General features: G+C 40.7%; 2 protein-coding genes across 8 annotated transcripts; both read left to right on the forward strand.

The window, feature by feature from the left end:
• The first annotated feature begins 2084 nt into the window (after positions 1–2084).
• On the forward strand, positions 2085–28838 carry LOC118251575 (tropomodulin-3). Of its 4 annotated transcripts, none has more exons than XM_035553804.2 (11): positions 2122–2189; positions 2874–3106; positions 8306–8492; positions 9856–10012; positions 18563–18685; positions 19293–19382; positions 19904–20034; positions 21262–21369; positions 22812–22955; positions 23304–23448; positions 25729–28838. In XM_035553804.2, exons 3-11 carry the CDS (start codon positions 8367–8369, stop codon positions 25761–25763), a joined length of 1059 nt encoding a protein of 352 aa, XP_035409697.1. In that variant the 5' UTR covers positions 2122–2189; positions 2874–3106; positions 8306–8366; the 3' UTR covers positions 25764–28838. The 4 variants fall into 4 exon arrangements, with proteins under 4 accessions (XP_035409692.1, XP_035409697.1, XP_035409695.1 ...); XM_035553802.2 differs by having other exon boundaries at positions 2126–2189; positions 2874–2950; XM_035553800.2 differs by having other exon boundaries at positions 2129–2189; positions 2874–3024.
• A 757-nt stretch (positions 28839–29595) lies between these two features.
• Positions 29596–44980, forward strand: LEO1 (LEO1 homolog, Paf1/RNA polymerase II complex component). 4 transcript variants are annotated; one of them, XR_007708726.1, is made up of 13 exons: positions 29597–29722; positions 30478–31173; positions 31438–31542; positions 32308–32402; positions 32831–32976; positions 34377–34461; positions 34815–34909; positions 35195–35329; positions 35921–36056; positions 36414–36600; positions 36864–36961; positions 40432–40609; positions 41828–44980. XR_007708726.1 is itself a non-coding variant. In XM_035554000.2 (12 exons), exons 1-12 carry the CDS (start codon positions 29665–29667, stop codon positions 40534–40536), a joined length of 1941 nt encoding a protein of 646 aa, XP_035409893.1. In that variant the 5' UTR covers positions 29596–29664; the 3' UTR covers positions 40537–40695. The 4 variants fall into 4 exon arrangements, 2 of the variants coding, with proteins under 2 accessions (XP_035409893.1, XP_050568932.1); XR_004779893.2 differs by having other exon boundaries at positions 41962–44980; XM_035554000.2 differs by lacking the exon at positions 41828–44980 and having other exon boundaries at positions 29596–29722; positions 40432–40695.
• The last annotated feature ends 12549 nt before the right edge of the window (positions 44981–57529 follow it).

A 57529-nucleotide genomic window follows, 5' to 3' on the forward strand; every position in this document is an offset into this window, starting at 1 on the left:
ACAACAGGCAATGTGGTCAGCCCCAGTCCATAAGAGCCTGGTGGTTTGGGCCATAAACCACTGGCCAGTAGCTTGACGAGTGGTCGGACTGTAATAGGCTTTCGTTGGACTGTTTTCGAAGGCAGAGTACAGCATACATTAAATAACACTAACTTAAACTCAGCTGTTGTTCCACCCACCCAATCTTGCTTTCTGTGAACCCTTCTATATCCACACATACCACAAATCTCAAAGAAATGCATTTGGGCACTGTACTTGCTGTGGTAGTGATAGTGATAGTAAATACCTCATCTGTACTGAATAATTTGCAGCGGAACATCTCAAATGGAATCACTTTTTCCATTTTGCGGGTGTGGAAAGCGAGATACAGAACAGATGCTTTTGTCAGCCTGGGGCCCACTTGGTGGCATGCTACAGGGCCAGGAAAACAAGCCTCAAGCCTTGGGACTCCAGAAAGCTGAAAGGCGAGAGGAATCGCCTGAGGGCATGACAAGGGCTGTGTCTCCAGAACCAGCGCAAAACTGTGTCCTTTCCTGCCACTGGAAGGAACATGATTTCTTCACTCATAATATGTTTCAATGTGAGCTGGGCCACTCTCATAAAGATTATCTAGGAGAGAGGGTCCAGGTGTTGCTTTTCATTTTTACGTAGTCTACTGACAGTATCTTTCCTGTCTATATCCTGTGTCAGTTCCCAGGCAGGAAAGTATTTACGTGTCGGGCCATATACATTGAATCCGTGTTCTTCATTTGTACCACATCAGCACTGGAGTAAGTAAATATATTATGATTTAATCAGTTTAGGATTATGTCTGAGGCTTTGCATGTCCATTTTCCTGCCAGGCGCAGCACAGCTCAGTGAATGACGACGAGGATGGTGTGTGCTGTCTCTGCTCTTGGCTTGCCTTGAATCATTTCAGCACTACTGGAAGTTCCGCTGTTGTCCAGGTCTTCTCTGTCCTTTGAGGTTTTGTATTTGCTACACTTCTCTCACCCATGTGTAATTGTCTTAAATTATATTTCAGCCTTTGAAAAAGAAATCCCTCTACTAATCCTTTTGAGAACATTATGTTTGCCCTCTGATACCCACATTGGCCTGTCAGCTTGGAAAATGCCAGCCTTCTAATGACTGAAGGATTATAAATCTATTGCTAAGCGTTTACAGAGGTGCTCTTGTGGTTACAGAAGTGTCTCTTCATTCACCCTTCAGATGCGTGCCAGAGCGGCTCTACTTTGCTTTGCGGGTCTCTTGCCTCCGGTGCAGGTGGAGTGAGAAGGTCATGGGATGTCACGGTGGTCATAAAGCCCAGCTCGGCCACCGCTGAATGCTCCCAGCCTCGTCCTCTGCGTGCACTGGCAGTGCCTTTCTTTGAAGTGGAGCACTCGGAAGTGCTTCAGCCCCACGTGTTGGACTGGTCCATCGCAAGCTTCCGCAGGTTTTTTTTAATGTAGTTCACTGGATGATTTTGTCTCTAATAAAGTTAGTAAGAGCCTCACTAATGACTTCAGTACAAGCAGGACTTTGCAAAGTATCTTTAATTAATGTATTAGTTATAAATTACTAGAATTTAAAATATTCAAGTTAAAAGTTTAAGTCCCGTGACAGACAAGTGCCTTAATTTTAACCTTTTATTTTGGTGTGTGGAAAGTTTAACAGTTTCCAACTTAAAAATAAGAAAAAACTAAACCCATGGTAAGAGCAAGAGCAAAACTCCGAAGACTGTTTTGTTTGCACAGCTTCCATGTAGACTGGAATCTGATAGAGCACTGACTAAATTAGAAAATCTTTTAATGTTTTCAAGGCAATCTGACCAGGTTGCTTTAACATAGACCTCCGAAAGAGTGCCAATAGCTCGTGTTTCCAAGCACACGATGTCACTAGTGCATGATGCCGGCAGGTACTCGATGTACGGGCGCTGATCCACCCCAAAGCTCGCTCCCATTGAGCACATGCCAGCCCTTGGGGCACCCGCTGGTGGTCGGCCTCCACCCGCTGCATGCCAGCAGGAGCACCGGGCCGGCCCCTCGCTGCCCGGCCCCGGGCACACAGCTGGGCGTGCGGCACCACCCCGGGGGGGGAGAACTACAACTCCCGGCATGCTGCGCGCGGCGCGCAGGCGCGGGGCGGGGCGGCTGGGAGCGGCTGGGAGCGGCGGCGGTGGAGGGAGCTGGGGCGCTGCCGCCCGGCCGGTGAGTGCGGGGCGCCGCGGCGGGACCCGGCTGGGGCCGCTCCGGGGGCGCGGGGCGGGAGGAGGAGGAAGCAGCTGCGCGGCGGGGAGTCCGGCGGCAGCCCCGCTGCCCGGGGAGGGAAGGAAGGAGGGAGGGAGGGAGGGAGGGAGGGAGGGAGGCGGCGGGGCCGGGCGGGTGCCCCCGGCCCCCGGCCCCCGGCCCCCGGCCCCCGGCCCCGAGCGCCGCGCACCGCGCACCCGGCGCCGCCCGCGGCCCGCCCCGGCGGCGTTGCGGAGCCCCCAGCCTGGGGGGTCGGGACCGGGGAGCGGAGGCGAGGGGCCGCGGCTGGAAGACGTCGCCCCGACGGCCTCGCCCGTAGGCGCGGGGAGCGCCCTTCCGCCGGCTCGCCTCGCGCTCCCCGGGGGGCACGAACCGCGCTGGGCGCTCCGGGTGGCGGCAGAAAGGTGCTGCGGGCTGCCCGGGGGCGCGCCCAGCTCGGCAGTGCCCTGCGAGCCCCCGCCTCCCCTCCTTCTCCTCCTCCTCCTCCTCCTCCTCCTCCTCCTCCGCGACCCCCGGGCGGTGGGTGCGGGCTGCGGGCAGCCGGCGGCCTGAGGGACGGCACGCGGTGCTCCGAGAGCAACTGCTGTGCCAGAGGGGTGAGCGGGTGCTCCAAACGTGCCCTGACACGCGGAATATGTCCTCCAGATCAGTGTTCTGCCACCGTGCAAGGCAGACGGAGCTCGCAGGCAGCTGTGGTGCAGCAGAGGAGCTGCAGCTGGCAGGTACCCGAAGTTGCCCGCTTCTCTGTGCCTCTCGGTGTTACATGCGATAAACGCGTGCGGAAACCAGACCTCAGGTATTCTAGATGAAAGGCAACAAGAAAACGAGCAATGTAACGTGAATCAAGTGAATTTCTGCTTCTGTTGGGATCTAGGCTAGTAAGTTTTGTGACCTTTTTGTAGCAAATACAAATACCTGAGTGTTTATCGAAGTGTTTAGGCAGCTTGTATATCTGATGGTTCGTTTTCACTGAAGGGTCTGTGGGCAGTTTGTCTGGGAGTGGGTACCGTGTGCCAGTGCCTATGGGCAGTCCCCTCTGGTGAACGAAACCCGGTGCTGCCTGAAAAACCCAACTCAAAGCATCCCGGGCCCCGGCCCCTCTGTGCCTGCTGCCGCGGTGGTGCTGCCCTGTGGGCTGTGAGTGTGGCCTGCGAAGGGCAGCCGGTCACTGCGGTAACTGGGAGCTTCGGCTGGTGCAGGGCGAATGCAATGAGTCCCCCTGAAGTGTTTCCGAGGCACTTATCCTTCCGTTCTCTTGTTCCTGCCTCCTGTTTGGTTCTGGTCGCAAGGCCTGCCCTGCAGCCAGCTCGGTGAGCACGTCTGGGAGTGCTGGGTCACCTGCCAGGCACCCTGCTGGGCCGAGCTCGGGGCCGTCGCCTCCCTCACCGCCCGGCTGCGGGTGGCTGGCCTTCCCGGGAGGCGTGCGGGCTGGGCTGCCTCGGGCAGGCCCCCTGTTAGCCAGGTCGCTGGGCCCGAATTCTGTGCTGCTGTGTATGTGAAGTACAGACCACGAGACAGGTGCTGTCGGGGTGCCGGGTGCCCTCCGATGTAGAGCAGGGCCCGGCAGGAACTGGGGGTGCGGGTTTTCCATTTCCTTTGCCGTGGAAGTATCCCTGCATCGTGCTTTCAGTTACTCTGTGCTGCTCCTGGTGTTGCTGCCCTGACAAGCGTGAAGCCGGGAGAGCTCAGTTTGCCCCACACAAAGCTGGGCAAGTCGTTCCTGTGAGCAGAATGAAGCTCCAGGCTTGTTTATGTAGGAAAATAGCCCAAAATAGCTATTCCTCGCTTCCTGGAAAACACAGCTTGCCCTGACCAGAAGTGTAGGCGAAGGAGAGATGCCACCTGCTGGCTCGGCGACACCAGGACCAGGGGATGTCATCTGGGGCAGCAGGTTCCTGTGCCCTGTGTCAGGCCGGGGGTGTGGAGGGCTCAGATACACCTGAGAGCCTTCTGGTGCTGTGTTGCTCAGCTGAGGTGTCCTCCGGTGTTAGGAACAACCTGAAGGAACGTGCCAGAGTTACGGCGGTACTTACTTTGTCATTTTTCTTCTAGGTTTGGTAAATAAAGATAGCTCTTTAGAGTGCAACACATTCTTCACGAGCAGCTCTATTGTTTTGCACGCTGGAAGTTCGAGCCATTGCCATCATGGAAGCTCCCTGGGGAAGCCTCAGCTTTGCTTTGGAGCCTCCAGGCAGCGGGAGCTGGTTCAGGGCCCTGGCCGCTGACAGCAGCCGCCCGTGGAGCCCTGCTCTGGCCGGGCGTGTGGGGAGGAGGCTGCGAGGGAACGGGTGGGATTAAAGTGAGCTCTCTGAACGTGCTGGCCAAAACCGGCTCGCTTTGTTTTTCCTGAAGTCGTTTCTATTTTAAAATCCAAGTTTCAGAAACCATTTACAGGGGACTTCAGCAAGACCCATTTCCTGTGGGAAAGATATTTCTAAGGGGTTATTCCTATTAGGGTCCCAAGAAATTGTGTCCTTAAATTTAACAGAAAATTGCAAAGAAAATTGGGAACTGGCTATTCTTAGACTCATAGTGTTCAACGTACCTTTTAGGTAGGAGAGAAAAAAATATTTTAATTGTAGATAGGTGTATGACAGTTGCTTGACAGTGATTCAATGGATCAGTCAGGTAATTATAAAACGGCCTAAAATAAAGTTATTACTCGCTTCTAATTTCCTTAGTTCTTGGATTTCTCAGGTGAAAGAATAATGGCAAATTTTTTTACTTCGGTGTCTGTCACAATATCCTCACTTCTAATTTTCTGACTTCTGCTTCATTGCCTTTTCTAACTTCTGCTTAATAGCCAGAGATTTGAAATTTGATTCATTGGAAGTGATGGCTTTGTCTTCATTATGTCAAATGTTTCTTATGTGTCTATCAAGCTGCTAGAATAAAGTTCTTGCTTTACGTTATAGTTATATATTTGATAAAAAGATCGGCCCTGTTGGCATTTAATGTATAAAATATTTTTATGGTCAAGTTAAGAAGGATACTTAGAAGAAAACCAGCTCTGCTCATCAAAAAGTGCCAAGTATTTGCAAAGCCAAAATGACTGGTTACTGTTTTGCCTATGATTTTGCAGTAAGACGTGCCACAAATATTCACAGTCTAAATAACTGCCCCTTCTAAAAATTGTAATTTGTTATTCATGTCTTTTTCTACACTGCACTGTTAAAATGAGTGACAGAAGGCAAAAGCAAATGTGTTTAATGGGAGGCTGAGAGATTGTTTGATCAGGTTGTGGCTTCAGCTGGCCTTTCTGCCCTAAGCAATGAGAGTTCCTGACACCATGCTTTAAAACCTGATTTTTAGCTCATTATATATACGTGTCATATATGTCATGGTTTCTTTTGTAGAGAGTGTTTGTGAAAGTTGTTACAAACCCTGTGTAATGCAGACATGCTCATCAGTGTTACCATTAAAACTTTTTAAAGGTGCCTCATGTAAAGTATGCTTTAATATTCTTATAAATAAATCGATAGGTATTAGAAAGGGTGTCCAAAACACTTTAAATTAAATTTGCTAGGTAACACGTGAGTCTCTTCTTGCTAAAGAGAACACTCGGTTACAAAATTAATGTGTTTTATGCTACACTGCTTTCCTCCCACCCTTCTTTTTTGTGTGATTGCTCCAGCTCAGGATGTGAAGTGGAAACTTTGAACATAGTGTAAAGACAAGTGAGACCAAGGGCTATGACCGGAGCATTAATGTGTTATAAAGGATAGGTAGTTTTCCAATATAAAAGGTGTAAATGCAGTAAATAAAAGGTAATTAATTCAGGGTGACAGCATTTTACAGCTATTCATAAAGACAAAATAGAGCCTGCCTGGATGTGATGCGTGGTTATGCAGTGCTACTCTCGGTCAGAGGAAGGGGAGCATTGTTCTGCCCATGCTAACAACTCTGCTCCTTTTAATTACTGGTTAAAATTACACCTCTTAATACGTGGATGCAAATGGCCATGCAGAAGAGTGGTGAATGGCAGCGTGTAGATGTAGGGTTCAGACCGTGCAGCCTGGTCACGAACAATGCTGTGTAACTGGCTGCAGGAAATGCTTTTCTTTGATGATAGTGTAATGGCTTAAACTGTGAAGAAGAGGAAAGCGTTAAGGCTCTGGGAGTCAGGAGTTTGCATGCAGATCGTGTGGCATCTGCTGCAGAGTTACCTAATTGTTCCTCAGCTGTTCTGCACCTACCTTGAGAAACGAGCACTGCACGGCTGTGAAAGCTGCAGCAGGTGGCACGGGGCCGCAGAGACACCCCTTTGGTTACTGCTGGAGCGCGGCTTTAAGAAGCATAGGTGCATTGCTCTGTGCTTCTGCAGCTGTTAATTTCTGTTCCTGATGTTTTCATCTCTGTGGCCTCTTTAGGAAGGTGTGAACAATTGGTTTTAGTTCAGGGAAGCCAGATGCCATGCTCTTGATGTAACTTAACGTGAAATTGAGAATTCCTCCTGCTTGTTGTTGTTTTCGGGAGACCTGACCCTCAGCTTTGGAGATGTCCTGTCAATGTCAACCGTGGCCTACAAGCATGTTCTAGTGTGTACAGCCACAGTAGTTTTCAAAGCAGACATCCTGAAAATAGCTGTGAATGTATTCATTGTTGGGTTGCAGATGTTGGTAGGAACTGGAAATTTACCTGTAAAGTAAACCTGGTTTTAACAGTTGCCTCCACAGGACTGGTAAACTTGACTGAATGGCATGGGTGAACCTCGACAGGCTTGTGCCTGTTGAGTGTCTCCGAATCAAAGTATCACAGCGTGTGAGCGTGACAGCCAGTATGAAAAGGGAGGCCTTTCTGGAGGTAAACAATGGAGGTGAAGGAATCCTGTAAGCTGGATCCCATGTGTGTCTGTATGTCCCTGCTCTTCCTTTTACTTACGAGGCAATAACTTTAGGTTCTTCTGCTTTTGAAGTAGAGGCTAAGTCTGGATTTGAAGTAACCTGGTGTATGTGGTGTGAGCGTCTGAACGGGAACTTGGGCTCAACAGAGCAAGCAGTGTTTGCTGAATGCCTGGTTTCTGTGCGGAGTATTTCTGCAGAGCTGAGAAAGGAGTTAAAGATGTTGATGAGCTTAGATGTGTCGATCTACCTTTTCCTCCCCAAATGCGTTGTGGACACTTGCTCAGGTACAGGGAGCCATTCAGGTCACCCTTTTGTGCATGTGTGCGCACATTCAGATTTGCTCAGCCAAATTCTTGCTTCAAAGGTGAATCCCAGAATTTCTTAGAGAAAAAAGAGGAGGAATTAACTACTCTGCTTAAACAGCGTTGTGACTGTGTGTGTTTTCCAAGTCAAATGCTCAAACACTTTGTTAGAACGAAGGTTACCTGTGCGCTCTTTGTATGTAAAAGGTACTATAGAAGGATGTACTTTTGAAGGATCCAGATTTCTTCCAAGTGCAATAGTTAGTGGGCAGTTATAGTCTGTTACATATTTTTTGGTAGTAGGATTGAATGGACTGCTTTTACTTAGGTATTACGTTCCTTAAGCCTTTCATCGAGGTACTTCAATTTTCATCTGACAGAACAGAATGTTATTTCAATTGCAGTGATGTAATAAACAAACATCCTTTGCTTCCTCTGTGGATAATAGGCAAGGATATGAGTCAGTAATAACCAAATAGCTTTTTTATAGTGAAGCTCTCCTTACTGGCCTTGAACAGCATCAGTAACAATAAGTATAAAGCATCATGACTGTTCTTTTGACTGAGTGTCTGTAGAAGCAATAGCATTAAGATGGGTTTATAGTTACCAGGTATAACTGGCATCTCATCCCCATCCCACAGCCTGCTCTGCTCTGTGGAAATTATACCATAGATCTTAAAATATATACGTAGCTTTTTTATTATTATTATTATTCTAGTTATTGATGGGAAAGGGCATGGCAGAATGGGATTCTGGTCAGTGAGGAAGCAAGGCTTCCAATCACTGTGTATCTGTCGTAGAACAACAGATTGACATGAATACTGGATGAAAAACTTTCCTTTTAGAAGTGCATTGAGAAGTTGAAGATGCTTTTTAATTGGGACATTTACCTGAACTGTGGCTTTCTTCTATTTTTTTTTTCTTTTTATAGATCTGGTTGAGAATAAGACTCAGATTCTGAAGTGTTTGAGGAACTTGCTACTGCCCAAGTCATGACACTCCCATTTCGAAAGGACTTGGACAAATACAAAGATCTTGATGAGGATGAAATTCTTGGCAAACTGTCAGAAGAAGAACTGAAACAACTGGAAACAGTTTTGGATGACCTTGACCCAGAGGTAGGTAATAACTGAGAGAAGTTATTTTTTTTAATTTGTTCAGAAACTAGTCTGCAGTAATTTAAGACTTTTTTTGTCTAAAACTCTGCTTGTAGTCAGTATACTCTTGGACAGAGTTTTTTTTCCTGGACCGCTAACGTTCTTATTTATGGATACACATGTGTATATAACATCTCAACGGGTTGTTTCCTGTTTGCATTGTGAATGCAGCCACAGCAGAGGAAAATGGAAGAAGGGATTGTCAGGAGAGGCTTCCTCCTGATATATTTGTAAATGAAAAATTGTTCTTAGTGATGTTATTTAAAAGAAAGTTTATTTAGAAAGGTCTGTTGATTTCTCCTGTTTCCATTGTTGTGTGGTAAACAGTCCTTTTGCATCCATTTCTATTTTGTTACTTCTACTGTTGGACGGGAGAGGGAGGGTACTAAATTCTTCTAAAGATTCCTCAACCTGTATCTAGTAGCCTTTACAAAGGCTACTAGACTTTGCAAAAAGGAGGCAAATAATTTCTCTACACCTGGATGATTGTCAACATGGAGTATTAAATTAGGAATGTTTCAGCTTTCTCTTAATAAAGAACTGAGTTATGACCTATACAGATCCTGCAGCTAAAGTCTGAGTCAAAAACTAGTGTATTTGTCTCCTGATTCTCTCTGTTCTTACTTTTATTAAGACAGGTATTAAATTTAAAGTTGATATTCAGGGATCACATAAGAATTTTATGATCACCTATTTTTCGCACAGCAGGATATTCTAATTGGCTTTGGTTTACAGATACTTTAACAGAGATGAACTGGCAAAAGTGATTGGTTGCCTTTTTGAGTCTGAATTTCTATATATTATTTTCTTTCAATTTGCATATTCTCTTTTCTGTTTTTTCTTTAGCTGTGCAAAAAACAACTCGAGTCAGGTCAAAAGTAGAAATACTTTGACAAAATAGTATAGGCATTTGTTTTAAACACATGGATATTTGTGGTGGAGGAAGCCGTCTTCTTACTGTGTGTCTAAATTGTAAATAGCAAATTTGCATGTACTCTTCATTTAAACAGAGTTCATTCTAGAAAAGAAATGTAAAGTAACTAGCAAGTCTAGTGCTATTGTACCTAAAGAATTGTTTCAGTCCCATTCAGAGTGCAGTATGCACTATTTTTGTTTGTATTCTTGGTATCCAAAATGTAGAGTACTACCTCCCATCCCACCCAGAGGGGAAAAAAAAGGAAGTTGCTAAGGGATACAAAATTGCCTAGAAAGGGCTGCTGTGTTTGGTTTGAACCTCAGGGATAGGGAAGGGGGGAAATGAATCTGAACAAGTGTTCACTCAGGCTTTTTAAGCTGTATTTACTTACTCTGTTTTGTTTTGCAGAATGCACTTCTGCCCGCGGGCTTCCGACAGAAAGACCAGACTGCTAAAAAGGCTTCAGGTCCTTTCGACAGAGAACGACTCCTTGCCTATTTGGAGAAGCAGGCTCTTGAGCACAAAGACAGGGAAGACTATGTGCCTTTTACAAAAGAAAAGAAAGGTAACAAGACCCTTGCCTGTGGAGGTGGTTATGAAATTTCATAAAGTGTACTAGCCAGAGTTACTCTGAGCCAAAGCTTAGTGACGTAGTAGCAGCTGTACTGCTTTTTATCTCTCAGCATTTCCTAATGAGTGCTTCTGTGCAGAGGCAGGGTGCTTCCTGTTTGAGCCTTGCGTGTACTGGGGCTGGTGTGCTATTTGCATGAGGCACAGGAAGGAAATAAGATTTCCTCAAAAGTTGCCACGTTCTGACAGGGGTGGCATCTTCAGAGGAAGAGCTACCCCCAGGTTTGTGTCAATAATTACAAGTGCTGGTGTGCCTGTGGTATATGCCCTGTGGTGCTGTGTACAAACAGTAACATTTGTAATACTAGGTTTAAAATTTAAAATACAGCAGCAGAATGATGTATTGTGGTAGATACCCAGTAATGATCAAAGATGCTGTAGGCTGATAAGGCCAGGCAAGTGGTCTGTGTAGTCATGTTGTCTTTCTAGTCTCCTTCATGAAAGGTTTTAATAAGATTGCATAGTTGTTATTAGTTATTTATATAGTTAACATTGCAGAAAGCTTTGAAATCTGGCAGTGACTTGTAGTCTAAAAGCCATGGAAACCATGACCCAGTAAAGTGGACATATTAAAGCCTGGCATTTTAAATCTTTCTTTGGATTCTAGTCTTCTCACTGACTTGACAGAAATTACTTTCATTTTCAGGAGAGGAGGGAAAAAAAAAGAATGCACATCTTAAATGTTGTAAGAATAGATTGTTTGTTTGTTTGCTTCCACAAATGAGTTCTCAAACTTACCAGTGGTGCTTAATAAAGCAAGGTAGGGGCATGAACTTCCAGTCCTGTGCTGGACACATGCATAGGCAGAGGCTTTAGCTGTTGCCACAGTGTTTGTGTGCTGCTTGTGAATCCTAGCTTGTCTGAACCATCCCCAGCACCATGTCAGATCTGCTGCAGTAAGACTTCAGAAAATTGCTTTATAAGCTGTATTCCAGTTGCCCATATTCCAGTTGTCCAAGATGAATAGGCTCCTCTTAGGAATTGTCCCTCTCTTAAGGGTTTGCTGCCAAACCCTTTAATTCTACTGAAATGTCTGTTGTGAATCATTGCTTATTTGAAACCTGAGTCTTCAGTCATCTACTGAATTTGTATACATGATTGTGCAGTGTATTCAGTGAATTTTTTGTGTGGATATTTACATTTTCTCTGCCTGTACGGATAACTATCGCTTGACATCCATCGCTTTTTCCTGAAGAAATACAGAGATTGTCACTTCATAGCATGTGCTGTACGCTCTGTCCTACTTCCTTAATACACTCTGTTTTGCCTTAATTATGTAGTTTAACGCTGCTTTTGTTGAGAGACAACTGTGGCACTTGGTTGCTGACAGAGGAGCAGTCATTTCCCGACTTTGTATGAGTAACAGTGTGAAGGATGATGCTGGGTATTGCTGAGTGCCAAGGGTGGAGGGAGGCACCTACACAGCAGCATTTTGGTCCTCCCTCCCTTGCGGCCTCTGCAGGCGAGTACCCATGCTCCTGCGCACGCTTCTGGCCTGATCCTTGCCTGGCAGATCTGCTGGTGTGTTGGAGGTGGCCAAATGGTCTCATGTGTGAGTCCAAGTGTCCCTGTGGCATTGTGTCTTGTGTTGGGCAATCCCTTTCAGCCCCTTCAGCACTGAGGTTGGCTGAGGAGGATTTCCTCTAATTAGCACTTCATTGTTTTGCCCAAACAAAAAGAAAAAGCCAGCTTTAAAGCCATCTTATGTATGCATGCACACAGCAGAACTATTTGTTTCGGTTGACAAAATCTGTGAGAATCATGTAGAAAAGTAGGAGGGTCCAGCTGTAATACAGATCTTGGTTAAGAGAGATCAAATGTCATTTCCTTTATGTAATGAAGTATTACTAAATAGCAGGCTGGATGTTGCAATATGTCATGCAAGCTTAGTTAGTAAAATCCATGTATTGTTTAAAGAGGATTTATTTATATAGTAACTTCTACTATTTTTAGTACCATAAAGAGAGAAAATTACATGGAAATGAGCCTACTTTCATCAAAACTAAAAATGTGGAAACAAATGTTCAGTGTGGAAATTCGTGCCTCTGTTAAATGGGGTGAAGAGACAAGATGACTTGTAGATGCCTTGCAGAGTAGGTGGAGGATAACCTTTTCTTTTCCCCTCTTGAAAACTCTGTAGTTGAGCTTTGACCTGCTGCTGTGTGTGTGTCCATTTTGTGCAAAAACAGCAAGTCTGTGTAACTTCGGTTAAATCAAGAAATCATGATCTTTCATCTAGATGTGAAACTTGGAGAGGGAATGGAGTAAAACTTCCTTCTTGATGAGGATAAGAGCTCTCTATGGCTAAAAAACGTCCTTATGTGCTTTCATTTAATGTTAAAATGAAAAAAAAAGCTGGCTTACAACTCTTTTGTTTGGCTAGGTAAATGCAGCATGGAGAAAAACTAGCAAGTTGTGGAATGGGGGTAGGTGGGGAACTCTGGTTATCCTGCTGATTCAAAAGAAGAAAACTGACAATCCTAATCTTCAGATGTAAAGGTTTTGAGGGAGAGCTGGGCTGGATTTGCAGCCACCTTCTTGGTTCCATTTTTGTGGGTCAGGCTTTGCTGACATGTTTCCATATGCCTAGCTGGTCTCACTGTTCTAATTTGGTCTGATTGTTCCTTTCTTGGAGTAAGAAGGGGTGAAACCCTTCCTACTCTCTCCTTTTCGTGTTTCAGTAGGACTGGTGTCAGCATGGTGGCTGCGGGTTCATCGAAGGAGCTTACCCTGGGTTAGCTTCAAACATCCTGGCTTGCTGCCAACCCTGGTGACCTTGTTTCCTTACTACAGTGTAAATCAAAATCCTCTCTTCCAGTGGGCCTAAGTCATTTTGGGTTAAGATGTGTTAGTAAAACAGTATTGCATCCCCTTCTCTGGTAGGTGCCCTGACTTCTCCAGTGCTTTGGAACTTTTTTTTGCTGTGCTGCGAGACGTGGAAGGTGCGAAATCCCATCAAGTGTCCTGATGTAGTGAGATGAGCAGTTCTAAAGAAATGCGAAGCCTCACAATCCCTTAATTGTTATATTGTATTTTTCTGGCTTGGTTTCTAGAAGCATCCTTCAAAACATACTTTGTTTTTAAACAGGATTTAGTGACTTCAGTCACATTCCGTTCCAATTAAGTGTTGAACCATACAGTAAACCATTGTTGCCTGAAAAATAATTCAAGCAAGAGATTTGTGAAACCGATGTGGTAATAATTTCAACAGCATTGGCGTTGTCTCAGTCTGTGTCCGCGAGCACGGCGCGAAGAGGTGAGCGGGCGAGGCGCAGCCAGCCATCCTGTCCCGCTGCCACACTGCCCCTGCTGTGTGTGGCCCCGAGCGCGGGGATCACTGCAGCTGATATGGGGCAGAAACATGTCTGGCGTTTGTGGCGTGCTTTCTGCTGCGTAGGCTTTAGTGAAAATACTAGATGAACTAGGCTCTGTGTTTCTGGGCTCTGTGCTCCTCTCGTTGTAACTTTCTCTTCCAATTTTCCCTCAGTGTTTCTGCCAGGCTGTGTTCTGCGTGGGTTTGCTTTTATAAAGCTTTAGCTTTTTCTGCTCTATCACACAGAGAATATTTTAGGCTGATACCACATGGCTAGAGCTTTCTTGTGCAGACCTGCTCAGTCAGCTTGTGTTGCTCTCGGCCACCGTTTGTGTTTGCAGCAGCAGGACTTGGGGTGCTGTATTCTCCTCTTGTCCTTCAATCAGTAGTCTTTAAAGGAAATGTCCTGCGTGTTGTGAAATGAAGTTAATGTCCTGTAGGAGCGTTGAAGAAACAACTTGTCAAATTGATGTTCTCCATACAGGAGTACTGGAACAAAATAACATGTGATACACCAGCCTTAATGTAAAACAGTTTTCTAACTCACAGCTACGTGTTCTGTAACCAGACAAGTAACAGTACTGTTTCCTCAGTAAGACACTAAGGACATTGCTCGTAAGTTGAATTACAAAAAATTGGTATTAACTTGTACCCAAAAGCAAGTCAACGAACGTAAGTCTGTCTTATGGTAAGAACTGGTGATTGATGAGTTGTAGATTAACAGTTTCTGGACTGATGAATTTTTGGTGAACGCAAGATATGTAGGATGTCAGCTGTTGCTTGCTCTTCTTCATGAAGTCACTGATGAGAAGAGGTGGTCCTCAGGTGACACGTGATTCCTTTTCCACATCAGAGTACTGCCGCACTGATGTTGGAATTTGTTCTGGCCTGCTGCTCATGGTCGCTTGCTGCCTCCTGGACTGTGAGGTTTGGGAGAACAGTGCCAGCAATAAGAAGTGCATGGTCATGCTGAGCGCACCTGCCTTTTGCAAGGTTTTTGGTCCCATCTTAGATACTGTGTGTGTGTGTGTCTAGTACACTTAGTAGACATCATCTGCCTTTTCTGCCTTTAGAGGAGTACAGCAGTGTGTAACTTGAAACTGAAAGTTGATCCTGTTGCAAAGGAAGCCTGTGAATTAATCCCGAGATGTGCATCATTTAAAGTGTTAGCTAAAGCTATAAAGAATCTGAATGTGTAATTATTACAGAAATGATGTGAACATCTCTGAAATTTGCCATTTTATGTTGTATTGCTTAATCTTTGCCGCATCCTTGTCGGCTGAAGAGCAAGGAGGATGTCATGTTTCTTCGTGTGATCAAATCCCTGCTGTTTGGAAGAGTTCCACTTCAGAGGCAAGAAAGCTATTCATTGTTTGGGCTGTGCAGATGTGTATTTTAAAAAAAAAAAGCTTACAGTAAGGGGAGGGAGGAAATCTCCAAACTGCCTTGGCAGCAGACCTTGAGTTAGATCATTGTCCCTAGAGACACAGGGGTCGTCTTTTTTGAAGTGTTTGTCTGTTACTAGAAGCAGGGAAGGACCTGCTCCCTGCTCTCATGTACGTGCTGTGAATCTCTGAACTCTGGGCTAGGACAAGATGAAGCCAGTGAATGAGAGATTATATATACAAGGGTGTGACCTGTTTTATAACAAAAACTGCTCCTGACCCACTTCATGTGCCTGGAGTTGCTGTAATTAGCTCCTTTGGCAGGGAGCGGCTTTTAACATTTTTTGCTTTTTTTGAAAAGGTAGCATATATATATATATATTAAGATTATCTTAAGAGTCAGGCTCATATGGGTAAAGTTAGTCTTTTAGGAAGCAAATGTTTAGAACGTGAAGTTTCCAACCTATGAATTTAAGAATTACTTAACATCAGAAAAAGTAGCAGTTTTTGTGGGTGGGTGCCGTGTGATAGGGTGTAGGTAGGGAATAGGAGTCATAAATGAATGGATTTGAAAAGATGAAAAGGATTGTAAAATTTTTTGGTTTTATTTTTTGGATTGTTCAGCAGTAGGGCTGAAGTGTCAGTGGAGCTAAAGCATTAGCGCAGATTTGCAGACGGATAACTAGATTCCTTCCTGGACTTCTTTCCAAAAGAAACAGAACAGATGGCTTAGTCAAGAACCGGTGTGAAGACTGGGAGAGATCCCACAATACTGCTAAAGCAGATTCCTGTTCTTCAGATGCTTACGCTGCACTGTAATATGCATGTTGAAAAACAGCTCTAAGCATGAACTCTAGAACTGTCCTGAAAGGAATTCTGAAAACTTAAAAATCCTTCATTTTAAGTTGCTTAAAGTAATCTCAAAAGGTCAGAAAACATCATTCAATGCTTTTTGTAAAATATTTTCTTAGACTGCTATGCAGACACTTGTTGCCACAAATCTGTACCTGTTTGGGTTGTGGTTTTTTTTGCTCACTTTCTTGCTAAGTGTAGTTCTTCTTTTCTCATCGGAAAAGTGAATGAGAAATCTTAACAGCGAAGTTAATTGAATACTGTATGCATTGGTATCTCAGAATAAGTGGTTTGATTTTAATTCTTGTAAGTTTTTTTTACAAGTATAGGTGTTTATTTTTTGAAAAGACTGGTTATTAAATTGCATGACTGAGATGTCCAAGAATGTTTAAGATACCCTGGTTTTTTTGCGTTTCTAGACGGAAGTCATGTAGTGCTCACAGAAGAAGCCAGCTTAATTTGGAAAAAAGAGCAAGAAAGGTTCTGATGCTGTAAATCAGGTGTCATGAATGAAGGCTCTGGCATTCAGTCTCACTGTTTCCTTCTCTTCCTTCTTGTACTCCAAAAGGCTCACCTTTTTCACTAACCTGGATTACTGAGGGAAAACACTGCAAATGTAGATGACAAAAGGCTTTAGGTCATGTCTGTGCTGTGCTTCAGAGACTGATGGAAACCTTGCTGAATGTCCTTATACCTCTTCTGAAAATTTCGGTTTAAGCTGAAAGTTATTCTTTCCCCAGTAGATGATGCTGGTAAATCAAAACGTGGGTGGAAGATGTACTGTGTCAATTATATCAAAGTAATCTTACACATTTATCACCTAGGCCTTCAATTTATGAAGGTTTTATATTAATCCTGAATTACCACAAGCATTGTTTCTTTTAACTGGCCACCAGAACCAAGGAATCTGTGGCAATGCTTGTCAGCTGCTTTCAGCTGCTGTTTGTAGTCAGTACAGTTATGTAAGGAGATCTATTTTCTGCTTCTAAATATGGATAATGACCATTTATACAACTTTCCAAAGTGATAGCAACTCAGGAACAAAAATACTGTGTTGCTAGCAACAAATCTTGGTCATCAGACTGTTGTTGTTGAAGAGAAGAAACTGATAGCTAGAGGTGATGCCTGACTTCCTTTAAATAGTAAATTAACCACAAACTATTGTAATCAAGGGTGTGGATTTGGAGAGAGAGGAAAGGTGGATGGGTGGAGTTGTTTGATGTAGCACACGGAAGCTGTCATCAGTTGGCTCCAGAAATGGTGAAACCAAACTCCAGGTTTGTCAGAATTTACCCAGAATTAAAACTGAAATATCCCTATAAAGCTTCTTGTCACTAGGAGGTATTTAAAAATACTAAATTTAGGCTTAGTCCAAACATGTCACAAGATACACTTGTGTGCAGTATGAGGAAAAAAATGCAAGGCTTCTGGCTCCTGCCCAGCTGGTCTGGTTCTGGGACAGGGCGGCTGCTGTCGCCCGACGGGGACGGGCTGGTGTGGCCCGTGGGAGCCTGTGGAAGTGCACTCTAACTTTGCATACGGAAGAGGATGAGTTTCCGAATTAGTGCTGAGACTTCACAGGGAGGTTATTGATGTCACCTCCTACCCTGGGAAATAATTAAAGGCAGTGGGAAGCCAGGTCCTGCAGTTCTGGCTTCTGGTGGCTCAGGCAAGGAAGCTCAGTGCTAGTGCTGTGCATATGCCAGGTGCTGTACCGGGATTGCAGTGGCCGAGGTGCACCACGCTTCACTTTAATAAGATGCAGTGTGCTCGGCCAAAATGATCAGACCAGGGCCTATCTGATAAATGCGTTGTTTTCATAGTGTTATCTCACTTTCAACCACTTTTTCTTTATATGCAAAAACTTTGAATAACTAATAAGGTTAGATTCAAGTTTCCTAGCTGTGAATTACTTCTATCGAATGTATCAGTTTTGTTCAGTCATCCGGTACCAAAGCTTTTCCTTTCCACATTAATTTGTTCTTTCTTATGCAGCTGTAAACTTTTGTGTTGTTCTGAAAGGCTAATTCTATAGCACTCAAGTCTGAACTCTTTTTCAGAATAATTGTTAGAATAGTTTTCTTATATCATGGTTTCTTACCCTAACTTTTCAGCCAAAGACATGCACAGGAAGTACACTGCGTACCTACACCTCTTTATAATGCATGTCCCCTAACGTAAGTTTTCCCTTTACCTGTCTAATGACTAAGAAGTTGATGTGGAATATAGCATCACTACTGCTCCTTTTTCTCATTGAATTTTCTGTGACCTATCTTTTGTCTAATTATCATTTAGAAAGTAGTGTCTTTGGCAGTGTGTGTTAGAGATGACACAAATTACCATCCTGTTTTCTGCTGTTCACAAATCCATGGTTTTCTTAAGCAACTCAGGCATCGCCTTTTTTTTAACTTCAAATTTGAGCAAATATCTGAAATTGGAAATCTGGTATATGCTGCAAAACTGCAGTGAATGCTCAGGTCCATGATTTCAGATGATTCTTTGATACCTTGTTTCTCTGACATTCTCAAGTTACAGCTCTGCCTGGGTCTCTTTTCCCCTGGATGTAGTCAAGTGTATCAGTCATTGTTTTCCAGCAATAGTAAACTTTCTTGGATGGCACTTTTTCATAGGCTGTTTAAAATGTATAATGTAGGCTTATATTTTACTTTCTAATACTTAGGAGAAACAAATAAGATTGGAGTCATGATACAGACTATTAAAATTTGTGATCTTGATTAACGTTATGTTCCTGTTTATGCTCTTTCCTCATCTCTGACTTTCAAGAGCAAACAGAAGAAACCTCCTTCCTTTACGTTGCACTTACTGTTCCTCTTGGGTTTTTCTAAATGTTGTATGTACTTCTTAGGTATAGAAAAGTTTAAAGATAGCTATATAATAAAAAGTAATATCAGACTTTTAATTTTCTTTACTCCAGGGAAAATATTTATCCCCAAGCAAAAGCCTGTACAGTCGTATACGGAAGAAAAAATTGCTCTTGATCCAGAACTGGAGGAAGCCTTGACTAGTGCCACAGACACAGAACTATGTGACCTTGCAGGTTAGTGGTCTGGAATTTTTTTTCAATTTTCTTTTCCTTTTTTTTTAAAGTGTGAATGGGCTGGTGTGTTACAGCATATTTGTTATCTGAAATGTAACTATATGAAGTCACAGTTGTGGTAGAAACTAGATCATGGTATATACCAGTCTGCTTGCAGCATAACATCTTTATTGATTTGGGTTATTATACAGTCATAGAATGGCTTGGGTTGGAAGGGGACCTGAAAGAATATGTAAGAAAGTGGATTACTTTGGTTTAACATGCCCTATTTTTACACTCAAAACCTTTCGGTTTATTCCTTAGACTGGCTGTTTTTTGTTACATGTACACTACTGCTTTTTCATACATGCATGTTGGTACATGCCTCTATTCCTAAAGCTTTGGTCAAGAATTTTTTGACTGAACTACAGTTTTAACTATGATGCCTGAACTTGGTGACGCTGAAGCTTTCCAAGATGTGAAATCTAACTAAAAAGTCTGTAATTGATGAAAGGAGTTTTTCTACTTTTCTTAAAATTAAGAGATTCAATAGCATATTGTTCTTTCGATCTGGTGTTTTACAGACGTTAGTTGTTGTTATTTAAAAGAACTGTTTTCCCTTTTACAGCTATACTGGGAATGTCCAACTTGATAACAAACAATCAGTTCTGTGATGTAGTAGGAAGCAGTAATGGGGTAGACAAAGACAGCTTCTCAAGTAAGTATTTACACAAGTGCTAAATAAATGAGTTGTTTGTACTGCACACAGTTACTATAGCATTAACTATCTTCTGTTGCGCTAGCATTTTTGATGGAATATTCAATTTTAAGTTGGAAACATGTTTATAACATTTCTAGTTGACTTCTGGCGAGACTGGAAATGTATCTATGCACACTAAAATCTATTCTGCAGTTATCTCACTTTTTGGAGGGATAAACGTGGGCGCAAAGGTATGTCTGAGTGCCTTGGCTTTTAGATTTAATATGTATGTTTGTAATTAAATTCCCGTGTGCTTTCTGAAAAAAACTGGTGTGCAAGGAGAGCAGAAAGGCTGCGAGGACCGTTGGAAGAGAATTGTACTTTGTGAAAATATGGTCAGGAGTGGGTGGTATATTTCTTGGGGAGGAGGGAGAGAGGATGTAAAGACCGGTGATATAGTCTTTAAGTACAGTAAGTACTTACTGTATGTATCACTTGTTCACAGTGAGCTGTTTGATTACAGTTGATTCTCTTTTCAGATATAGTAAAAGGTGAAAAAATGTTACCTGTTTTTGATGAACCGCCAAATCCCACAAATGTAGAGGAGACTTTGCAAAGGATTAAAGATAATGATTCCCGTCTTGTTGAGGTTAATCTAAATAATATTAAGGTAATTGCCTGAAGTATGCAATATATATGTTGACTTTTCTCTGTAGAAGACACTTGTTGTAAAGTTGTAAAACTATAAGAGGGCATGGTGGATTTATTTTAAGTACAGCAGCCTTCTTGCTAAATGTTGCAGCGTATGTTATCTCAGACCAGAAACCTGCAGCTAAACTGATAAGCCATCCTGATATCTGTTGCCAAAAGCGTACTTAAAAACCTCAGATTTTCTTACTGTCAGCTCAGCTTTCTCTTGCTGCCAAGCTGGTGATATTTCCAGCAGCTCACCATCATGAAGTTAACTACTTCTTTGAATTCTTTGTGCTTTATGAAGCAATGTGCTCTCAGTTACTGCTACTGCAAACGAAGTGGTGTTTGTACTAACATCTTTCTGATTTTTGTACAAAAGAGCAGTCAGCAATTAGCAGCTCATAAGTATAACAGTTGTGTTTTTAAACATGACTGAAATTCCTTGTACATGAAAGAAAACATGTAAACATGTACATGAAAGAAAGCATGAAAGAAAACAGAACTATACCACTCCTGACTTGCTGCAGCTAGCAGCCTGTCACTGCTTTCTGCCCTGTCTTGCTAGCAAGCTAGGCCAGTTGTTGTTCTTACTGAAGGAAGTAAACGAAATACATGGTTTAAGAACATTGCACCATAGAGAGGTACTAGCCAAAATAAGTGCCTAAAAAGGGAACAAAACAACATTACTATTATAATAAACAGAGAAACTTGCTACCTTCGTTAATTGTCCGCAATTATTCCTTTTACAGTTTGTTGCTACTACACTGTAAAAATGATGAAACAGTAAATTAGCAAACTCTGGAGTTATTCTTAATAGAACACAGAATAGAATTCTATTGGTTTCACCAGTTTAAAGCTCTAAATGTATTTGTGAGAGGTTAGCTTGATACTGACGGGAAGCAGAACATTCAGTTCAAGTAAATGTCAGCTAAATATTTTTTTTAATTCTTCTATTGTGGCAATGGCACAGATGTAGTAAAGGTGATTTTGCTTTATAGAACTGGTGACTAACAGCCATTGCATCTTGTGTGTAGCTCTGCTATGTGTCTAAGCCTGTACTGTAAGGCTGCAGGAGGCCGGTAGCTGTTAAGATAATAGTGCGTTGTGCTGTGAAGAGAATCAGGCACTAGAAGAAGTTGGGGGGTGGAGGGTTGGGATTAAATTTATGTATCTCAAGAGACTGAAATGCTATTTTTAATTCAAGAACATACCAATTCCAACGCTGAAAGAATTTGCAAAAGCCCTAGAAACCAACACGCATGTGAAGAATTTTAGCCTTGCGGCCACCCGAAGCAATGATCCTGTTGCTGTTGTAAGTACTTTTGCAAATTTGCTTAAGTGGGGTGCAAGGGAAGCTAGGATTGAAAGATGACGGTAAGGGATTGGATTGAATCAAATCCTGTTTATATGTAGGGATGAAAATGATTAAATTCTTTCATGCTGAATAGTATGTTTACTATAACAAACCTTTGCTGTGTCAAAGTTGTTAAACAATTGCTTGCTGATGAATATGTAGCAATGAATTGGATGCATGAGATGAATGAGAATTTTTTTGCCAGACCTTCCACCTAATTTCTAATTTTGATAACAACCTCCTTGTTTTTCTTTCTTTCATGATTGTATAGTTACCAGTTCATGGAATGAATAGTAATAGTATATTCAAAATTACCTTTAAAGGAAACACATTTGAGACTGAAAATGTTCATCAATTTTTTCAACTAAGTAGAGTTTTGGTTGAAGAGAGTTATAAAATATCTGTTTCCCTGATCTCCCTGGTACTAAAGTTTAGCTCAAAGCATTGGCATATAAAGGTATTTGACAAAATTGAAACCTAAGTATTTATTATCTGGCTCTGTTTTTCTATACTGAATCAAAAGCAGTTCCTTATTTATTTGAACATAAAGAGGTAAGAAAACAGCACTAGCTGTTTTTCTGGGACAATCCTTTGCATTTGTTTTAGCTTCATATCGGAAACAAAACTACTTTTAAAACATTCAGTTTAAATGAACAAATGAGCATTTGAAAACATTGTTTTGGGTCAGTAAAAAAGTTCCTTTCAGTGGAACTGAAACATTTGTAATAAAAATGCAGAGGGTTGTTTTTGGGGTGTGGTGTTTTTTTATTATTATTATTCTTGCATTGTGACTCAATAAAAAAAAAGTTATGATTTTTATGATAGTAAGCCTCAGCAGCTACCTTTTTTATTTTTTATTTTATTTTCTCAAACAAGATCAGGTATATGCCATTTCCACAGAAGTGTCCTCTTAGCTACATACTAGTACTGTGTTTACTGCTTCCTACCAAATCTGTAGACACAAGCATTTTGAAAGGCAGATCTTCTGTTTACAAATTAACTGTATCTAATTCTCCTTTCAGTTGATTAACCCCCCTTTCTTTGGCCTTTACTTAGCAGTTTGCATTATTCGTTGTGTGCTGCAAAGGCTTACAAAATGGAATTGGTCCAATATGCTAATTTCAGACAATTTACATTCCATGTAGCTTTTTAGTTTGTAGCAGGAGTAAGACAGGCCTTTTCTTGACTAAGAACCATTAAAAAAAAAAATACAAGTGTTTAGATATGCCTGAAGATTCACTTCTCAAGTTGTCTCAAAAAGTGAATACTTGCAAAGTTACGCTATGTATCTGTTAACATGTTGCTCCTATTGAACTAGTTGGTGGAAACTGTCATTGCAGTGTCCTATGATGTACTATAGGACAGGTAAAAAGTTTAATGATGCTTTCTTTCATTCAAAGGCTCTTGCAGATATGCTGAGAGTAAACACAAAATTAAAGAGTTTAAACATAGAATCGAACTTCATCACTGGAGTTGGAATTCTGGCACTGGTTGATGCACTGAAAGACAATGAAACATTGACAGAGATCAAAATTGATAATCAGGTAAGTGAGGTTATGGTAATATAATTACAATCAGTGCTCGTGCACTGTCTGTCCTAGTTGAGTATTTTTAGAATGCATCTTGTGATAAACATTCCAAAATATTTTACTTTTAAATATGTTAACCCTGTGCATGTTGGTCTTTAAGATTCTCGTGGGCATCTAGTTGAAGGTGATTCCTGGTCACTTCTGTGCTTCCATGTGCTTTAAAGTGCACAAACATGTTATGAGCTTACGCTTTCTACATTAATGAAAAAAATATTTATTCACTAATATGATGAGAGTATTGATTTCTTTTTTACGAGGAGTGAAAACACCTAAGCTCTACTATCTTCGTGTATCTTTTAATAGAGGCAGCAGTTGGGCACGCTTGCAGAAGTAGAAATTGCCAAAATGCTTGAAGAAAACACCAAGATCCTTAAATTTGGATACCATTTCACACAACAGGGACCTCGAGCCAGGGCAGCTGCAGCTATAACAAAAAATAATGATTTGGGTAAGACCTGTCAGTAGAAAGTAACTCAAATAATGTGTGTGGCACAGATTTTAAAGGTGTTTGGTTTTTTTCAGGTTTTCTGTTGATATAACCAGGATAGAAAAGTACAAGTAAATCAGTTTCAGATTTCTCCTGTGCTTTACTCTTGCTCTTCTGTTGCTGCTCAGTGTTCTCTTTTTATGTTGTTTCGGGATGTCCATGTGTACGAGTTGAGGATTTTGTCATAGTCAAGAAACAATAAGACCATTCATATTCCAGATTAGTTGTGGCAAAGGGAGGAGAAATTATAATTTTGATTAAAGAGACTAATCTTATCTGAATAAAGGCAGTACTTGAATTTATTAGTGTGAGATGCCCTCCTCCATGCCAGTACACCCAGTCTCATTTGGAAGGCTTGATCAAGGAGAGTGAATGTACTGTCATGTGCAGAGGTTGGGATGGGGTTGTTTGTCTCTTCCTTTAGAGCTCTGTTAATGCACAGGTGCCTTCCTTGCCTGTCTTAGGGTAGATGGTAGCAGTGATATCTTTATTTGCTGCAGTTGGCTTCGTTGGAGCTCATCTGTTAGAATCCTAACTAAATGGAACAGCAGAAAATTGGTTAATAGTATAGCATGTGAATGGAAAGCACTCATATAATAGTGTCAAATGCTTGAAGCTTTCAACTATGACAAGATAATGTGGTCAATATATTTAATAGAATTATGTTTTAAAACTCCATTTCATTAAATTTTGTCACTTTAGATACTCTGTGATGTGTTACAGATTACGCATCTCTTTGGTGTGAAAATGGGCCAGGCAGTTCAACAGTAGAAGTAGCTAGCACAGGAAGAGCTCTAATTCCCTCTAATAGAGAATAGGAAGTTGGAATTCGGTTTGCAGATCTGCTTCCCCTTGTAGTAAAGTTTAAAGTGAAGGAGAATAGCACTGAAAGAGAGGAGTGTGACAGGTGTAATAGAGCAGAGAGAGAAAATGAAGGTGCTTAGATATGCATAAATGTTTCTCAAAATGGATTTCAACCCAATTTTTTTGTCATTGCACTCTAGGTGTGTGTCTCCTTCATGGTTTCTCTTTTGGCTAGTTCTCATTTTAGTGTTTGATAGAAATCTATGTTTCTATTGATATCTTGCCTTTTTTCCCTTGCTTTCTTAGTCTGGAGTATACGAGTAAAAGTTTCTGCAAATACCTTTTCGTCTCTCCAGCCCTGAAGCTACAGAGACAGGTTACTCTGAGTACCCAGTTGGGTGTCAAGCACTGAAAACTGAGATGTTCAAAGCCTCTCATTTCTGTCTTTGTATGTTTCTTCTTTATATACCAAAAAAAGTATTTCTCCCTTGTCTACACTGTGGTGTACTACTTCCCTTTTCTTGTTTGTTTGAAACTGTGTACATACTGCCTTTAACTGCATGACTGGAGAAGTTTAAGGTTGGAAAGTCTTCCGTCCATTCCTGAAATTTGATGAAAACAGGCATGCAGAATTTCTGTCACTGCTGAAAAATACGTGGATTGAAATCGAAATTTAAAAAAAAAACAAACCTGTGGGCTACTTTAAAAATAAGCAACATGTTGGCTTTATAAAGAGTCAAATTCTAACATCATTCTACTTTTTTTTTTTCTTTAGACCATATTTAAAGCATTTCTTGAGACAGGAGGTGGGAGGGGAAACAAAATAGCTTTCCTTCTGTTTGATCTGAAGTTAAGGAAGATCAACTCAAATCGCAAATGTTTATAGGAGATAAAACTGCAAAACTCCAGTCATTCAGTGAATCTTACATATTCTTAAGTCTAAGCAGCATGTGAGCATCAGTGATTTTATTCATGGATTTTTGTTACTCTTGCACTTCTGACAATTGATTTTTTATGAATAAATTGAATGGTTTAGGCTATTAAACATAACATCTTGGCTGTTTTTTTTGCTATGTGTATAAATCTTATCGGGTGTAGTTTGAAAGTCTTGTATTGTTTCTTATGAAGCCATGTAAACTTAACTGTCCACCACTAGAAAATGGCAATATAAAAAAAAAAAAAAGAATAACTTGTTAACTCTGCTTACTAAATGTAAAATGATTAATGTTTCCTGTAAGACTCCTCACAAATATTTGAATCTGTTTATGGGTAACATAACAAGCACTGCTAAAACAAGCTTAAAATGGTGGATAATCCTAAATGTTAATTGCTTTAGGTTGTACTGCATGAGACGTTGCGCAGCAAGTTATGGTGATGTTAGAAATATATAATGTAGCTACAATAATAACATTTTAAAATATTTTTGTTTTGTTACAGTTCGCAAGAGAAGAGTTGAAGGAGACAGCCAGTAGATCTTGTTGTTAAATTGTTAAAACTACATGGAGATTTCAAGGGTCTTCAAGGCATGCTCCTCACTGTGGGCTTTGGCAATCTTGGACTACATTTACTTAGGTTAGAAGGGAAAAGACTGGAAACCCCATTCCTTTTAAAGCAAAGCTATATTAAAAATCTGCTGGTATATACCACATTTTTCAGATTGACACATTGTAACTGCGCCAGTCTCTGTACCATAGTTTTTGGTTGTTTTTTTTTTTTTCTAAAAGAACTTTTTTGTATTTCAGGACCTTGGCTGTGCTTTCTTCTTAAAATGTAATCACGAATCAGTGGTATAATTGTCTGTAGCCAAAGAATGGGACATTCAAGATCATTGGGCAGATAATGACCCAATTGAAATGGTTGTCAGAAAATCTAGGGGTGCGTGCGTATTTACATGGAGGGGTGTGTATATTCTTGAGAACAATGCTTTAGTAACGAGGGATTCATCACACAATAGTTGGACTCATTGTGTAGAGCTGTTCATCCTTGTTCATATGCACTGAAGAGAAATCTTTCACAACTTTTATTTGTGATTCTTTTTTATTTTTGATTCATTTTTGGTACTGTGATTAAGTGTAAACATCCCTTAAAAGCAAGCAAAAATAAATTGTCTAAAGACCTTTTTCCCAAGAGATTTGAGTGACCGATTAAAAAAAAAAAAAAAAAGAAAAAAATGGGAGCCTTGCCAAAAAAGTAGAAGCCTTGCAAAGTGAGGTTTTTTTATTAGACATAAGTCCTAAAAATCTCTTTTAAAAATGTCCTGTAACTGTATCTTGCTCTGTATCTAAACTGGATATGTTTTTAGACTGCTATCATGTGCTCATCAGCATTTAGTTTATATTCTTTGTTTAAAAATCCTTATCTACATGTGTAACTAGTATGAACTTCTCTAGAAGTAGTGGACATGCATTTGTTAAATTCTGCATGATTTTGTATGGGGAAAAGCAACCTTACCAGTAAAATCAGAGTCGTAAGTTGCTGGCAAATGGAAAAATCTGTTTTTTCAAGCTGCTGCGTTAAAATATTAGTGCTTCATAGAAATCTGTCATTTTTTATGAAACAATGAAGCAACACTTTCAAGAAAGGATCTTTCTATTCTACTTATGTCTTGATGTTGAAATGTGACATAAGACTTGCAGAAGTTAACCAATATGCAGTGTCTTATTTGTATGTCATAGTACTTATTCAAGTATTTCAAGTTTTATATCTAAGCCAACTAATAAGGCCACAAGAATCGCTTCAATTTCTGTGCATAATCACAGTAGACTTCTTTGAAATAACAAAAATCTGAAGACTTTTTGGTGTGGGTCTGTGTGGACTGTATTGTACTAGATTACTCAATGCTGTCATGAGATCATAAACTCACAACTAAAGGACTGCTCGGCTATATTTATAGCAACAGAGAATTCAACTGACAACTGTTTTTCATCAAAGGATCATAATACGGTGAGCATTTTATATATAGGAAATGTATAGGACTGAGATTTTTTGCATCGGATTATGTACTATAAAAATTCAACAGAGCAATCCTCTGAAGCTCTGCCCTCGTTATAATTTGCTGCAAATCATATTTTGGATTTTAAAGACAGACTTTATTCTAGAGGTGACTTCCACTTGTATTGCAACTGTACAGAGAATTCTAAACTACAGTGCCTTCAATGAATATGTATATAACTGGTTTATAATTATGGAATGACATTTTTTCCTGTTTCAAAATCGGCCTTTTATTGACTAATTACAAATAAATGTGTGCTCTGAAAAGCCATTTGGAATTAATTGTATTAGAACCAAAGACTTTACATTACTATAAGCTTGAAGCAACTAGAAATGATCTGACTAGTAACAATAAAAAGGGCTTCTTATGGTTTGGGCTTTTATTTAAATTGTCAAGAACTTCTTAGATTTTTTGAAATTTAAGTACCTCTATAGTATGGATATATTTGCAAGCTAAGTGTCTTTTACAGATAGAGCTGTATAAACATGGCCAAAGCATGTCATGTGCTGAGTTGCCTAAAGTTGTACTGTACTTTTTATTTGCTAGGCACCATAATCATTTTGTGTCAAAAACCAGACTGTAATGTTTTCCTTCATTTGTTGAAGGGTTACATGTTCATGAAATCTGTTCACTTGTTGTGATTTTATGGAGACTTACCTTACTATTATCAAACAAAGTTATGCAATTATCTCCTGTTTGAAGATGAAGGAGAAAAATGAAAGGCTGGATTATGGAAATAATAGACAAAATCTCTTCCTTATTTCTTTATAGAATTAAATTTAGCTGCTTGATGGTTTATATTCCAGTCAAAGACAGGCTTTAAAGTTGCAACTCTCTGGTGCCCTGTCACAGACAAAAGTAGAGCACCTCTCTTAATTGGTTTAGCTCTACAGACAGCAGCTGAGTATTCCACTGCTTGTCAGAGCTTTCAGGATAGACAGAATGGGCATAGATTCTTTTTTTTCTCTTTAATCAGAAGAGTTTGGCCCTCCAAATTGTTGAAGGACGCTTGGCATGGTGCATGGAACAGTTACAAGTCACTTTTCTGCCTACAATGTATAACCTTTTTGGAATAAATGAAGGAATTCAGTTTGTAGCCAGGAATCATGAACAGTCTGAAGTTGAATTTTGTGATTTAATGGTTTCAGATGTAGTGGGATCTTATGCATGACTTTGTTTCAAAGTGTAGAAGTGGTATTACTCTGATAGCTGGTTACCGTTAACACAAGGTCTTTTTCCAAAAGAGGTGGTACTTTTTTCTTCTAGATTCTTTTCCAGGCTTAATGCAGAAGTCAAATGACCACATATTGTTGATTCTGTTGGCTCCAATCTAAGCATGGAAACATAGACTATATTCTAAAAGTTATCGATGTACTGTTGTATTTTAAAGACGTACTATTATTCAAGCTGTAAAGAAAACTAGGCTGTTTGTAAGCTACAAACGAGCATGTGTTCAATTTAAATTTCCGTTGAGGAAATATGAATTGAGTGTTTTTAGCTTATCAGCACTATATGCTGTCAGACTGTAAAACAGTAAACTTGTTGAATCATTAAAGTACCGTCTGTTTTTTTTTCCTTAAATAGTACACAATACTACTGCAGCAGTAAGCTGGCTGCAGTTGTCTGCCTGTGAGCTACAGGAGCTCAGCTATGTAGCTGGGCTTGCTGGGGAAGGGAAGAGCCTGGGGCAGCTGGGTATCTCCACAGCCCCTCTCTCCTTGCACCTCATGCTTTTCTACCTGATTTTGCTCTCTGCTGTGTTAAATATTGCCTCCCACAGCTCCCAGCTCTTGCTGTGGCAGCAAGTGCAGTGCTGTTATACCAGTCCCCTTTTCTCCAAAACAGCCCTGGCTCCTTGTGCATCCTCCTCTCGTGCTTTGAGCCCTGTGTTATCTCATCCACCTGTCAGGGGGCAGGTGCAGAGGTAATGGAGACAATAGCCTGTCGCTTTCTGTCAGCGATGGAAAGTGCTTTCCTTTTCAGTGTGCCTTGGACCAGACCATTGCCAAGGGTGGCTGGGCTGTGACCGGAGTGCGCTTAAACAGCAGTGGGGGAGAAACACAGCCCCAAGCAGGGCTGGGAACGGATGGGGACCTTGCGTCGGGCCCTTCGTGCTTGGCAAGAGGCAGGCGGGGAGAGGCGGGGTGTGCGGGGTTCTGTGGCCGTGCGGCCGCCTGAGGCGGCGTGCAATGACACCCGGAGCGCCCGAGGCGGCGGGCCGCTAACGGCACAAGATGGCGGCCGGCGGGGCCAGAGGGCGCGTGCGCGGGCCCGGCGCCGTACCCGGAACCGAGCCGGGGGTTGGGAGGGCGGTGGCGGCGGCGGGGCGCTGCGCTGCGTTACCGCGTCACTGCCCGGCGCCGGCGGCGCGTGCGGCGGTCATGGCCGACATGGAGGAGCTCTTCGGCAGCGACGCCGACTCGGAGGCCGAGCAGAAAGGTGCGCAGCGCCGTCCCCGTCCCGTCCGGCACACCTCGCCGCCGTCCTGGCGCGCCGCGCCCCCTCCCTCCCGTCCTCGTCCCGCCGGCCCTGCCGCTGCCGCTCGCTCTCCCGGGCCGGTGAGGCCGTCGGTTCCCGGCCGGGCTTGGCTGCAGCCGGCGGCGCGGCGGGACGCGGCGCTGCTGCTTGTCCGCCGGCAGGGAGCGGCGTGTTAGTGAAAAAACAGCGATAGTGGCGGGGCGCCTCCCGGCAGGTGCTGCTCCGTCGCTAAGGTCAGGCTTTTGAAGTGTTTGTCCCAGTTTCTGCACGGGGCAGCTGTGCCTCGTTCTGCCCGGCTGGAAGCGCGTCCTGCAAACCCGGCAGTAACGGGGTGGAGAAAAGGTGCAGGGGAGCTAGCTTTGTCTGAAGGAACGGCGGCGGTCTTAGACTTGAAAGATTTCATAAACTGTGTCATTACATATTTAAAATTCTCACTACTTCAAGTTTTGTGTAATTGCTTATTCCTTTTAAACTTTGGGTTCTTAGGTGGCAGCTGGTGGTGAGACCTTATGTGGCATCAGTCAGGTTTCGTTATGTATTTCATTTCACATTCTGTTTTGTTGTCGTAGGTAACTTACATGCTTCTTTCTTATAGATCTCTGTTGTTGGTTTTTGTTTTGTTTATTTTATTTTTTTAAATCAATGCTCATCTTCTTGTGAGGCTCCTTGTAGGGATGTTTTATTTAACGTTTGAAAGGGTGATGTCTGTTTTGCAGATTCTGACTCCGGATCTGAATCTGATTCCGATCAGGAGAATGCTGGCTCCGGTAGTAATGCTTCTGGAAGCGACAGTGACCAGGACGATGACAGGGAGGCAATAAAACCTAGTAATAAAGAACTGTTTGGAGATGACAGTGAGGATGAAGGAGCATCCCATCATACAGGCAGCGACAACCACTCTGAAAGATCGTACAATCGCTCTGAAGCCTCAGGACATTCTGAGCATGAAGATAATGATCAGTCAGATGTGGATCAGCACAGTGCTTCAGAAGCTGCTCACGACGATGAGGAGGATGATCGAGGGCACGGATCAGATGAAGGCAGTCATCATTCGGAGGGAGATGGTTCTGAAAAGGCACATTCAGAGGATGAGAAGTGGGGCAAGGAGGACAAGAGTGATCAGTCAGATGATGAGAGGCAGCAGAACTCTGATGATGAGGAGAAAGTGCAGAACTCTGATGAAGATGAAAGGCCACAGATGTCTGACGATGACGAGAGAGCCCAGAACTCTGATGAGGAGAAGATGCAGAACTCCGATGAGGAGGAGAGGCCACAGGCCTCAGATGAGGAGAAGATGCAGAACTCTGATGAGGATGAAAGGGCCCAGCATTCTGACGAGGAGAAGATGCAGAACTCTGATGATGATGAAAGGGCCCAGCACTCTGACGAGGAGGAACAAGAGCATAAATCTGGTAGGACCAAATACAGTGGTAATGATTTGCTTCTTACAGGCCTGGTTTGATGTTTATTGTTTACTTCATGTTGGCTGGAAAAGATTCCAACTTAAATGTAAAGTCATTAATCACATAGCTTTTAATTACAGTCATCTTTGTAACTTTTTTTTTAAGCCCATTTAAATTCCTTTCCATCTGAATCAAATTTAATAATACAAAGGAATTTTGAAATATGTGCAACAAAATTCTTAATTTACTGAGAGTCGTTATGCTCCTTGGTAGAGTCTGCAAGAGGTAGCGATAGCGAGGATGAAGTTTTGCGAATGAAGCGAAAGAAACCAATTGCGTCAGATTCAGAGGTGGACAGTGATACAGAAGGACAGAAAGGTAAAAGGTGGGGTTGTTTTGTGGGCTTTTGGTTCATTTGTCTTTTAATTCTCATCTTAAGCACGCCATTCATCTGCTGTGGGACTTGATACAATTGATAGCATTTTCTATATGGAGTAACTGTAGTGCCATGGAAATAACAAAATTGCACAGCAAGAACACTGCAGATGCTGTATGTCTGCTGATTATTCCTACTTAGCTCTGCCAATCTCTCAGTTTCCTCTGTGAAAGATGGAGCTTTTCTTTTGTGAGTGCTGGTTCATGCACTGTTGCCAGAAGATACCAAGACATGGTGTATCTTATCAGAAGAGCCTGAGAAAACCTATACTGTTTTTTATGACATTTAGTTAGCTGAGAAAAAGGCGTTGATTCTAATGGGAAGTAAAATTTCCAAAACATGCAACAAAGTTGTTTTTTATGTATATTTAAATTGTTCTTTGTATTTAAATTGTAGGAACTTGAGGACGAACTTAGACTCTTGATTCTTCTGTCATAATTTTTCAGCTAGATTCTTGCATTTGATAGGGTCTTTCCAGGAAAACATACCTTGAATCTTCAGCTTAAAAACACAAGGGGAAGCATTTTCTTGCAAGATAGGAAAATAATTAGTGCTTCATGAACATTAGCATTTTTTTAATCTTTGTAGGTGATTTTAAATGATAATAAGAATGAAGGATGTGTTAATCGTTTTTTCTGCACTTGTATATAGGTGTGTGTGTGTGTTTCCATATATATGTATTTAAAATAGTAATTTTTCTCCTCAAGAACATGCAGATGTCATGGACCTGTTTGGAGGTGCAGATGACATTTCCTCAGGGAGTGATGGAGAAGACAAGCCACCAACTCCAGGACAACCCATTGTGAGTAGGCGTGACTTTTGAAACAAATAAGCTGTCATTCCACTTTGAAGTCTGGAACGTTGATCGAGTTTGATAATGTTTTAGTGAAAAACATTAGTTTTTTTTGTTTTTTTTTTTTAGTCTGAGAAAAGCTATCCCACAGATTCTCCCATCCTTAGCTGAAAACTGCATGTCAGCTCTTTAGCTGTTTACTTACTGTCTTTGGTTTCTTGAGTTTGTGCTGATATTTGAAATCGCTTTAAGCATCATATAAAAATGCTGAATTGGGTTGCTTTCACGGAAATGGTGCAAATGTTTTTATCAGAAGCTTCCTGATCTCTCTCTGCATGTTGATGGCTTTTCTTCAGGCAAAATGTAAATGCTTATTACAGCACCAGGAGACAGACTGACATTTTTCACTTTTGCTTATTGTGCTTTTTTGTCCTTAGGATGAGAATGGACTGAGTCAAGAACAGCAGGAAGAAGAGCCTATTCCAGAGACAAGAATAGAGGTTGAAATACCAAAAGTAAATACAGACTTGGGTAATGATTTGTATTTTGTGAAGCTGCCCAACTTCCTTAGTGTGGAGCCCAGGTAATTCTGTATTAAATACTTGATAAGTTGTTTTTTTTTTAGTGTTGCACTATGTTGTTTTTGTTTTAGCAATAAAATTAAATGTATTGGTCATATTTAAAATGGTTAACATTAAGGTGCATACTTTTAGTGATGATAAGTCGATAGTAATACTTGCCTGGTTGTTAGCTAATCAAGAGCTGAGTGACTGTGTTATGAGCTTGGAGTTCACCCTGACTGAATAAATTTTGTCTTTAAAATCATACGTATATACATATGTATGATTTAAGTGAAAGTAACGAAGGCTCAGTCTCTCAGAGACGTGAAAGCCAAATACACTGAATCTTTATGCACTTTTGAGTGATAAAAACATTCTGAATTTTAGAATAAACTTCTTTTTACCTGCAAGTGCTAAATGTGATATTTAAGTATTAAAAGGGACAGTGGTTACTTATTTTACTTTTTACCTAACCCAAGCAAAAGAATTTTTCTGGAATTCAGAGGAAGAAACAAAGCAGATTAATAGAGTTACTTGTGGTGTTAAATGTGGCCCCAAAGCCCACCTCTAGTAAACTGCTGTTAATTTCATCTCCAGAAGTGTTCTGTTAGGAACTTTATTGGATTATTTAATACATATCTTCTTACCTGGCAGCGTAGTATTGTTTCTGCCATACCTTAGTTAAATCATTCTCCCTAGCTTTCGTGCTATAGACTGTTTAAGGAGAGAACTATTAAGAATCCAGTTAGTGGCTGTAATCAGTGATAGAAGTCCTGAGGATCACTGGGGTCAGACAGGACTGAAAGTAGAATTTTACAGTAGCAGAGCCTGATTATTGTTTCTTTCCATTGCAAGCGACCTTGAAACTATTAGGCTATTGAGTGGGCTTATTTTTTCCCCAGCTGTCAGGTTCTTGGTGTTTTGTGTTTTTGGTTTGGTTTGGTTTTCTTTTTGAAGAAAGAGAAAGAACAATCTCTTTATTTCTGTTTGGTTGATTCTCAGATTCAAATTTTAAAAGATTGTGCTCTTAGAAAATCTATAGCTCACCACATTTATAAAATATTTTCATTTTGATTTTCCCTGTATACAATTATGTGTATTTATTTATAAATTTAACCCTGACTTCATCATGTTGATACCGAGGAAACCTTTCTGAGGAAGACTTGCTTTCTTTAGCTTGAGCCGTTTAGAGAGTCTGGTAAAGTGGCTGTAATTGATGGTAGTGAAGACACTCGGGTAGGCCTCCTGTGGTGTAGAATCAATGCAGTAAATTACATTAGTGCGGAAATGGCTGTCTCACAGCTGCAGTGCCTACTGTTGTGTGCAGTGTATAGTTTAAACCTTTCGAGCACCTGTTATTTTGCACAAGAACAATCTGGACTATTCTTTAGAAGAGTAAAGACTATTGTATAATTTATTACAGACCCTTTGATCCCCAGTATTATGAAGATGAATTTGAAGATGAGGAGATGCTTGATGAAGAAGGTAGAACTAGGTTAAAACTCAAGGTATGATATTAATTTTCCTTTCCTCTTCTATGCTCAAATAGCCACATTTCTTCAAAGTCTATTTCTGGTATTTTAGAATGGTATTTTGATTTATGGTTCAGGTTATCAAGGCGTGGACCAGTTCACTGGTGAGAAAGGTTGCTGAGTTTTAGTAATGCTAAAACAAACAAACAAACCCTTCACATCTGCCTTTAATCTGTAAAAGCCATCCCTTTCACCTTTGTTTCTTTGCATCATACAGCAAATTGAGTAACCCTTCTAACTAATTCTCAATCTTTATAGAGTGTATTTTACCAGAGTATTCCTTACTATTAGTTAAACTATGAATTAAAAAGAAGTTTCTATTCTGACAGGTAGAAAACACAATACGGTGGCGGATGCGTCGAGATGAGGAAGGGAATGAGATTAGAGAAAGTAATGCCCGGATAGTCAAGTGGTCGGATGGAAGGTTGGTTTGGACTTCTTGCTGTTGAAGGAATACAGTTGTTTTTACAGTGAAATGCCATGGCGTGCAAAATTGAAAGGTCAACAAACTTCAGTGTCAGTTCTGCACAGCAGAAATTATTTTAGTCTCGGTGCTTTGAAAATTTTATGCTCTGCTTCATCTGGATTGAAATATAATTATTGGCTATATGTCAAAAGGAAACGTGAAGGCTTTCTCTTTTTATAAATGAGGCAAAAAATAGACTGCAGTGACTTTATCAAGTAACTGATAATATGAATCTCTTTTAAGCATGTCTCTCCACTTGGGAAATGAGGTCTTTGATGTGTACAAGGCACCACTGCAGGGAGATCACAACCATTTGTTTATCAGACAAGGGACAGGTCTACAAGGACAGGCTGTTTTCAAGACAAAGTTAACCTTCAGGTAAACATGATATTCCGTATCGAATGATGTTACTATTTTTGCAAATAAATGTTGTGACTAGTACATAAAAATTAGAGGTACAAATTAGTAAACCTCCAGAGCTTAACTGTTTTATAAGAATGTGCTCTTTTATGCATATTTGGGAAAGATTTTTCCTCAGGTAGGTTTCCCAGTCTGAAAGGCTAATATGCTATTCACCGCAGTATCTAGACTACGTGTATTTTTTTTTTATAAATTTTAATTTGTATTTTTAATTGCAAGTCCTCATGTGAATCAGAATATTAATATTCTCTGAAATTAACCTTTCTTGTGATCCATGATGGCCATCAGGATGGTGATTGTGCCTTGGGATATTGCAGTGAAATGTGAGGATGATTATTTAGGCTGGTGATGGACTGCAGCCAGTTTGCTGAGAGGAATTGATGTCTCCAGTAGCTATTATAGTGCACAAGAATTAAAATAATAGTAATAATGCTTTTACTTTTGTGCAGATGAATCTTTGAAACCTTAAGTATTCCTGCCCTGCAACTGTCATTTGAAAATGGATAAATTCTTTTTAGAAGTATTTAACCCATAGCAATTCTCCAACAGGCCACACTCTACAGACAGCGCCACTCACAGGAAGATGACTTTGTCTCTGGCAGATAGATGTTCAAAGACCCAGAAAATTCGTATTTTGCCAATGGCAGGTCGTGATCCAGAGTCTCAGCGGACAGAAATGATTAAGGTATTCTCACATAGAACTTTTTTATCTGCTGATTTAATCTTAAAAAAAATAATAATCACAACTGTAATCTAGCTGAACACTTCTGAACATTTAATGTGTTTTTGAAAAACAGAGTCTATCAGAGTTATAGGTAGGAGTAGTTTTGTAGGTAAGAGTAGTTAGCCATGGGTGCAGTTTGTGCATGCAGTCTTTTTTGTTTGAAATTGCATTACCTTACATTTACAAAAAATCAGTTTTATGTACAGTCTTTCCACTCCTGTGAAATGATTTCAAAAGCTACAGTAGAATACAAGATACTCTGAGTATGTTATTATTTTTTTCCCTCAATTTTTATCTTTTGTTTCTTTCTTTGGACAGAAAGAAGAGGAGAGATTAAGAGCTTCCATTCGTAGAGAATCTCAGCAGCGAAGAATGCGAGAGAAGCAGCACCAGCGTGGTCTGAGTGCAAATTATTTAGAACCTGATCGCTATGAAGAAGAGGATGAGGGTGATGATGCGATCAGTCTAGCTGCTATCAAAAACAGATACAAAGGTGGCATCAGAGGTAATAATAAACCTTACTGGTAGACAAGTTGGATTTGTGTAATTCAGACAGATTAATTTCAAAAGGGAGTCCTGGTGAGGCTGTGTTTTGCCACTTAATTTGACACATAAGGAGATGTAAATTCAGTTTGTGTAAGTTTATTTCCTTTGTGGGGTTAGATTCTGCGAGCCTTTTGTGAGACTAAGTGTAAGAGAAGTATTTTTCATACTGTCTTTTTCCTTACCAATTTCAGATAAATATCTTTTTTTTTTTTTTTTCTGTAGAGGAACGTGCTAGAATCTATTCTTCGGACAGTGATGAGGGCTCAGATGATGATAAAACACAAAGACTACTCAAGGCAAAGAAACTGACTAGTGATGAGGTAAGAAAATGATTTTGTTCTTAAAAAGGTACTCATTTTCAGTCGGGAACATTTCCTGCACTTAATCCAGTTTTTAAAGCTGGGACTTCTGTAGTTTCATTTATGCTCTGATGAATGTAGTATTTGACTTGGCATGCTGTCAACAGTAATTAATCACGCCAATTTCTTATTTGCTGTGTCAGTTCATAGACCTGAGTGATATCTGAAGGAAGTCACTATTATTATTGCTGATTTAAAGATGGAAACATTGATACAGGGCTGTGTAAAATGACTTGACCAAAATTATGCAAGGAGTAAAAAGACTCCGCATCAGAATCCTAGTTCAGTCTTGTTTCCTAAGCTACAAGGTCCTCTCCTGTTTATTGTGAAAACAAAGGAAGAGTTTTCATATAACATTTCTACTCTTTTTAAACAGAAGATTTTTAAAAAACAACGACAACAAAAACCCTAAGGTGCAGTTAATCCGATGCTAAACAGATGTTATCCGTCACCTGAGTATCATCCAAAACATTAGACCACTATCAAGTTAACTGCTAGCTAGAGTAGTAGTGCTGTTTCCACTTTTAAATTTTCAGGTATTTTTTGGTTTGTAACTTATCAGTGCTAGGTATAAGCAAACAAATCATTGTGTTTATCCCATCTTGAGGTTTTGTTCAAGCAAGTCGCTTCTTCAGATACTGCACTGGTGTTTAACAGTGCTTTTTAAGATTGACAGTTACCATTTTTGAGATTAGAAACTTAACTATTTTCATTCAACATTAGAAGTGGAACCATGAAGTACTAAGCTTGCGGGATATTTTTCAATTCTTTATTGAAAGTTTTATATCGCTATTTCCCTTAAGAAATTATTTTAATTTTAACTGTTAAAATTATCTTAGTTATGGTCCCAGATTTCTTTTAGGTGCTTTCCTATTTTGTTATGTCCAGTATGCTACTCTAACAGCTGCTGAAGTGACTCAAATCTTACTGTTGAATTTTACAGGCTTCCATAATAAAGCATCTTAAAAGAACAATTTGGCAGTATAGTTTGCAATATGTCCTTTCAGAGAATGCATGTCAGATGTCTTTAATCACAGCTGCTGAAACTCTGAAGTTTTGTTTAAATGAGCAATATATGACATAGTTTTCACTATGACACATTACTCGAATATGAGAAATCTTGATTTTTGAGGAGTAAGGTTTCTGTCATTTTCATTTCTGTATTGTGCTTCCTGTAAATTTCTTGCCAGGTATGTCTTATTTCCCAGCCTGTTGAGATGTTTGCTACATTCTGAATGTGTGTTCTTGCTGCTGTGATGCTATTCCTCCTATATTGTTAGCTGGGTATTTGCACTAATACGCAAATGTTTTATGAAGCAGGAGTGAAAATGAGTTTTTCTTTGAAATTCATACATCCTGGCTTGTTATTAGTTATTGAGGAAAATCTAATATTTTGGAAAATATGACTAATCTTTCAGAAAGCCATAGTGAGGCCAGTAGACAAAACAGTAATTTTGAGAGCTCCGCTAGTGTCTATTAGTAGAAATTATTTATTTATTTATTTTATTGACAAGACACTACTAGCTGTTAGTTTATAATGTAGCAATCAACGTCAGGATTTTGCAATTCTAGTGTCTGAAAAGAAAGGAGCTAGTCGACTGGATTTCTCTGCTGCTTGAGAATGGTAGCCTCCATTTTACAGTTAACGTGATGTAAAGGCAATATTCCCATCAGGGCCACAGAGGGGTGCTACAACGTTAGGAGAATAAAACAGGATAGCCTAACTACTTGCTTTCAGTCAGCAGGTAGGAAGTATTTTTTTTTTAAATATGTATCCACATATGTGAAACAATGAACTTCTCCTATACAGACTTGCTTTTGTGTGCTGTCAGTCAACAACACAGCCCAAATTTCCCTCCTAATAACAATTTGTTACCAGTACTGAAAACATCAGCCTGTTATTAATGCACATTATCATCACATGGCAAGTGGTTTTATTGTTACTGTAATTAATGGAGATAGCCTGCTAAAGAGGAAGGTGAATCATTTAACAATAGCCTAGCTAGATTATAAGAGAATAAACGTTCTGAGGAAGTAGCTATGATTGAGATTTTCCACCCATACTAATTTCTGTTTCCCATGCTTAAAATTCTTTCCTAATTCAGATTCTCACCATACTAATTTAAGGTAAATATAGAAGAAAATGCTTTGAATAAAAAGTAATTCATTAAAATTCCAAAAGGCTGTGTTGTCTTTTGCTGCTTCTTAAAATCCAATTAATGTGTGTTGCTCTTAAAAATAAATAAATAAAATAAAATAATGGAAAAAGAGGTTACTTAGAATTGAGGGTATTTCTAAAACACGTTTCTTTTTAAGCAATAATCAAGTTACTGCTCATTCTTTGTTTCCAAATTGATGAGTTTTTCATTTGCAACTAATTACTTGTAGCGTGAGCAAATGTCTTCATATTGTTCTGAATCAAATTGCTGTTTAGAAGGATGATTTAACCTGCACTGGTGTAAATGTGTTTAGATTAACAATCACCCCACTGACTTTATATTTAGGTGCTAGAAATTGGTCATCCAGCCTGTAAAAGTCATTGTGGTATTGCTTTCAAACAGGTAATTAACTGGAAATACAGTATGACAAAAAAAAAAAAGTTGAATTCGAAATGTAGATGAGGTAAAGGGAAGCAATTCAGGGATGTGTTTTAGGCCAGTTAGTTAATCAGAATCCGCTGTTTTGTTGTTGTTTTCCCTGTTCTTGTATTCACAAACAGTTTTTATATAGTTTCAGTATTTGTTCTAGTACTCTGCATTGTGAACCACTCGCTTATTTCTGATATTAGGGTTGATTTTTCAACAAAGACAAGACTTGTATCTGTATCGTAAAGTTAAATGTTTTCTTCAAGTTTTTAGGTAGAAAAATATGAGATCAACAAGTGTCCCACCATGTCTCCTTAAGCGTTTTACATACAGGAAAACACTAGATTTTAGTTTACTTCATGCATTAGTGTCTATATTTTAGCGTTTGAATTAAATGGTTTGAGGTATTTTTAAATTTAAAGAACAATCAAGCTATCTGTAAATTGATGTTACCTCAAGTGATCGAGTAATATCTAGCTCCTCATGAATTCTGGTGAGTAACTGAAGTCTAAATGATTTAAGTTCCTGTGACCATCTCTTTAAAGCCTCCTACACATATATTTGTTGGACTGTAAGCTGTGGTGTTGATTCTTAGTACTAGTGTTTTCTCTTCAGTCTTTTTCCTTGATGCCAGAGTGTGGTTTGTGTGTTTAAAAACAACAACAAACAAAACAAAAACTCTTGCTGATTTACAATTTTTTTTTTGTTACAGTAGCATGAAGTGGGAAGACTAGAACTAATAATTCTGCTTTTCTTTCAGAAAATAATTGTTGTCTGTTGTTCTTCTGAGTATTTTAGCCTGAAATATGGTTTGTTTGTTATTTTTCTGCCCTTTCTCACCTTCAGGAAGGTGAACCTTCTGGAAAGAGAAAAGCAGAGGATGATGACAAAGCAAGTAAGAAGCATAAGAAATATGTGATCAGCGATGAAGAAGAAGATGATGACGATTAATAATGAGGAAGCACTAACGTTGCTTTATATATATATATTTATATATATTGTACAGTTCTCTTACAGCAAAGATGTAAGTAGCCATAATGGGGTTATTTTGATAAAGGAAAATTCCAATGAAGTCTCTGTTTCTGGTGTGAATAAAGTGTTGTGGGTTTTTTTTGTTTGTTTTTTTTTTTTTACTTTCTCTAATTTTTAAAATCTTGTCTTACTGCAGCAGCTGCTGCACCAGAGATCATCACAGTGCCATTTTTTTTATCATGTACGGTACATTTCAGTTTTGAAAACTGCAGTAATTAGTTGGCCAATAGAATAAATCAGTAATTTTATAGAGTTTATTAGGGGAAATCATAATCTTCATATAGAATGCTTAAATTATAAGCGTTTTCAATACGGATATGGAGAAAAAGCTTATCATTTGTACAGAAGGGTTGGAAGAACGTGAGTGGTACAGTACAATACTGTTTTTTTCCTAGGCATTCCTTATTTATTGTGGACAGTACATTACTATGCTGGCATATTCTGGGATTTTTTGACAGAAAGTATTTCTTATCATGTCTGAGTGAACTGAAGTTTCTGCAGTTAGAGTAGTATACTGATCACCTAAGACATTTCTGTTTCCATGAATTGAAGCCCAGAATGAAAATCCACGTCTTGCCTGAGCATTAAAAATAATAATAATCATATGCTAGTGATGTAAATGTCAGAGTTAAACAAACAAGCAAATTTCTGCAAGTTCATAAAAGTCTCTTTTAAAAAGTGCAGTGAGCCGCACTGTGAATGTACATCCTAGTAATACTGTTTCATAGTCTCATATAATCCTTATGGTGCTATTTCCTATTGTTCCTGGTCGGTTTTATAAATAGATTGGTTTAGCTGCGACGTTAGTGGAGGAGAATATTATGGGCAGAATCATTGTTGCTTCTACGCTATTTTTAAACACTTTATTTGATTGTGCAAATGCCAGTTGTAAAGTAGGGAAAGGCTACAAGAAATATCTCATCTTTACCACACTTTCTTTTTGAGATTAAATTTCCCATGTGTAGTTTCCCTCATTGGTGAGACAGCATTCAGATGTTATCAGTGCTGGTTTTTTAACTGACTTTTCACACAATCTTACAGAGTTCATGACTTCAAAGAGGTAGCAGAAAGCATAGCTTAATGCCTCTTCTAATGAAAGCGTTGACTGGTGCTATGAAAAGTTTATTATATGGATTTGTGTTACACAACATAGCATAAAGTAGCTAATAATTATGTAAGAATAATTGTTACCCATCTCTCTCCTCCCCAGCTGAATTCTGCTTTTCTGTAAAATGATAGAAGGGTTCAAGTGCCTCATAGCGAGCATTTTGCTGTCTGACATTCCCTGTTTTTTCAAGATACAGCATTTAACTTGGACATCTTGCTTTTTCTGTGTTTAATTAGGCTAACAGTTTACTGAAGTACTCTACCTCCATTTTTCCTGCCTGGAAAGTGTGGGAAGCATTCTAGCTGCAGTAGCACAGAGCTCTGCATGTGTTAACGTATTCTGCTGAGCAGCTGACTGCAGTGTAGACACTTGCAAATATGAAAACAAAGTGAAAAATTTCTACTCAGAAGTCTGAGTGCCTAAGAAACTTTTTTTTTTTTTTTAAATAACTGTTACCAAGAGTTCCTGTGTCTCTTCAATGTGCAGATAAAACCTTTCTCCATCTGCTGGAATTTTGACCCTGTAATCCTCTTAGGTTAAGACCTCTGCTAGGAGTCAGGTTCCTTACATGAGGTTACCTGCTTTTCATTTGTAACCTTCTCAGGAAGAAGCCAGCTGTAGAGAAAGGGAGTTGTTTCTTATGCTGTATGGATACAACATGCTGTACTTTCATGTAAAAGCCTCCCAGATACCTCTTAAATGACAATGCAAAACATACACCACCATTTCACTGATGACGTGTTTGCTTAAATGTCAGTTTAATTGAAGTGTTGGCTGTTTGTACTACACTCATAAGAGTGAAAATGTTTTAATCACTCTCATAGGTTTGATGCTAACTAAGCCTTTACTTAGTAAGTGGTTCACTTCAGCTTCCAGAAATGAGGCTTTTTGTGGATTACAAAGATTAAAAGAAGTACTTTTTTTATACTGTCTTCTTTTGTACATTGCTCTTTTAAGTCTTATTAAAACATGGAATTTTAGAAAATATTCTTTCAGCTTAAATTGGTTTAGCAATCACCTTGTAATTAAAGTCATTTGAATGAACTTTGTCTTATCTACAGTATTTGTTAGTTGTTAGTCTAATGCACAGTTTTGTTTAACTCAAGGGCAATTTTGCTCTCTCTTTTTCTAGCCTCCAAGTATGTGAGAACTGCTTGGAATTGATTCTTCTTAACCAAATTAAAAATACTAAGCCGAAACTAAAATGTATAAGGAGAAGGAAAGAGAAAGTAGGTTGAGTTTAGTTTACTTTTGTACTACCTGGTCAGAATACCTTATCCAGAAAGGGCATGATTTGAACAACTTCCAAAAATAGATTTCTTTGAAGAGCTGGCATGAAGCTGAGTACTAGATTTTCTGGCTAGTGGTAGGATGTATGATAAATTCTCCTGAAACCGTCATTGAAAGCTGTTCTTGGCTATATAGTTTTGTTGTTTCAATTATATCCTTCAACTGTATACTTCCCAGTTGTTGAACTGGAGTTTTCTTACTAGTGCTGGGTAGCATTTTGCACTAGACATTTTCCTCTATCCTAGCCATGCAACTTGACAGTTTTCATGCTGGAGCACATCTGATGGATCAAGGGGCTGCAACTGAGAGGAGCAGCTGCCCATGCAGTCCCCTCTTCCTAGAAGCAGGCTTGGCAGTGTCTTGTCTAGCTCAGAGAGTCAACTTGCTAAAATCTCAGGAAACTTACTTTCTGCCGAGTTTGATGTTTGTACCAGATAAGCCAACAGAACTGCTTTATTGGCCAAGTGAGCATCAAACCAGTAAGTTGGTGTGGTCATGACTTAGGGGATGTGGGCGAAGGATGTTTTCTTTGGCAGAGGTGTAAACATTTACTTGGCTGTCTTTGAAAACTTACCTGACCCTATAGAGGTAAATGGATAGTTTGTTTTGTTTTGTTTTTACTGGTGTAGCTGCCTGAGCTGGCACCGTGAAGAGTCAGTTGTGACTTGAGGTAGTGCAAGGGGAAGCAGCCAGAGCAGGACACTTCTGTATGTGGCAGCAAGTTTTAACTCAGATCTGACGTGAAGCTGCAGCCACAGGAACGTGTTGAACATGAGATGGTGACTTTCCAGTGAAGCAATGGGTATTTATTTTTCAGCCAGTAGGCACAGGAGGAGTCCTTGGTGTCAGCCCATTCTAGTAAACTGCTTGTTTTTCTAACGGCTTTAAACTGCTAATCAAGCTGAGTGTTGTTGAACTTACAGAGATTATTATGTGGGAAAGATTGACGAGATTTTATTTCTGATAGATGTTCTTTTAACGTTTGCTATAAGAAGTATTACACATTACACTCATGAAATTTAGCTAGGCTATTCTAATGCTTAGACACTTGCCTGTGGCTTGACTTGAAAGTGCTTCTAGGAGGGCAATGTGACTAATACCCAGTGTTGCCTAGTGATGCCCTTTGATTTGAGCTGAGGTGGTTTTTTTGCTTGTCTGGACATTAAAGACTTAGAGAAAAGCTGCAAACTAGTATTGATTACTAGCTTGTATCTTTAATTGCTTTAAAACTCTTGGACATTCTGACATATAAGCTAAGTAGCTGAAAAAATGATGTAAAATTAAGTAAATTCATGCTGAAATGATTCTCTGACAGAATCTGACAAAAATACTTTCACAAGACTTGGTTTCTTGATTATTTTATTTATTTTTAAGAGTATTTTTCTGGTTTAAAACCTTTAATGGAATGATACTTGGAAAAAAAAAGATTTATTAAAGTCGAAGTGTAACTTTAGAAGTGTTTTTGTTTCTTACTTTGTTTTCTATTAAGTCATGAAATGAGAGGTTGTAGAGCCAGTTTCCCAGCAAAAGTAGCTTCATGTCTTTGGGTTATGTTGAAATTTTCTGGGAGGCAATAGCATTCATGCAGTTATCAATGATAGTCATGAATCATATATACACTGTATTCTTTATGTATTGTAAATTAAAGATAAATAAAATCTTATGAAACAGTGAAAGTATTAACTAACACACCCTCTTTTTTATATCCTGTGACTGAATCAAATTATATCTGATTTTATATTGTTTTATGCTTTTCCTGGTCTTCTCACGATACCTCACTTCGTAACATAACTGTGAAAAGGACATGCTAATCCTAGCCTGATGAATTTGCAAATTGCGGATTGTTTTTTGTTTGTTTGTTTTGTTTTCTTCTTCATCTGCCAGTGTAAAGATGTATGGTAAACATTCTGTATAGGATGTGTTCTTACATTAGGATTCATTGTTGATCTCTACGATAAATCCATTTTTGGAAAATTTTACATGGATCACTATGTAAAGGAAATAAATGTAATTTTTTTGGCAGCAGCTGCAACCTCTATCCCTTCCATTCAGGTGTTTGGTACACTTGCATTTAGTGTTTTTGTTGGGGAAGTTGTTGTGCTTGGTTGGCTGAGGGTTGTATTTTGGGATCTAGAACCCTGCTATAGCTGTTGGTCCCGTGTTGGTGCTGATCGGATTTAATGCCAGTAGTTTTTGAGTTCTGTTTACTAGCATGGAATGAGATAACTATTCAAACTGTGTGAGCTTGCCACCTCACAGTCTTATTTTTCAGCTTAAAATAAACTGCTACTCAGACTATGCTGTATTTGTGAAGGGAGGAGTATATCCCACAGAAGATAAAGAAGGATCAAGCCAAAGTGTCGTGGCTAAAGCATGTTTTTTTGTGTTTGTTTTTTTTTTTCTTCCTTGTTTCTCCCTCACAGGAATAACTGGAAAAAGCTCAAGTGCCAAAATCACAGTTGTGCAATTTAAAACTAACCCTGGGCAGCTTGTGAGTTTCCATGTTCATACCTCACTCATAATGTTAGGGAGTTTCTGCTTTCTTGCAATCAAGTATCTATGTTGGTTTAAGGGAAACCCTGATGCTGAAAGGTATCTTTCTGTAAAGACAGATCTTTCACAGTTTTCTTAGATTATGCATCATTTTATATTAACACTAACACAACATGTGTTATCCGTTTTCTATACCCTCCTTTCTATGCTACGTGTGTCAGATTGGCTTGAATTTTGTGTTGACTCTCTTGATATCTTTTTTTTCTGGTGTTCGGGAAAGAAAATGTGTATTTTTCCCTTGGTGAAAAATGCAAAATACCTACAATTATTTTAAAAAGTATTGATGATAATTTACAGCTTCACAACTGATGATGAAACGAGGCTTAAATAGCAAGGACAGAAATAGTGGAGTGTTAGCGTGCTGACTAAAAATGTTTGTCTTGTTTTTCTTCCCCATAGTTCTGTGAATTGTCTTGGGGTGTATCTGATGTTTGTTTTTTCTTCTTGGAGCTTAAACCAGTGCTTTATTGAACCTTCCTTATGACTTACAAGCAAGGTAGAGTCTTTCAGAAATGTTTGGGGTTATGGTGAAGGATAGCCAACCCAGGCTAAAGTATTGTGGAGATAAAGTGGTCAGCTTCCGGAATAAACACACGGGATCCCTAACCCAGTGAACTTCAAGCACTCAGTGTAGGATATGAAAGCTGTCTTAAGGAACAAAATCTGGCTGTTCATCTAATGAGGGTGGCATAAAGCATACTATAGACCCTGGTGAGTATTTGTGGATCGTTTATAAAAGATTGAAGAAATGTGTTGTCTAGTGAAAACAGTAACAGAAGCCTTGACCTGTCACTGTGACTAGATATTGCTATTAAAAACAAGAGATTTATTTGTTTCAGATAAGAGGGAGGATCAGATTCCCTGGGAAAATAAAGTTCTAAATAGGATGTGCAGGTAGAGGACACTTGGGAAGAAAAAGATAGACAAGTGTATTCAATAGAAAATACACACATTTGTTATTGGCTCTTCTCTGAAGTTATCAAGACAAATTGGTCCTCATTTCAACACTGAATGAACTACGCAGTTCCAGGACATGCCTGGTAACTGTCGGTATTAATTTCAGCTCTGTAGTGAAACTTTTCCAAGGATTTATGGAACGAGGCAGCAACCTGCAATACAGATGCCATATCAACAGATTTTGAATGGTGTCCATCCTGAGTGACGAATGCAGCTTTATAAAAAGTAGCATTTTCTGGCTCTCGGTCAGTTTCTACCACCTTATTTAACCTTTAGTTTAGGAAGAGAGGTTCAGCTGAGCACAGTGCCCTTAAGACACTGCTATCCACTGAGTCAAAATACTCCAATATGGGATTATATCTTCAGCTAAATACAAGAGTACTTTCTTCTCTTACAGTCATGCTTAGTCATGGGTAGCAAGATAAATATACAGAATAGATTTTTATCTTGACAGCCAGCTGACTTGGTCTGGGCACTCTTATTCTGTAGACATGCTGGGTAGGATGTTGCTGTAAATACAGAATTTTGTTGATGGATATTAAACTATCGATGCCTGCGTTTAAATATACATTATTGCAATTAGATGAACAAATTACTGGGTAGGGGAAAGTTCAATGATAGCAGGAGTTGCCCTATGTTGGCTGAATGAGAGTTTTCTGCAGCTCTGTCAGCCTTTGTTCTTATCACAGAAGTAACATCTGTGCATCTGTTTCGGTTACTTATGATGCTTCTCTGGTTGATCATTAGGTACATGTGTACTGTAACCATTTAGATGTTTCCCCAGGATCTCTGCTGTTAGTGATTTTCTGGTTTTGGAATAGAGTGTTGTAGGAGACTCCTCCATGTCTGTCAAAGGGTTCCTTCTTGCCCTTCAGGTGACGTTGTTGGTTAGATGCTGCAAGCAGTCAGCTCAGTCCACAGAGGGGTATTTTTCCGGTGATCTAAGTGGACAGCCTTTTCTTTTGGAAGCCCTTTGTTCACTGTTGCCTTGAGCAGAGGCTGTTCTATTGTGAGCTGAATGGTGCTGCTATTTTCAAGGTAGTGGCAGAGTGCAAACAATTGAGAGCAAGGACTTAGTAGTTTCATATGTAAGGTGCTTGTTAAGGACCTCATCAGCAGTGAGTTCTGGGAAGTTCTTCAGAACTGCCAACTGCCCTAATTCTGCGTTCAGTTAGGCATACAGCTACTTGCCGAGTTGTCAGACACTTAGATCGCTGTGCCACTCTACATTCGCTATGAATTAATTGTAGATAATGCCAGTGTGGACTTTGTATGCTTAAATAATTTGTTTGATAATATCTTTAGCCATTTTGTTCCTTCTGATCTTGTTCAGAAAAGTGGGCTGCTGGATGATATCGCTGGGGTTTTCATTGTTAAGAAAGATGCTGTGTTCCCTTTGCTGATGTTACATACAGCTATGGGATAACCAACCTTCCTGTATCAGTGAGTCCAAACTTGTATGAGAGGTAGATAGGAAGGGAATGGTGTTTTATGAGCACAGTTCCCAGGTTTTAAGTGTGACATTCAGAACTTCATGTAATTCTAATCCCTCTGGACATAGTAAAAAAAAATAATTCTGTATATCTTCAGATGAAAATGCTTTCTGAACATGATCACAAAGTGACCACACTTAAATTGAGAACATTTCACTAATCTGTGGATGTGTTACCCTCTTACAAATCCCGTTTGATCTCCCAGAACTCAATAGGATTAACTGACTCTCATACTTTTCCAAACACTGAATCTCGAGTAGCTGCTGGCATATAGCAGGCACCACCACGTATGTGTGTGTCTGTCTTAGGATCTAGTCTTGCCATAGCATGACACTACTAGACGCTGGGGAAAACTCTATCTGTGAGTGCGGCACTGCCAGTTCAAAGACTTGAGCCGTTTTGTAATTTGACACTAATAGACTTCAGGCCCACCATTTTTCTTAGTTATTTACTACTTTTGTTCATGTATCTTTAAATTTTAGGACAACTTTCCCTTCAGTTACTGAAGTTTTTGAGTAAGCAGGATGCTTTGAGCTTCTTCAGGTCATTTAAAAATACGTCATGCATGTGACAGTGAAATTTGTTAAAGGTACTTCTGGATTTACTTCAAGTGAATTATATAAATGTGTGATGCATTGTGATTGTAATATGGTTGTTAAAAATACTTTCACTTTATAATTCACAAAGCGGTGGTTTTAAACCTGACTTCTGTCTCTGAACAGAAGAGCTGGCCTGTTGTGAATAGCCTTATGTCAGGTATGTAGAAGACCTAGCACTACTGTTAAGAATTGAGTCTGCGAATTGGAAAAGGTTGAGAACTGCTGCCTTTGGCACAAGGGGCATTTCATATTTCTGTATGTAGTACTATATATGAAAGTAGCGTGCGTCTGAAATACACTGGACTGCCCTGAAAGAACAGTTCCCAGATGAGTTGGAAGGAAACTTTAACAACAAATAGTTTTGAGGCATGTTTCATAAACTTTTGAGCCTATCTTTATTTCCCCCTCCTTTTTTTTTTCTTCTCTTTTTTCTTTTGCATTCTTTTCACAATGTCCTATTAAACCTCTTCAGGCTTTCCTGTGGCAAACATGTTTTTGTTGTTAGGTAACGTCATTCAGGGTGTGCTGGCAGGTTGGCTAGTATTGCCAGGAACCCAGAAATGGGAGTTCAAAATTTTCGACACAGTTAAGAAACCAAGGTGTTGCATTTCTATTGGAGATCTTAGGGGTAGTTTAAGACACATGTGTTGCATGCTATGGGGCTGAACTTTGGAAATACCGAAATCTGAAATACTGACACAGCCAGGTTCAAAGAGGGAAAGAGTCACGATCCATTCCTGCCTGTCTGGGATTCCTGAATCTGAGAAGCAAACAGATGTTTTTTAAAATGTGTGATTGTAAAATTTTGAAAGAATATATAGCTTTCAAACATTATTAGAGATTTTAGGTAAATGGGTTCTTTGACAGCCTTTAATCTTGAAGGCGTCTGGCTTTTAGATGTTTCTTACATCAGGTTGCATAGGTGTTTCAAAAACTTGAAAAGCTTAAGGTTTCGAGATCTGAAAAACCTTGAAGCTAAGCAGTGTTTAGCTGAATTCTGTATGCATGTACGTTAGCTTCGGATATTTCTTCTGATATCTTCTCAGTAGTAGATACCATAATGTCTTGGCAGTAGGTAGTTCTAGTCCACATGTCCACCCTGTGGCGTGGGCTTGGGTACTTTGAAAATTAGTTCCTGGCTGTATGGGAATAGATGGAAGAAAATGTTTTGTTTTGGAAGCTGAGAAATTAGCAGAACTCTTTGCAGGTGTTTAATCTAGCAGAGGGTCTTTATTGGATGAAGCTACAGCTGTTTGAAATTGCAGTGCTTCTGACAGCTCTGCCCATCTGTGGGAAGCTACCTCCCTTGGGGCAGAGCCGTAGCAGAACCATGCAAAGGCACATGCACAGGGGTGTATGTGGGGGAACGCAGGTTCAAGTCACAGTTCCAGTCATCTGTAGCATATATTCTGTCTTGGTCTTGCACACAGGGGTTTGATGCAGCTGAGTTTGAGAGACACAGAATGTTATTTTTTACTCTTTGGAAAATGTGGTAATTAGTGGAAAGTGGGCTCACAAATTAAAAAAACAAGTGTGCCCCGTCTTTCTAAACACATGCTAATTACTCAGAAGTACACAATTTGGCTGCCAGAAGAATGTTTTTCAGGACATGATTCCAGATGGTTCTTTCAAAACCATATAAATATAACTATTTTGTAACTGGTAACAGAGACGACTGTAAAATAAACTGAAAATCTGAAACTTGTGTAATAAAATGTTTAGAACACACACCAGTGCAATTTAGGCTGAAAAATATTTGGATTCAACAAAGAAAGTATGCTTCTCGTGTATCTGCACACACAGATTCCGTACCTTTGCACCCCACCGATTGAGCCAAGCTGTGCTTCTCCACATGCGTGACAAACTGGGATGCAGAGCGGGTTAACCTGGAGGGAGCCCTCTGCTTGTGCTCTGGGGCTCCCTCGTGCAGGGCTGCTGTTGCCATCAGTCCAGCTCAGTGTGGTGTGTTTCTGATCTTGCAAGGCAGGACTCTACTTCTCTACACATAAAATGTTTAGACATTACATAAGTTACAGTCCCTTAGGTGCTTTTCAGATGATGCGATTTTTTTCTGCTCCAAGAAGGTTCCTGTGACTGACTGGAGTCTGTTGATAGCAGTGGGGCTTGGCCTGTGGGTGAAACCTCACTGAGAGTCAGGATGTGAGATCTGTGATGTGACACAGGAGCACCAGCTGGAGGGCCTGTTGTTAGCCAGAACTGGGCAGTACAGAATTCTGTGCTTTGGTTCTTGGGCGTTAAAACACAGCGACTTTAGGTTCGTAGAATAGGCTTGGTTGTGAACCCTTGAGAGGTCCACTGCCATCCTCCGAGGCAGGATTATCTTCATGTGAACTCTGCTGACAGGATTTAATCTGTAATTTCCCAGAGACGATTGTGCTGACTTCAGTTTTCTATAGGTTTTCTGAATCTCAGCTTACCTTTTGCTACAGTTTCAGTTACTGGGTTTTCTGCTCTTAGCAGACAAGGCCAAGCTGCAGTTCTTAAAGCTACTTTCTGAGAGTTTTTCTAAATGTGATGGTATCTGTCTCATTCAGCTCTGGACCACTGAGGCCTTGCCAGCTCCCATTTGCTTGGGCTGCTGGATTATTACTACTCCTGGAAAAAAATTAAAAAATTAAAAAAAAATAAAAATAATAAAAAAAACAATCCTAAAGCCTTACAACTTAAATGGTCTGTTGTCTGTCTGTATGTGGAGAGTCCATTTTGCAAAGATGGAGCAATGGCTGTACATTTAACAAAGTCACGTGAAGGCGGCAGGGGAAACACCTTTGCGCTCTGGTGTGACTCCTGATAATATACTGGCACAGTTTTCATGTGAAACGCTTAGGTAGCTGCTTTGCACCAGTTGTAACTAGTCCGTGTCCTCATGCATCAGTTTCAGGTTTTCAGAAAGGAGCAGGGCAGATTAGGAGAGGGTAGCACACAAAATTCTCGCCTTGGACAGCTTTATGATTCTTGTGACTGGTTTCCATAGCAGGAAAATACGCAGCTTTGGTTAAACCTGTTACATGTGACTTTGTTGTTGTGCTTTAAAATGGTTCCTGTATTTCACAGCTGTGTTGTGCAGAGAAAAATCTGCCGTTGCCAGGTACCAAGTGGGTGTTGCGCTGGTTTGCCCGGATAGGAACTGCTCCTGGAGCCAAACTGCAGCTGGCAGCTCTCCTGCCTTGTCGTGTGTGCTGGCACCATCGCTGGCTGCCCGATGAGCTGATTCACCATGCCAAAGCGGGCTGCGCTGCTGTCAGCCCTGCTGGTATCTCAGCATGATCGAGGGTATAAAATGAGATTGCTGTCTGGGTGCAGCTGGTAGTTGGGAGTTTGTGTATTATTAGTCCTGAATCTGAAGGGAATTCGTGTTTGGAGCTGAAGATCCCAGCATGTGCTGGGATTCCTTTTGTCCAAAACCACATGCCGTTGGGAAAACTAATTGAGCAGTGATTTTTCTGCCAGATCTAACAGTGATCCCACAGATGTTTTTCCATGGAGGGTTGTGCAAGTGTGGGGGCTTGTGGGCCATGGGTACTCATCCACTAGCAAAAGAAGCCTGATCATCACAGTGTTGATTAAATTATCACCTCTTGTCAGCAATTCCTGTTGGCAATTTTTCTTTCTATTTCTGAACATCCACCAAGCCTTTAAAACAAGAACAGTGGTTCACAGTTGCCATTTGGAGTAAGGTGGTGACAAGGAAGGATGTAAGTTTTTGTAGGAGTGATGTCTCTGGGGAATGTTTGTAGTAAAAACCTGAAAATATCCCCCCAGCAAATCTCAGGAACTGCTTTCTGAAGTGGAGGAATAGGCCACATGAATTCCTTTTCTGTGCTGATTTGGACAACCTGTTGTGTTATATCTTCTCTTCGAATGGCCTCAGGAGGTTGCCATGCACCTCTGTAGGCCTTCCTCCTGCCAGGCTGCTTTATGTTCTTCACTGCTGCATTCTCCTACTTGGCTTTGTCTCTTCTGACTTCTCTAAGGAAGTCAATACTGTTGTCTCCTTATTTCTGCTTGCCATAAATTCTGAATATAAGTATGTATTCATCAATGGTTTAAATCTCTCTCTTTTTTTTTTTTCCTGTCACGCTTGTTTCTGCTTTCAAGAGCAGCTAAAAGCATTATTTCCCTCTAACCTTCCACTTAGCTCTCCGTTGTAGGCCACTAAGGCTCTGAATCTCTCTGTCTGTGTCTGTGCTTTTAACTGATAATAGCTAATCACAGCCGTTTTGCAAAACAGCCTACAATATATTTTCTTTCCCTTGCTCTTCTGCTGGCCTGCTCTGTTCCCTTTCATTTTGATTTATAGCTCTGCACGTGGGTATGTTAATGGAAAAACCTTGAAGGGACAGATTGTGTATGCACAGACAGCCACTTCAGAAAGGATATGCATTTAGCTGCTTGGATTTCCATGTATGTACTGCATTACGGCTTAGAGGAGCAAGCGGGGCGTGCATTTAATTTAGTAAATATCTCTCCTAACCTGTCACAGTGCTGCTTGTTTTCTCTAGAGCGTATGCTCTGATGGGAGCTGTTGATTCAGCAAAAATAATGATAGCCAGTAGAGCTGATCAAATGCTCCAGAAATAGTTTATCCCACAAATTATTCAGTGACTGTTGCAGATTCTTATCACGTAATATGTTTGACCTCTTGGTGGTTGGTGTGCTCCCATGCCAGGGCTTGCAGCGGGGGACTTTGTGTCCTGCTTTGCTCACGGCAGGTGGGCTGGTGCACGGTACAAAGGTTCCTGAGCACCCGCAGGGTGCTATGGGTGGAGTGGTGAGGCAGGTAAGAGTCTGGAGGCTCTGTTAAAGGCTTGAAGTTCTCTTAAAACAATTCCAAGTTGGAACCTTTCAGTTAGTGAAGCCACAGAGACCTGTTGAGAGCCGCTAACGATTCACATTAAAAATGTTACGGCTGATTTTTTGCCCACGGGTTGGGCAGTACCGCATTTGTGCCAGCAGAAGGGATCGTGTGGGCATGCACTGGGAGGTGAGTTCGGCTAACCTGTCTGGCTTTGCCTGGAGCTGGACTTGCACAGTCTGTGGCTGCAGGAGTGGTGACCTCCAGCAGAAGCCTGCGGGTCCCATGGGGGTGTGGGGAGCGGGAGTCTGGCTGTGCTGTGGTGTGTGCTTGCACAGAGCTTTGCCAGCAACATGGCAGTTTAAGAAGTTCATGTACACCCCAGTAATTCATTCCTGCCTCCCTGCCACCACAGCTGTAAAAATCAGGAAATTTAGGTTCAAAAGAGTGTGATTTAGGATTTTTTAGTTTTTTGTTTTTAAGTGTGAGTATTCTCAGGCCTACTCTGGGTGAGGAAAAACCTGTCTCATGTTTTCTGTAGAATTGTTTGCTGTCTGAAGTGACACAAATATTACCTCAACCAAAACAAACTTATTTTGGTGAAACACACACTGGATTTTAAAAGGGTTCCCAGTTACATAGGCCGCTGGCAGCTTGATGCATTTTATACCCTTTGCAGGTGCCTCCATCTGAAAGAACTGGGTTCACAGTGAGGTCAGCACTGGAGCTGCTCTAGGCCTCATGTAACCCCATTACCATGATCAAATGCTTAACTTACTGGTGCTGTGGAAAAGCCAGCTGTCTGGAGCACCTGCGGTTTGGACAGACCTTTCCCCTTCCAGGGAATGATCCATAAGGAGCTGTGCTGGGAGGACATGGATGTTTTCTGTACTGCTGCAGGTCCTTCTCATACAGAGTATCAGGCTTGTGGGGTTTGCTTCTTTTTTTTCTCTTCCCCAGGGACAGGTACTTTATTCATTGAATGCTTCTGGTTAATTTTATGAGTATAAATCTGATGTGATACTGATACAGGAATTATTTGTCAAATGCTGAGGGCACTGTGTAAAACTGGGCACTTAAGAGACCTTTTCTTCCACCTGTGGTTGTCACTGTCACCTGCCTGGTTTGAAATGGTCTCTTGGGAGCAGTGCTTTTCCTTTCCTGATGCTGAAGTCAGCTTGCTGGGGATACACAACATCACAATACCTCCGGATGCTGGTGGGTGGTTTGGGCATTGATCTGGGTAGGCAGTACTGTAGTACTGGTAGGCAGTAACAGGGATGGGCATGTGGCAAGTGGCAGGGAACACCCAAGACACAGGGAAATCAGTTGAATTGCTAATGAAATACTTGGCTTATGCCTCGTCTAGTAGTTGTCTGCTCAGCAATGCTTCTACCACATGAACGTCTATCATGAAAATCCCCATTTCCCTTTTAGAAGTGAAGGAAGATCAGGCCTGCAGGTCTGTCCAGGATAACGACTTGCTGGTGTGTGGTCAATTTGCATTGCAAATGTGGTTTCCTCAGAAGCTGTGGGCAGGCTGTGATCTCCACACCTGTTCCTGGCTGCTGTGCACCACCCTGCCCCTCAAGTGCCTCTGAGCAGCACAGCTCTCCCTAGCTGCGTCTTCATTCCTTAGCCAGGCCTCCCTAGTAGGGATGGAGAGTGGTCCCCTCAGACCGATGGAAAAGGGCTGTGGTAAGCAGAGTGAAGTTGTGGTCCTAGTACTGCCCCAGAATGGTATCCTTGGTGAGCAGAGCTTTAGGAGGTTCCATTGACATGATTGCCTCCCATAAAGCAGCTCTTTTACATAGTGACCTATTTTACGGGGAAGAAGAGGGGAGAGGAGCTTTTCTTGAAGGGATCCAGAACATGGCGGCAGTCTGAAGGCTCTGCTTTGTGGGCCAGCTTGGGAGGCCTCGCTGGGGACTTGTTCAGCTGGGAGCCTGTGGGGCAGCCTGGGCCTCAGCCCAGTCAGTGCTGCTGGCACCTTCACGGTTCTTCTGTGGGAAGCTGTGGGGTGAAGGACAGGGCTGGTGTGGGTGTAGTTTCATGATGCAGGTGCTTTGGTGGCAGTGTTCGTTTACAGGTTCCTCACTCCACCCTTGGCTGCTTGCTGTGGTTTCTAGAATTGGGTGAACCTCTTCTTGTGGTGGCACAACTGCTTTGCACTGAACAGGTCTACATTTAAAGCAAAAACAAAACTCATCCTTATATTTCTTGCTTTATTACCTTTTAAATTATTATTTTTTTTAAGACCTAGGTCTATTCTTCAGTTAGTGAAGCCAAATAGAAATTTCTGTCACTGACAGCCAAAGAGGCAGTGTGGTGTTGTGTAAGAAAGGAACCACTTCGGCTCAAGTGTGGTGAGCTCCACCTTGTTGCAGAATCATTTTCTTGGTGATTGATCATCCCTAGGTTAGGTGGAAGTCACAGTGAGAGTTTATGTGGCAGTTTGTGCTACTCATGCCATCTTGTGCACTGAGAAGTGAGCAACTTGTTTGGAGAAAGAGGGATTTGAAAGTTGCAAGCCAAGAGCTAAATGTCTCCTAATAGTACCTCAGTGCCTGTAGCCACGGCCACGTGGCTGTTGGCAGTTGATGGGGTGGGATTCAGCCTGTTCTTCATACTTGGGCCTGTGTGCACAGAGCATGTGTGAATTGGAGTCTATGAGAATACTTCACTCTAACGAAATGTAACTGAAGGTGTAGCTAAGTGCCATGTTTTCTTTAGCAACAAAACCTTTTCACAAAAGCAAAGCCAATTGACAAAACTATTCTTGTTCTAATGGCCTGGTCTTTCCCTCACACCACTTTGCTGACAGACCCACCTGTGGGCCTACAGTGTAAATGGGATTATTGAAATAATCAGAGGCATTTTTTGTTGTTGTTGTTGTTTTTTAATGTCCTCTTAAAAGGAGGATAACTTGTTCTTGAACTATATCATCCCTCAGCATCTTAGTGTTGAAAAGCATTAGAGATCATTACTGGCCTTGCAAGTGTGTTTGAGGAATCTGTCTCCACCCTGAAACCAGGAAGAGGAGAGGACAGGAGGAGAGGCAGTATATTTTTGGCAAAGGTTCCATCATGTATTTACATATTCTGCTGAGACAAATTGCCTGCAATGGCCAAATCCAAGCAATACAGTTCTATTTTTTTTTCCAGCAGCCTTGTTATAGCTATGAAGTACTGAACAGGGAAGCAGATCTGAGACTGTTTAAATATTGCTTTATTTGGCAGCTTATCAAGATCCTTCTTGATCTTTCCTTCTTCCAGCAAAGCAATGCTTAAATATTTGTGGCAAGTGTTCAAGTTAATTGTTAGGGTTGATTTGTTGTTAATAGCTGAGGAGATCATGCTTTACCACCTCAGCATCCTCAGGGCAGTGGTACTAATGGTGTTAGTCCTACTATAGTTGGGAAAACTGCTGCACAGGCCGGCTATGATAGCAGTCTCTCCTTGAGGCTGAGGAACAGCAGGTAACAACCTTAACGGAGCATCACAGTTTTTGATCAGGGCTGGAGCTGAAGCCTTGCCTCATCAGGTAGATGCTTTGGAGCTGTTGTTGAACTTTTTGTATTTGCAATGCAGTATTGTCCTGCTGTGCAGTGCTAGTTCTCCCTTTCTGAACACAGCACCATGCATGGAGCTAGGGCAGTAATCACAGAAGCAATTCTCATCCAGCTCTGTTGTTTTCCACAGCCTAAATGTGCAGAATGCTAGTGCAGCTCTGTCAGTCCCAAAGATCTGCCCGAAATCAAACGCTTGGAATAAAGCATCTGATGCATTAAATGGATCGGCATACTGCCAAGAATCGATGTGCAGTGGTCGGTTAAAATAGAGTCCCTCCCTGAGGCTGTTTGAGGAGGGACAGTTCCAGGAAAAGTGGTGCTAGAAACCTGGGCTGTGTTCCCACAAACCTCAGTGCTGCACAGGTGTTACAAGCAAGGTGGTGAGGATACTGGTAAGCAGGATCTGGCATCTGTTGGGAAACAGTGCCTGAGAAAAGACCTGTTTGCAAGCCACAGGTTTATCAGACAAGGTGTGAAGCACATAGGTACACCTCATTGTATATATCTAAACTCATAGCTCATGAT

Source organism: Cygnus atratus, chromosome 11 (genome assembly GCF_013377495.2).
Source record: "Cygnus atratus isolate AKBS03 ecotype Queensland, Australia chromosome 11, CAtr_DNAZoo_HiC_assembly, whole genome shotgun sequence".
NCBI classification, from domain to species: Eukaryota; Metazoa; Chordata; class Aves; order Anseriformes; family Anatidae; genus Cygnus; species Cygnus atratus.

What these genes read in the sequence shown, in the direction of transcription:
- LOC118251575 (XM_035553799.2), top strand. Translation starts at nt 8,367, where the DNA reads ATGACACTCCCATTTCGAAAGGACTTGGACAAATACAAAGATCTTGAT. An exon ending in TTTTACAAAAGAAAAGAAAG is followed by an intron (nt 10,013 to 18,562) that starts GTAACAAGACCC and finishes TCTTTACTCCAG; the next exon opens with GGAAAATATTTATCCCCAAG. An exon ending in AGAACTATGTGACCTTGCAG is followed by an intron (nt 18,686 to 19,292) that starts GTTAGTGGTCTG and finishes TCCCTTTTACAG; the next exon opens with CTATACTGGGAATGTCCAAC.
- LEO1 (XM_035554000.2), top strand. Translation starts at nt 29,665, where the DNA reads ATGGCCGACATGGAGGAGCTCTTCGGCAGCGACGCCGACTCGGAGGCC. An exon ending in CTCGGAGGCCGAGCAGAAAG is followed by an intron (nt 29,723 to 30,477) that starts GTGCGCAGCGCC and finishes TCTGTTTTGCAG; the next exon opens with ATTCTGACTCCGGATCTGAA. An exon ending in AGCGGACAGAAATGATTAAG is followed by an intron (nt 36,057 to 36,413) that starts GTATTCTCACAT and finishes TTCTTTGGACAG; the next exon opens with AAAGAAGAGGAGAGATTAAG.